This window comes from Salmo salar, chromosome ssa12, assembly GCF_905237065.1.
Source record: "Salmo salar chromosome ssa12, Ssal_v3.1, whole genome shotgun sequence".
In the NCBI taxonomy this organism is placed as follows: Eukaryota; Metazoa; Chordata; class Actinopteri; order Salmoniformes; family Salmonidae; genus Salmo; species Salmo salar.
Window position 1 is genome coordinate 79,216,445 of NC_059453.1, and position 72,089 is coordinate 79,288,533.

Genomic DNA, 72,089 nt, shown 5'->3' on the forward strand with positions numbered 1-72,089 from the left:
AGTGCAAACTACAATCCTACTGTACACTTTGTAATGCTCATCCTCCTCGAGTCAAATAACGTATACAAAGCAGATTATTATTAAAATGTTGTAATCCTACATTTAAATGTACACGTCCATTTCATATTGCCTATGCAATATGATTATTAGGCAGTAGCAGTGGGTTTTGGGCAAGTCTGACAAAAGAAATAGCTCCATATTAAATTCATAATCTTAACTTTCAAACTGTTGGCATCCCTTTTCAACACAATAGATGTATATCTACATTTCCAAAGGGGGTGGAGTCATGTGAGATTCGAACCCTTGTCACAATCTGCGACAATTACACGGTCTAGGCACATTACACAGAAAACCTGCCTAAATGACTACCGCTCCGTAGCACTCACGTCGTTATCCATTAAGTGCTTGAAAGGCTGGTCATGGCTCACATCAACACCATCATCCCAGAAACCCTAGACTCATTCCAATTTGCATACCGCCCCATGCTGCCCTTTCCCAACTGGTAGAATGCTGTTCATTGACTACAGCTCAGCGTTCAACACCATAGTGCCCACAAAGCTCATCTGTAAGCTAAGAACCCTGGGACTAAACACCACCCTCTGCAACTGGATCCTGGACTTCCTGACATCCCACCCCCAGGTGGTAAGGGTAGGCAACAACACATCTGCCACGCTGATCCCCAACACGGGGCCCCCTCAGGGGTGCATGCTTAGTCCCCTCCTGTACTCCCTGTTTACCCATGACTTGTGTGGCCAAGCAAGACTCCAACACCGTCATTAAGTTTGTTGACGACACAACAGTACTCCTGATCAATGACAACGATGAGACAGCATATAGGGTCACGTGGTCACGTGTACTACTTATATCAGTACACTCGTAACTTAAGCATTGTGAAACTTCTATTCAATCAAATAAACCTCACGTAGCAAATAAGCCACTAATGTTTTTTATTGCTAAAATTCGACTCATTGACCTCCATACAATTTAGCGTTCTGTCACGTTCAAGTAAATCGTCGATTTGAATTGGCTGATACACATTTTGTGCCGGATAACCTGTATAAATTGAAATAGTTGCTTAGGTTCACAAGTATGGATGGACCCATTGATACTGGGCGCGTTTGACTTTGCTGCCACTTTAAAGGCGAGGCAGACTAATCTACAAATCACCTTGCATCATAAATCAATATCATTGTAGAACAATTTACCCGTGATACATCACAGTTTCTCAAACAGGGCCATTGACTTTATAACTTAAACCTAACCTAGCATATGACCTGACCCATCACCTTATAATGGCCCACCTGTAGTGACATCCCCCCAAAACAATACAGCCTCCCATACATGTTCTGTCCCTAAAACTAAATAAAAACTAAACTGAAATATTTGTATACAACTCAAACTAAATAAAACTAGCAAATCAAGTCAGAAAAATGACTGAAACTAAACTGAATTTCAAATTAAATTCAGGGAAAAAATGTAGAAATAAAAACTAATATTAAAACGCAAAACTATAATAACCTTGGTATCAAGGTATCCCACAATGACTGGAATGTTTAACAAGTTTATTTTGATAAAAGATACATTACTCCCTTCAGTACAAAAAACACACATTGGAAAATACAGGACAATTCCAGATAACCTGCAAACACCCGGAAGAACCTCTCAACGTCAAGCGTCAGTGCTAAGACCAGCACCTGCCCCAGTGTGGGAGGAAAAGTCCAGAGAACTCAGCCCTGTTGATGACCGACCTAACAAGGGTGCAAAATTAGTGACTCTGTAAATGTACTGTGGAAGAAAAGGACACATTTGTATCCCACATAGAAAGGAACAAACACATTTCTTTAAATCTTTGGTTGCATGCATGTCTAGTTTTGCTCAAAATCATGGATGTATATGAAATAGGGTTTTCATTATAGAAGTAAATCTGGAGACTTGAAACCAAGGTGCAAGTACTACAATCCTAAGAGAGGTAGCAAGTTCACCCTTGGCTTCATTACCCAATCTGGCTATCTTTATTTTACAAACTAATGAATAGTCATTACCACTCCAAGACTTCCCTCTCTATAAAAAAACTCCATGGGTTGATTGATCCTGAATACAAATATTTTGGTACTGGTAATGCACCTTGATGTGATTTTGAGCAAATCTGTTTAACAAAGCAAGTCATAGCAATTGATCAGGGAGACAGTATATATATATATATATATATATATATATACACACACACACACACACACACATATACACACACACACGTTTTTTATATAAATCATGACACAAAAGGCAAACGAAAGATGACCAACATGTAAAAACTTTTTGGTACAGGTAATTGTATAAAAGGCCAATATATTTTATTCTTGCTATGGAATAATTAATTTACAAGTGAGTCCAAACTCTGGCTATTCATCTTCCTTCCCACCAAGACATCCCAATTAAAGACATACAGGTAAACTTCTCAGAAATAACTTTCACATGTCACTTCTGTAATTGGTAAAACACAGAACCTAAAAAAATGTAATACATGTTTTATTTGGTGGTTTCACATATACATCTTCCTCAACAGTATAAGGAACAAAAGTCTCCAAATATATTCTTTCTTGGTCTAAAATAAAATTAGGGTACTCAAATTAATGACCGCAAAAGCAAAGCATATACAGATTACTGATTGGAAATGTGGTGTATTGGGGTGGGAAGGAAGAAATGTGGGACTGAAAAGATTTTTCTTCATTCAATTGTCCATGTTCGGCATACACACAGCGACACAAACATTGGAAGATGTAGTAAACAAAATGTACTCCTCTCCACGGGTCTGTTTCAAATTCCCTTCAGTCCTATTACATTTGCGGTCCTAGTCAGCACAAATACAAAAGCCTTTATTTTTTCCATACACTCCGATAGATCAAGAACATACAACTGATCAAAACCAATATTTAAATATAGTGCCTACCTCAGCACTGCCACCCCTCTTCCCACAAACACTTAAACTATGGGGATGAACAATAATAAACAAAAAAGAAAAGTAGGTGACGTTTTAAAAATGCATGGTGATAGACAGGGAAAAGCTTAAAAAATAGAAAAATAAACTACGCAAAGATCTGCATCATTGCTTGCAAATTTTTTGGGAAGATTTTGCAATATTTGTTGTGTGTATGCTGCAAGTCTCAGTCGTAGCAAAGTCTCTGTTCCTCTACAATTTTCTTCCTTTGTCATCAAATCCTTTCTCCACTTCAGAGCCATCAGTCCTCATCTCGGGGCAAAAGGACAGTGATAAGATTACCAGGAGACTGGAGTCCAGTATGATGTTTGTATATATTGGTTTCTTAATTGAAGAACATTTCTGCTTGAGGGAAAACATTTCCCCTTTTGAGGACAAGTGCTTTGTTTTTCCGTTTTGATTGTTCCTCCCATCTAAACCAACACTGCCTCCTGTTCAGCACATGCTCAAACTGTACATCATCTCATGTAGTCTCTCTCTCTACGTCCCCCAAATATTCAAAAACAAAAGTAACATTAAGCTCAGGGCAGCTCACAGCTTGTGATGCTGTAAATGTTTCTCTACAACTACAGAAACTAGCCAAAAATATGTATAATAAAAGTAGCTAGGGGGAAAGCAAAGAAAATAAACAAAAGACTAATGAAGTAAAAGCTATAATGTGCTTTTTTAATTTGTGTTGCTCTAGAAAAACAAATAAGTCTTGCCTACAGAACTCTCTTGTTGATTTTCATCTAGGGTTTCTGCTGCCATTTTGCTTATGTTGCTGGCTGGTTGTGGGTCAACTCGCAGATGGGGTGAAGCCAGGATGAGGATGAAGTCTTCCTGGTCAAAAAGGACAGCGAGTAGGGGGGGGGGTCATCTGGGCCATCTCACTGGTCCGTTCTTGCTTTCTTTTGACCAGCAGCCTTACTGCAGGGCAGACAAAGCAAAACATTTATTTTTAAGATAATTTGCCATTGTCGAGTGACCAGTGAGTGATGTAATGTAGCCTAGATGGAACCAGGTACTTACACATCAGGTGAGGACACTGCTGGTCTTTTTGGGGCAGGTTTTGCGGAGGCGCCATCTTTGCTGGACTCTGAAAAGGGGGGAGAAATCCATTCAAGAGAAACCGTACTTAAAAACACAACCCAATCAAGTACAACCATAATTATGATTGACAAGACGCTGCTCCATTTTGTTGAACAGCAGAATAAAAAAATAAGCCTGCCCACCTTGCAGCCATCGGACTTGTGTGGCAGGGCCATAGCCCTTCTCGTTGCGCGCGGCAATGCGGAAGATGATGGCGGGCTTGGTGGTGTAGTCTATGTGGGCGTTCGAGAGGCTGGTGGACTGCACCAGGCAGGAGGGGTTGGGCCCACAGTACACCCGCATGAAGGCCAGCTGGGCTGGGGTGGAGGTCTTGCGCTCGGCTGTCTGAGTGCTTTGGATGGCCAGGTACACAGAATACTCAATGATCTTCCCTGATGTCACCGAAGGAGGCTCCCAGGTGAGGTGGGCACCATCCGGGCTCTGAGGGGGAAAAAGATGGAACTCTTGTTTTAATGCAAAACCAGCAAAAATACCATCAGCATTCCATCAAAACTAGAAAAACTTGAGATTTGTCAAGGGTGTTCTAATACAGTAATTGTTTTATGACTAGTTTGCATAGTTTTACCTTGCTGATTTTGATGGCACAAGGTGCTCCGGGGAAGCCTGGTAGACAGGTCTTGAAAGCAGAGATCTCTGAGAAGGAACCACGACCACAAGCATTGATGCCAGCGACACGGAACTTGTAAGCTGTGCCAGGCTGCAGCTCCATTTTCTTCATCTGGTTATAGTCTGGAATGGCGCCCGAGTCATCCTACAACACACACATCGTTGGTGCTGCACCAAACTCACTGATCTCTAAGCCATAAAGGCATGAATCCATCTATAAAAAAAAATGTTGTGCCCCCTTTCTCATGATATGCAATCGCGATCTTGTCTCATCGCTGCAATTCCCCAACAGGCTAGGGAGAAGCGACGGTTGAGTCATGCTTCCTCCGAAACATGACCCGCCTAACCTGGCTTCTTAAAAACCACCCATTTAACCCGGAAGCCAGCTGCACCAATGTGTCAGAGGAAACAATGTTCAACTGACGACCGGAGTCAGCCTGCAGGCGCCCAGCCCACCACAAGGAGTCACAAGAGCGCGATGAACCAAGTAAAGCCCCCCTGGTCAAACCCTTCCCTAACCTGGACGACGCTGGGCCAATTGTACATCGTCCTATGGGACTCCCGGTCACGGCCGGTTGTTACACAGCCTGGGATCGAACCAGTGTCTGTAGTGATGCCTCAGGTACTGAGATGCAGTGCCTTAGACCGCTGTGACACTCGGGAGATGAATCCATCTTTGAGGCTTACCTCTACTTGAGAATCGTCCCCTGGGATGAAGAAGTGTGTGACCACCATGTTTGTCACCTTAACGATTCCAACATCGAACCACTGGTTCTCTTTTTTTACAAGTGTCTTGATAGGGGCTGGTTGAGGGTTTAGCTTCTGTATGACAGAGACAAAAAGGGAGTTAGAATATGCCATGCCATTCAACGTTCCTCTCAAATTCTGATTATCAAACTGGCAGGATAAAAACAGGTCCAATATTGGTACTCACCCCGCCCTCGATGCCATTGGTCACCTCTGCTAGAGAAGCTGCAGGTTGCAGGTTGGCTGGACTGGAAACAGCAAATGTGCTTGAGGGGGCCAGGGCTGCAGAGTCAATAGGACACAAGAGAGGTCAAGTTAAGACCTGGAAAAACACTAGAAGAAAGAAAGAAAGAAAGATATATATATAGAGAAAGACTTACTCTCCGTGGAGGTGCGCGGCAGCAGTGATGCCACAGCGCTGGAAACGGCTGCAGCCATCTCGTTGTGTCCGTTGCTCTCAGACGTGGGGTCATTCAGGCTGTCTGCAGGGGCCAGGCCCTCAGTGGGCAGGGCTTGGGCGTTTCCTTGCTGCTGGGCCTGAGCCAGGGCCTGAGCCAGGGCCTGAGCCTCCTGGAGCTGCTGCTGCTGCTGGACCAGGGCCGCCAGCTCTTGCTGGGTCAGAACAATGGGGATTGTGGTGGTCTGCTGTCCGTCCGAGCCAGAATCACCCTCGTCTATGCATGCAGAGAATGTACATTTTGATTGTGAGACTATGGCAGTTGGGGCGACAGGTAGCCCAGCGGTTTAAGGCCATTGGGCCAGTAACCGAAAGGTTGCTGGTTTGAATCCCCGAGCTGACAAGGTGGAAAATCTGTCGATGTGCCGTTGAGCAAGGCACTAAACCCTAATTGCTTTGGTAAGTCGCTCTGGATAAGAGCGTCTGCTAAATTACCAAAATGTAAATGAGTAGCGGTTGTCTTCACACACGTAAAGTCTTGAAATTCATCTCTATAATTTACCAACAATCTGAGGGCCATACTTACTCATGGCGGCCTGCTGTGCTGCCTGGAGAACTGCCTGGATGGCCCGGGCCTGGGCCTCCTCAGTGGCTGCTGCCTGTGCTGCAGCCTGTGCTGCTGCCTCTGCTGCTGCAGTCACAGCCAGCTCCTCTGCAGACAGACCAGTTCCTATCTGTCCCTCTGACATCAGCTCTGGGGGCAGCCCAGTCTCCATAGCGGTGTCTCCCCCTTCTGTGGCCGCATCAATCTGCATGGGCTCTTCTGTGGAAACTGCTGCACCCTCAGTGATCGATGAAATGGACTGGAGATACAAGGGTAGAAATTAGCAAGAGTGCAAATTCTTAAAATGGCCAAGATGACTGAATTGTCCATATAATGCATTTATTTTTGGCATTAATTACTGATAATTTGCCTAACCATGCCAGTGTGTGATTTAGAACTAAACCCTTAGCATGACAATTCTGAAATTGCTAGTGCATCAGTAGTCTAGACTGGCAAAGTATTGTTAGTGGTTATTTTACAGGTACTGAGGGCCCTGGGGCTGGTGTGGACTGGGTCACAGTAGTGATAGCTCTGCTCTGGATGGTGGCTGGGGTTGTTCCTGATGCAGTAGTGGAGGGAGTCTCTGTACTGCTGGTGCCACCGTCTGCTCCATCTGCTGTAGGACACGCATTAACACAGTCCATGAAATAACCCTAAAACATGATCCTGTTTTTTAAAATAAAAACACTGAAAACAACAAGTATGTATTCTAGCGTTATACCTGTGGCAGTAGTTGCCGTGTTGGTGGTGCCAGTCTCGTGGGTTTCACAGGGGGGGTCTGAACACACCCCCTGCACCGTCACTGTTCCTGTCTGGTTCCCAGCCATGTTGGAACTGGCCTGGGATGGGGTGTTGGTGGTCCCCGTTTCGTGGGTCTCGCAGGGTGGGTTTGAGCACACTTTCTGCACAGTGCTAGTCTGCCCGTTACCCATGCCGGACGAGGACTGAGTGGCAGTGTTGGTTGTGCCCGTTTCATGTGTCTCGCAGGGTGGGTTAGAGCAAACTATAAGGCCCACGGCTGGTGCTGGCTGCTTGGGACTCTGCACAGTGCCGGTCTGGGCTGAGCCCATGTCAGAGCGTGCTGTGGTGGGGGTGAAGGTGGTGCCGGTGCGCAGGTTCTCTGGTTCCTGGTTGCCTGTGGCGGTTCCGGGGTAAGCAGAGGTGATTGTCTGAGGGGTAGAGGAGTACAGAGATGGGGGGTGAGATGATGAGCTACTCTTGACAGTATCCATTTTGTTAGTTCCCATGATGGAGTGGGCGGTGGTCGAGGTGTTAGTGGTGCCCGTCTCATGGGTCTCTGACGGAGGGCTTGTACACACCCTCATTGCCCCTCCCATGTTGGTGGAAGAGGTCGTTGCGGTGTTGGTGGTTCCAGTCTCGTGGGTCTCACAGGGAGGGTTGGAGCACACTGACATGTTAGCAGACGCAGTGGTGGCCGTGTTGGTGGTTCCTGTCTCGTGGGTCTCACAGGGTGGGTTGGAGCAGACCATGGTGACAGTACCAGGGGCATCCCCGGCCTCAGTGGAGGGCTGCTCAGAAGTGGGGGAGGCCAGGAAGGACACGGGCAGGTCCTGCACTGGCTGGGCTTCAACACCGCTGGGGGTGGTGATGAGAGTCACCTGGGTTGGCTGGTTCACCGACTGCAATGAGAGAATATCAGGTATTGACTGAGAAAACCCATTAAAAACGTGCTCCACATTGGGCAGCATGACATTTCATGTTCCAATTCTCAAAAACATAAATTGGAGCTACATCTACATTTCTGTATAAAGAATAGCCCCTAGCTGTCTTACCATAGTGGAGGTGGACAGGGTAGTGACTGTGGTCAGACTGGCCTGGGCCACTGACACAGTGATGGCAGTGGGGTTGATGACTTGGCTGGGCAGGGTGGCGATGGTGCCCAGGGTGGTGATGGGAGGTGCCAGAGAGGCATTGGCACTGGCTACACTGCCCCCTGCCAGGCTGGAGGAGACTGTGCCTGTGACTGTCCCCAGGGTGGCGACACCTTGGGGAACAAATAAATCACAAACTCAAAAGGGCAGACAGCTGGAACTTGGCCTGAATTTATTTTACTGCATACTTATTAATTGAACAGACCACTTGCCATCTTCAATCAAGGAGTAATTATGAAATGTCATCCATACCAGTTGTTCCCTTGACGACCAGTGTAGTTACACTGGGCTTGACAGAAGTCATCGTAACCGGGGTGACGAGTCGGACTCCACCCATGGGTACAGTGCGCAGAATGGTGCCAGGTTGGCCTGGAGCACCCTTCAAAACCACCTTAAAACCACCAAGGGGGAGGTATAATTGAGACACTAGGGGGCACTATAAAACTCCTCTACTGGGGCAAGACATTTGATAGAGCCAAATGTGTTAGTAGCACCAATCAGAGCAGATCCTAATATAGTCCCCAGAACTACTGAAGCATTTCAACTGCTTCAAAGGCCTTGCTGTACGAGATGTATCGTATGCGACTAAATATAAATGCCATGTGATATTTAAAATGGAAAGTGCACCAATGCAAAAACTGTCAAAGATCAGCTATGAAAGAGCCAACTGACACTTACTCTTGTGTTACTGACTTGTTGCACCCTCGACAACTAGTATGATTATTATTATTTGACCATGCTGGTCATTTATGAACATTTGAACATCTAGGCCATGTGCTGTTATAATCTCCACCCGGCACAGCCAGAAGAGGACTGGCCACCCCTCATAGCCTGGTTCCTCTCTAGGTTTTGGCCTTTCTAGGGAGTTTTTCCTAGCCACCGTGCTTCTACACCTGCATTGCTTGCTGTTTGGGGTTTTAGGCTGGGTTTCTGTACAGCACAGATATCAGCTGATGTAAGAAGGGCAATATAAATACATTTGATTTGAAACATCTTCAACACCTAGAAATATTGTACAATTCATATAAATAATATGTATCTGCTACAAGAGGTTGTAAGGGTAATTTCTGTGAGGCACCTGTGTCAGCTCCTGCTGGCCAGTTGCAGTGCCAAGCTTAGGCATGGTAGTGATGATTTTTCCTGGAGTGCCAGTGGTCATCATCTTGGTGGTGAGAATGGTATAGGGCATCTTCCCTGTGCTGCTGGTCACTGTTATCAAAACAAAAAAGAATAATACCTGTCAGCATATGCTCCCGTTGTATTGTCCCTGAAACATGAAGCCATTGGGTTCTGACCTGTGGCTCCAGACTGGTTCATAATAGCAGACATAGGGATGGTCTTGATGATGGTGGTGCCCTGTTTGGTTGTGGTGGGCGACATGCCGCTGATGTTCAGGATGGTGGGTTTGTTCCCTGTGCCCCCTGCCTGGGACGTGGTGATGATGGTGGTGGGCTTGCCGTCCGCTGAGGTCACCAGCTTCAGTATGGTGCCGGCAGGGAGAGAACCCTTAGTCTACAGGAGACACAGTGGATTATGAACATGATCAACAGAAAGCCGGCTGAGCCTGTCCATGGAGTTTTAGTTAGCTCCTTTTCCTGCACTCATGAAGATAGCTGACCTGTATGAGCTGTGATAGAGGGTTAGTGGAAGCCTGGCCTGTAACAGCTGATGTCTGCACTGGCTTGGTTTGTACCACAGATATCATCTTGCCAAGGCTGGAGATCTGCTGACATAGGAGAGAGACTCAAGTTTATGAGTCACCAGAAAACATCACAGTATTTGGCGTCAGGAGATCAGTGTCTCATGTGAACAACAACTGTGAGTGTGGATAGCTACATTATTCCATGCCAACTGACCCTGACAGTTATGCAGATCTATGAACTCAAGTTGTTCCTTCTCTGAGTTTTCCACAGCCACATCTTCTATAATGGGTTCATGCCTAGGCCATATAAGAGTCATATGAATACAGGTGGGGGACCAAAAAAATATATCAAAGTGTGGCAAACTATTTCTCAGTTCATGGCATGCATATAAAATCCTTTATGTGGGATTGTGTATAAGGACGATACATTTCTCACACAGCCTTCTCCCTGTACTCCCTTCCTGTTCCTGTCAAGTTCTCTCACCAGAGTGCCGCTGCCTCCCATAGTAAGGGGGCTCTTGACCAGGGTGATTGTCTTGGTGACTCCTCCCACCATGGTGGTAACCACCTGGTGTTGCTGGGCTACGGTGACCGTGCCTGACTTGTGCACAGTGATGATGGGTCGGTTGGGCGAGTTGGGTGATGATACAGTCGCTGTGCCCACCTGAGCTGCAGCAGTCTTCAGCATGCGAGTGGCTGGGTTACTGACCTGGAAGCAGAAAATACAAAATGTTAAGTTGTCAATTCTAAATTGGGTCTTGAAAGAGACTGCCTGACAAACTCATACATTCTACCAGCGAGTTTCATTTTCACAGACCAATATTTTATGAGTCTTACCATGAGAGGAGATGACATTTTGACTGCGGTGGAGCCAGCCATGGTTTTGACAAGGGTGGCACCTGCTGGAATGTTGAGCACAGTGCCTGAAGAGGGCGGGATCTTTTGTGTGGCTGCTGCAGCTGCAGCCAAAGCTGCCATGCCACTCATCTGAGGGCTATTGCCGATTGGCTTAAAGGAAAACAAATAGTCTTGAGTGAGACAATACTCTCTTGGCATTACTCTTGACAACATTTTATCCTTGAATAACCAAACCAATTCACAACTGTAAATACCGTTCCTTGGGCAGTCTGGGCAGGAACCATCATCCGAACCCCTGGAGGAAGTGATGTCACAGTGACAGGGGATTTCACAGCCTGGTTGGCTCGCACAGTGACAAGGGAGGTACCCGTGCCAGACTGAGGGGCTGCAACCTTCAAGATGGCTGTCAAATCAACAGAATAAATGTTCAGTATAGAGCCCTCGAGGCCTTCTTTTTACATACCATTTTGGGCTACGATTACTGAAATACAATGGGCTGTAGAGGAGAACAATGCAAATGATTTGTGACAATACTCCACAAATTGGTATGAACAACCTCCATAGAACAAGTAGGACATGCATGGTTTTAACTGGCCCACGAGCTGTGAAGGCAGTCTGCGGGCTTCTGGGGATGTTGGGAAGGAAGCTTGGGGCACCATAGTGATACCTGTGTGTGGTAGGTTCTGAGCAGAGGGAGCAGCTGGGCTTTTGGGCAAGTTCCCTGGTAGAGAAGAGGTGGCAGTAAGGGCCGGGGAGGTGGCAGCAGCGGCAGCTGGGATGTCGTACTTCTGCAGCTGCAGCAGGTAGGTGTCTGCGGTGGACACAGCGCCCCAGCTCACCTCCAGGGAGTTGGTGTTAGCACGGACAAGCTGCACTCTCGAGGGAGCGTGTGGCCTCTCTGTAACCAAATGACAAAATGGTCCCATTTCTTATAAGCAATCAACAGCACAGTTGAGCAAATAATGGGGTTTGCTTTATCAGAGTAAATTAGCAAAATAAAGGTGACTCGCCTGTCTCAAGGTACCAGAGGTCTTTACAGCAGACTTGGTTGTTCCATGCTTTACGGTAACCATCACGGCCACTCCAGACATACAACCTAGAGTTGATGGACACAGAACAATGTCCTGCCCGGGCCCTTGGGATATTGTCCTCCAAGGTGTCCATCAACACTGATTCCCAGGCCATGGAGTCTGGGGTAAAAAGAATCATGAGGGTTCAATCTTATTTTCTGACAGTAATATAATTTGCCCGTGACACTGCCATTTATCAATGGAAAGGGGGATACCTAGAAATGTCACAGTGAATGGTTTCACTCAGAATGAGGTCAGTTCATAATGCACAAATCTAGATAAACATTACTCAACAGTATGTAAGGTTAAATGCAAGTACTAGCACCAATAACTGAAAATGGGGAAGACAAACCGAGATTTAGGCAGGCCAGAGTGTTTGTGCACTTCCATTCCTTCTCATGTGTTGCCACCTTCACGTCATCCATAACCAGGGGAACCCATCCCCCAAAAACAAACATCCTACAATGAGAGGCAGACAAAGAAATCAGAAGCAAGCAGTCACAAAATAGGTTAACTGCTGAGAGATTTAACCGATTGTTATCCCAGACACTGAATTGATCATTTCAACAGGTATTCAGGGAGATCTCACTTGTTTGTGATGGTGATGGCAGAGTGGAGACTCCTGGGCAGAGGTGCTGTGCCATTCACCGATGGCTTAGTCCAGGTCAGGGTGTCTGCAGACAGAGCAAAATCATTTAGAAAATACATCGTCTCTTACTCTAATGAATCAGTCAAGTCAAAGGGTTCACTGTTAATAATTTGGTAATACTGTTAACTCAGGAGCCTACCAATGTCAAGAGTCCATAGATCTCCCAGACGACAGCCACTCATCCCTCCATAGATGATCAGGTGAGATTTCTTGCTCTCCTTTTCTGTGTACACTACAGCAGTGTGGCTCTCGCGAGGAGGTGGCAAAACGCCATAAGTAATTGGTATATCCCAGCCTACAACGCTGGAGCCAGCACGAAGCTCCAGGGTGTACAGATCATTCAGGTATCTAGTGATGAAAGATTTCAGTCAGAATGTCTTTCCAACTGCTAACTACCAGTGCTTGACTTGGACTGAAATACACTACAGGTCAAAAGTAATAGAACACCTACTCATTCAAGGGTTATTCTTTATTTTTACTATTTTCTACATTGTACACATTAAAACTATGAAATAACACATGGAATCATGTAATAACCAAAAAGGGTTAAACAAATCAAAATATATTTTATATTTGAGATTCTTCAAATAGCCACCCTTTGCCTTGACAGCTTTGCACAAGCTTGGCATTCTCTCAACCAGCTTCATGAGCTAGTCACCTGGAATGCATTACAATTAACAGGTGTGCCTTGTTAAAAGTGAATTTGTGGAATGTCTTTCCTCCTTAATGCGTTTGAGCCAGTTGTGTTGTGACAAGGTAGGGGTGGTATACAGAAGAAAGCCCTATTTGGTAAAAGACCAAGTCCATTTTATGGCAAGAACTGCTCAAATAAGTAAAGAGAAACGATAGTTCATCATTACTTAAAGACATGAAGGTCAGTCAATCAGGAAAATTTCAAGAACTTTTAAAGTTTCTTCAAGTGCAGTCGCAAAAACCATCAAATGCTATGATGAAACTGGCTCTCATGAGGACCGCCACAGGAATAGAAGACCCAGAGTTACCTCTGCTGCAGAGGATAAGTTCATTAGAGTTACCAGCCTCAGAAATTGCAGCCCAAATAAATGCTTCAGAGTTCAAGTCACAGACACATCTCAACATCAACTGTTCAGAGGAGACTGTGTGAGTCAGGCCTTCATGGTCAAATTGCTGCAAAGAAACCACTACTAATGGACACCAACAAGAAGATACTTGCTTGGGCCAAGAAACACAAGCAATGGACATAAGACCGGTGGAAATTTGTCCTTTGGCCTGGGTCCAAATTTGAGATTGTTGGTTCCAAGTGCCATGTCTTTGTTAGATGTGGTGTGGGTGAATGGATGATCTCCGCATGTGTAATTCCCACCGTAAAGCATGGAGGTGGTGGTGTTATGGTGTAGGAGTGCTTGCTGGTGACACTGTGATTTATTTAGAATTCAAGGTACACTTAACCAGCATGTCTACCACAGCATTCTGCAGCGATACGTCATCCCATCTGATGGCTATTTGAAGAAACTCAAATATATTTTGATTTGTTGAACACTTTTTTGGTTACTACATGATTCCATACGTGTAATTTCATAGTTTTGATATCTTCACTATTATTCTACAATGTAGAAAAGTAAAATTAAAGAAAAACCCTTGAATGAGTAGGCTTTCTAAAACATTTGACTGGTAGTGTAGGTGCCGGTGCTCATTTTGGGTGCTGGTAATGTTTATATTTAGGTGCGGCAGCTCCACAATACTTTAGAGATAATATTCTATAAGACGAACAGGCGCTCAAACAGTATAATATTTGAGGAGCCGGTACTCAGCTCCAGTGAGCTCCTGCCCAAGTCAAGCAGTGCTTACTACAAACCATTCCACAGCATTTACATTTTAGTAATTTAGCAGTCTCTCTAATCATGTGTGGCTTACAGGAGCAATTGGGGTTAAGTGCCTTGCTCAAGTGCACAGCGGCAAATATTTAGCCTAGTCGGTTCAGGGATTCAAACCTTTTAACCGCTAGGCTACCTGCCACCCCATCAGTTTTTCCTGTTACTCCACTGGTCACATTTCACATCTCCTTCTTACGGCAACGGTACCTAGGGATGTTGTTTTTGGGGTCCTCGCTGTCATTAGCCAACCCTCCAAACAGGAAGCACTTGTTGCCCACCAGAGAGAAACTGTGGCCAAGTCGAGCACAGGGAGGTGGGCCATTTTTGGGAGACTTAGCTTTTAACTTTTTCCATTCCCATCTGCTGGCCTGAACAAGACAAAATGCAAAAGACGATAGCATGCTGTAATCCAGTAAACATAATAATCTATTCATAAGTACTTAAAGACAGCCATTTTAGCTCTGGTTTTATTGCTACCAATGTTTAGAGCGAGAGTGTGCTGTAAGCATTCTATTACCTGTAGCTCATAGAGATCGTTGCTGTATTTTCCATATTCCACCATTCCACCAAACACCAGAAGCCGGGTGCCATCACAAACAAAACCGTATGCAGCACATCCAGGGGGAATATCACCACGAACCGCAGGGATAAACCATTGGTTTGTTGCTAGATTAAATAAGTAGAGGTTAGTCTGTGTGTGACAGTGCTGGGTGGTCAAGTGCTAGGTTGGCCTATGATGTAAGGTGTGAAGCGAACGCTCTTTGAGTAAATATTTACTTGAGCATGATCCAAGCATCTCTGACAAATGCAGCCTGCATCTTCAGGCCAGGTCTGTCACCTGAGAAGTGCATGTTGTATATTCTATACATTGTACTTATATCTGAAATAACCCAAAGATGAAAAACAACAACTGAAATGTCAATTGTAATATAATTTCTCTCATAAAAACTAAACATAGACAATAAGAATGTATAGCTGTCCATGTTGACTACATGAGTCACACTATCATAAAACATTGGAATTGCTGCAATCCATGTCTTTCTTGTGAACAAAATGTTCAAATAGTCCTAACCAACTTTCCTACTCAGGAAAATATCAGTAGTCATGTGAACAGAAATTGCGTGCATCCATTACAACATGCACATGTGATACAGCATAATTTAGTGTTCAAAACAGTACTCCGGTCGTCCATTTTATTTTAGCGCGCCATTTTTTATTTGTGCGCTTTCAGTTCTGTACCACAAGACGGCGACAGTTTCTCAGGTAATATGTCAGGCTACATTTCCCGCGAAATGATCTTACCTGTGTTGTAGACATGCAATTCATCCACAATTCCTTCATTTCCTCCTCCAAAAACCACCATCAATTCCTTTATAGCAACGGCTCTGTGACCATGTCTTGGTCGAGGCACAGGCCCAGACCATCCTAGAACCCGCTTCCATCGTGGCTGCAGAGTTGAGCCAGTGGTCCCAGACACCATTGAACCAGGAAATGTCATGTCCTCTTCAGATGAAAAAAAATAATACAGCTAAAAGAGCATTCCAGAACAATATTGACAAGTTCTGATCAGGTCTATTGTTGATACTTGCGAAGTGAAGCCAAAATACAAGACACATTTTGCAAAGTGAAGACTTCACGTGCAATCGATTGCTGGGACCAAAACCGATGCATGTGAAAAATAATATTGTAATTGTAAACTCCAGGGAAGCAGCCATTTTACTCACGCTTCACAAAATGGGAAAAGCCGGCTATTATTACCACAATACACCTAATACTAACTAAAGATAATTATAATATGTATTCGACACCACAACTCAACGTATAACAAAGGTGTATTGTACTACCTTCTAAATGTCATGTTTTTTTGCCGTAACATTTTGCAGTTAAAACTGAAGTAATCAGAGTGCCACTCCATGGGAGCCGCCATCTTGTAACAACCAAACAAATCTCCGCCAGTCTGAAAAATGGCGGAAGAGAATACAAACGAAAAAGACAAATAATACCGGTGTTAGATTACACCTTAATTTAGCTACTGCTTCATCAAGAACGTACACCAGCCATGTCCCACTACAGTCATATTGGTAAATATGTGGATGAAGTGTACCACAATTAAATACTCGTAAAGCATTTGTAATTAGACCCCTGTTTACTGTGGATTGCTATTTTCATGCTTCTCTGGGAGTAGCCATATTGTCACACATTCATTCAATCTGTCGCCGCTTCTGCTTCACATTAACATTATATACACATTTAAATTGGAATCGAATACAAGTCAGATGCACACCATCACTTGAAATGTGGAATTTTCGCAACACATCAATTACAAAACCGCGCGTCCCCTATAGAGTAATGGCTAACTAGCTAGGTTAACGTAGCCAGCTGGCTAACAATGTTAGCTTGCGAGGAAACGGTACTAGTACAGCGTCATGCACCGATTACATGCAATTCAGTTAGATAAATATACATGTATTATATAGCCAGCGTAATGCAATTCAACATATCTTATTCAAATAAGCCGAATTGTATTCAATATCATAGTGTTATTGATCATGCCGTGTCTGAAATCGGCCTATATTTAAGCTCCCTCAAGAAAAATGGCCGAGCAGTCTGCCACAACAAAACCCCTATAGTCACAAAACCTGACGTCCATAATACGAATTACTTACTTCGTTCGATGCACTATTTCCAATGAGATGATTTGAGGGTCTACTCTTGAATCACTAGTCCAAGTTCATTCGATTTGTGATTAAGTATTCCCTCTCATGCCTGCCTGGAAGCTGCCATCTTCTTGACAACCAAAAGGGGAGGAAAATACAGCAATTTGGCGTCACCCAAAACAAACATGGCGACTGGTATAGAACCAGTACCAATTAATGCATATTAGAGTAAACTAACCGTGCATTTTCAATTCAAAACAACCTACACCATTTCGTTTGAGATATTTGAAATGGGCATTTGCATTTAGACATTTTCTTTAGCTCGTTGGAAGTTATCATGCTTGCAGACTACATTGTCCCTTACTAAAGATGGCGACCTACACAACAAACTCATTGCAGATTTCTATCAGTTTAGTACACGATTAAAGAAATATAAGATATGTGCTATTGGTGTTCCCTAAATTACGTATAACAAAACACAAAATCAACTGTGCATTATGCAATTTTCATTTTTGGGGACTATACAGTCCTATTCAACAACCCAGTGGATGCTAATTGCCACGTACCCCCACCCCTTTCAATAAGTGACAAAGCCATGGCGCATTTCCAGGCAGGTTTTACCCAAAGCAGACCACTGGCACTTTTCAGCGTTCATATACATAGGCTAAAACAGTGGCTAACTAATACCCGCCTCACAATGCAACTTCTTTGATTATGCAGAGGTTGTTGATTCTGCTCTTCACAAGTCCTCACTGTCTCACTAAGGAAGGCTCCAAAACGGCAGCTTGAGCACACACTTCCTACCGAGCTCTGCATACCAACTTTTGAAAGATAGTGAAAAGTGTATTATTTTGAACTACCAAATTAATACTTCGCTTTCTAAAAACACCAGGTTATTGATGATTTAATATTATATTTTCCCAAATGTAACAGAGTGCTGACAGAGAGATCTTTTGGCTTCCTCCTCAGCTAGCAATGCTCAGGCATCATCCAATGTTGTTACACAGGAGGCAAATGCTTTGATTGACAACTGCCACAACTATACTGGCCTGACTGACTCTATGACACTTACCGTGTCAGACGAGGATTTTCCTTCTTTGTCTATAATCCCAAGCAAACCTCCAGTTTCCAAGAAAGGCATGTTTGAACTGGGCCCAAATGCCGCTGCCAATAATGATGTTATTGCTACTCTTTCCAGGCTCATCACTGCAAGGTCCGATGCCATAGAGAAAATGCTCGGCGACAACGTAACGAAAATCGAAAACTTAACAAAAACTGTTGACTTTGCATGCATGTAAATCAAGGATGTTAAGAAGAAGGTCGCCCACATTGAAAAGCGTGTTGAAAAGGAGGAGGGAAAGATGGTCTTGTGTCAAAGAAGAATCACGGAACTCGAAAGCTACTCCAGACGGTGGAATCTGAGACTGTATGGAGATCCCAAGGCAGATGGGGAGAACGTGCGGCAAGAGACCATCAAATTATGGAGAGGAGAAGGCTAAGCTAACAGATGTTGTCGACACTGTACATCGCCTCGACACGAGAAGGCAGGGTGACTCCAAACCCAGAAGTTTCATTCTCCAGTTCACATCGCGGTTCTACAGGGATGCCACTTGGAAAGCAGCCAAGAAATCTACCTTCCTACGCGACAACAACCTGCGGTTTGCTGAAGACCTCTCGAAAGCAGACGGAGAAAGGAGAGAGAAACTGTGGCCAGCTGTGAGAAAATAGGGGAAAACGGCTTACTTAATCGGAGGGCGCGCTTTCATCAACGGATCTGAAATCAACCTTCCTCCTTGAGGACAGTCATAGACTGTGCCTGGTGGTCAACATAGGCTACCTAGATAGCTACCTCTGATGTGAGCAGATCCCACTCCCGGCCTTAAGGTGATTTAACTTTCGTTCTAATTGCACAGGACTACTGGAGTAATGGATATTTACTATTTTATTTGTTCTCTCACTTCTGATATTTTTACCTGCAGTATAGGCAGTGAGCAAGCTCTTTGTTTCTTGTTCTGGGAGTTATCTTTGTTATGCTAAATTATTTTCTCTCAATAATTTATATCTATCTATATGGTGTGCAACACTGGTTTATTTTCATTCTTACTCGATTTGCGATTGTTGTTTAGCTCGTAATACTTTCTGTTCTATATTCCACTTTGTCTTTGTATATAGTTTCACTCAATGCTTTTTTCAAGAGTCTCATTCAGTTTCTACCGACGTCAACTTCTGGAGATCTGGGGAAATGATGTATGGCTCTCTCATGGTTCTGAACACTCTGCTGCAGTTATCACTCTAAAGAATAATTTCAATGGAAGTATTTTGCACTCCGACATACTTTTTCTTGTTATCAACTGTAACAACATCGTTATTATTATTATTACTAACATTTATGGGTACAATTCCAAACTTGAAAATGATCAGTTACTTGAATCTCTGGAAAAGCGTATTCTCCATTGGCTAACCAAGTTCCCTAATGCTTTACTTATAGTTGGTGGGGGATTTTGATATTTCTCAGAATAATTTAATTGATAGATGGCCTGCGGGACAGTCCACTTCTATGCATACAAGTTTGAGGCAGTTTATGGAAAGGTTTGGTATTATAGATATTTGGAGAGTAAAGTTTCCTAATGACAAGTCTTTCACTTGGAGTAATAAGGCACGCTCCAGACAATCACGCATAGATTTTTGGCTGGTGTCTAAATGTTTTTATAAACAGGGTATTTCTGTTAACATCCTGGCCACTCCCCTTACTGATCATAGAGCTATTTATATTGACATTAAACTTTTTATCTCTGATAATGGCCTTGGCAGAGCATCCTACTGGAAGCTTAATAGCTCAATATTAAAAGATGAGCTGGTCAAGATGGAGATAAACAATTTAATTACACACTGGAACAAAGCTATAAATGACAAATCATACAGTAATAACTGGGAGCTTTTTAAATATGAGGTTGGAAAATATTTAACAAAATATGGGAGTATTCTTGCCAAGACGAGGAGAGCTGATAAGAAAGTGTAATTACAAAGATCACCTCTCTTGTTCAAAAGCCTGTTGAAAGTCTCTCAGAGGAGGACAAATCTGTTCTGTTTGAGCTACAACTTGAATGATATCTATAAACTGAAAGCAGAGGGAGCCTTTGTCAGATCTAGGAAGAAGTGGCTAGAGGAGGGTGAACAAAATTCATCTTATTTTTTCAGGTTAGAAAAATACAACTCCAAAAATAATACAATTCAACAATGAAATACTAGTGGTCTCATCACAGATGATCCCAACTTAATCTCTAACTTTAGTTGCAACTTCTACAGGAATTTATGTAGTTCTAAGTATTGTGAAGTTTCCTCAACTCTTTTCTTTGACTCTCTGGGGGATGTGAAAACAATTGGGGAGGCTGAGAGGGAACAGTGCGATGACCCTATTATAGTTGAAGAGAGAATTTATTATATTGAACACCTGAAAAATAATACGTCTCCCAGGACTGATGGTGTATCTACTGAGTTTTACAAAACTTTTTGTCAACAGTTAGCCCCATTTCTGTTGGTGGTCTTTTCTGAAAGCATTGAAAATAATGCTCTCCCTCCCAGTTTGACTCAAGGTCTGATTACATTAATACCTAAGCCCAAGAAAGACTTGCTTCTCCTCGATAATTGGCATCCAAATCTCTCTGCTCAATAACGACTTTAAAATATTAGCCTCTATATTTGCAAAAAGAATAAAGGCAGTATTGGACTCAATTATAGAAGAAACCCAATCTGGCTTCTTGAGGAATAGACATATAATCTAATAATATCCGACTAGTGTTATCGACTATTCTGATCTAATCTTCGAAGATAGTTTTATTGTCTTTTTAGATTTTTATAAAGCCTTCGATACAGTGGAACATGAGAAATTTGTTTTTGGGGAATTATTTTGTAGTACTATTAAAACTCTTTATATGAATGGGATCAGTTCCATTAAATTAAAGCATGGCACTTCTCCTAGATCTGATTTGAAAAGAGGAATTAGGCAAGGTTGCCCAATTTTGCCTTACCTCTTTCTGCTTGCAACCCAGCTTCTTACAAGTTCTGTTAAATCCAGCGATATAAATGGATCTCTATTGCTGACAGAGAGATTCTCATAAATCAGCTTGCAGATAACACCACTCTCTTTTTGAAAGATGCTGACCAAATTCCTAGAGCAGTCGATGTGATACATATTTTTTCCAAAACATCTGGTCTTTGCCTAAACCTTAATAAGTGTGAATTGTTTGCTGTTAAAGACTGTGTGATACCCTCTATATGCAATATTCCAGTCAAGGAAAAAGTAACATACCTTGGGATTACCGCATCGAAGGATCTACAGGAAAGATGCTCATAAAATGTCATACTTATTATTGAAAAAAAACAAAAAGAAGTTGAACCATTGGTTGCAGAGGGATTTATCCTTGAAAGGTTGAGTATTTCTTTCTAAAGCAGAAGGTATCTCCAGACTTACTTAAGCAGCCCAGTCCCTATCTTGACAACAAAATAGGTAAAGCGGTTGACCAGATGCTTTTCAACTTCATCTGGAAAAATCGTACACATTATATTAGGAAATCTGTTGTTATGAACACATGAATATGGTGGTCTCAAATGTTTAGATTTTCCTACTTTGAATAATACTTTTAAGATAAATTGGGTTAAACATTTCTGAAAGAATCCAACTTCAATTTGGAATTTCATCCCTCATTAAATCTTCTCCCGTTTTGGTGCCTTCAATTTTATGTTACTTTGTAACTATAATGTTGAAAGGATTCCTACAAAATTATCTGCTTTTCATAGACAAGTATTCATAGCGTGGTTGTTAATATATAAACAGAATTTTTCCCCGCATAAGTATTTCATTTGGAACAATAAAGATATTTTGTATAGAAACAAGTCTATATTTTTTAAGAACTGGTTCAATAATCATACCCTGTTGATTAGTCAACTTTTTAATGCAGAAGGATTGTTACTCAATTATGGGGAATTTTTATCCCGTTACAATATTCCTGTTCCACCTAGAGAGTTCGCCATAGTCTTTGATGCTATTCCATCTGGAACTCTCATGTTGTTTGGAGGTAAACTCAGCAAAAAAAGAAATGTCCTCTCACTGTCAACTGCGTTTATTTTCAGCAAACTTAACATGTGTAAATATTTGTATGAACAGGTTCCACAGACATGTGACTAACAGAAGTGGAATAATGTGTCCCTGAACAAAGGGGGGGTCAAAATCAAAAGTAGCAGTCAGTATCTGGTGTGGCCACCAGCTGCATTAAGTACTGCAGTGCATCTCCTCCTCATGGGCTGTGCCAGATTTGCCAGTTCTTGCTGTGAGATGTTACCCCACTCTTCCACCAAGGCACCTGCAAGTGGCCGGACATTTCTGGGCCTAGCCCCCCCGATCCAACAGGTCCCAGACGTGCTCAATGAGATTGAGATCCGGGTTCTTCGCTGGCCATGGCAGAACACTGACATTCCTATCTTGCAGGAAATCACGCACAGAACGAGCAGTATGGCTGATGGCACTGTCATGCTGCAGGGTCATGTCAGGATGAGCCTGCAGGAAGGGTACCACATGAGGGAGGAGGATGTCTTCCCTGTAACGCACAGCGTTGAGATTGCCTGCAATGACGACAAGCTCAGTCCGATGATGCTGTGACACACCGCCCCAGACCATGACAGACCCTCCACCTCCAAATCGATCCCGCTCCAGAGTACAGGCATCGATGTAACGCTCATTCCTTCGACGATAAACGCAAATCCGACCATCACCCCTGGTGAGACAAAACCACGACTCGTCAGTGAAGAGCACTTTTTGCCAGTCCTGTCTGGTCCAGCGACGGTGGGTTTGTGCCAATAGGCGGCATTGTTTCCGGTGATGTCTGGTGAGAACCTACCTTACAACAGGCCTACAAGCCCTCAGTCCAGCCTCTCGCAGCCCATTGCGGACAGTCTGAGCACTGATGGAGGGATTGTGCATTCCTGGTGTAACTCGGGCAGTTGTTTTTGCCATCCTATACCTGTCCCGCAGGTGTGATGTTCTGATGTACCGATTCTGTGCAGGTATTGCCACTGCGAGGACGATCAGCTGTCCGTCCTGTCTCCCTGTTGCGCTGTCCCAGCTGTCTCACAGTACGGACATTGCAATTTATTGCCCTGGCCACATCTGCAGTCCTCCTGCCTCCTTGCAGCATGCCTAAGGCACATTCACGCAGATGAGCAGGGACCCTGGGCATCTTTCCTTTTGTATCTTTAAATCAAATCAAAATGTATTTGTCACGTGCGCCGAATACAACAGGTGTAGACTTTACAGTGAAATGCTTACTTACAGGCTCTAACCAATAGTGCAAAAAAGGTGTTAAGGTGAACAATAGGTAAGTAAAGAAATAAAACAACAGTAAAAAGACAGGCTATATACAGTAGCGAGGCTATAAAAGTAGCGAAGCTACATACAGACACTGGTTAGTCAGGCTGATTGAGGTAGTATGTACATGTAGATATGGTTACGGTTAGTGTTCTAAGTTTTCATAACTGTGACCTTAATTGCCTACCGTCTGTTTTTAATTATTATTTTTATTTATTTCACCTTTATTTAACCAGGTAGGCCATTTGAGAACAAGTTCTCATTTTCAACTGCGACCTGGCCAAGATAAAGCAAAGCAGTGCAACATGGGATAAACAAAAGTACAATAGAAAAATCTATATACAGTGTGTGCAAATGGAGTAAGGAGGTAAGGAAATAAATAGGCCATAGTAGTGAAGTAATTACAATTTAGCAAATGAACACTTTACTGATAGATGTGCAGCTGATGATGTGCAAGTAGAAATACTGGTGTGCAAAAGAGCAAAAAAAGTAAATAAAAACAATATGGGGATGAGGTAGGTTGTTGGATGGGCTATTTACAGATGGGCTGCAGCGATCGGTAAACTGCTCAGATAGCTGATGATTAAAGTAAGTGAGAAAGATATATAAGTCTCCAACTTCAACGATTTTTGCAATTCGTTCCAGTCATTGCCAGCAGAGAACTGGAAGGAAAGGCGGCCAAAGAGGTGTTGGCTTTGGGGATGACCAGTGAGATATACCTGCTGGAGAGCGTGCTACGGGACGGTGTTACTATGGTGACCAGTGACCTGAGATAAGGCGGAGCTATACCTAGAAAATACTTATAGATGACCTGGAGCCAGTGGGTTTGGCAAAGAATATGAAGTGAGGGCCAGCCGGCAAGAGCATACAGGTCGCAGTGGTGGGTGGTATATGGGGCTTTGGTGACAAAACGGATGGCACTGTGATAGACTGCATCCAGTTTACTGAGTAGAGTGTTGGAGGCTATTTTGTAAATGACATTGCCAAAGTCGAGGATCGGTTGGATAGCCAGTTTTACGAGGGTATGTTTGGCAGCGTGAGTGAAGGAGGCTTTGTTGCGATATAGGAAGCCGATTCTAGATTACATTTTGGATTGGAGATGTTTAATGTGAGTCTGGAAGGAGAGTTTACAGTCTTGCCAGACACCTAGGTATTTGTAGTTGTCCACATATTCTAAGTCAGAACCGTCCTGAGTAGTGATGCTAGTCGGGCAGGCGGGTGCGGGCAGCGATCGGTTGAAGAGCATGCATTTAGTTTTACTAGCATTTAAGAGCAGTTGGAGGCCACAGTAGGAGTGTTGTATGGCATTGAAGCTCGTTTGGAGGTTTGTTAACACAGTGTCCAAAGAAGGGCCAGATGTATACAGAATGGGGTCATCTGCGTAGAGGTGGATCAAGGAATCACCCGCAGCAAGAGCGACATCGTTGATATATACAGAGAAATGAGTCGGCCCGAGAATTGAACCCTGTGGTACCCCGATAGAGACTGCCAGAGGTCCGGACAACAGGCCCTCCGATTTGACAGACTGAACTCTATCAGAGAATTAGTTGGTAAACCAGACGAGGCAGTCATTTGAGAAACCAAGGCTGTTGAGTCTGTCGATAAGAATACAGTAATTGACAGAGTTGAAAGCCTTGGCCAGGTCGATGAAGACAGCTGCACAGTACTGTCTTTTATCGATGGCGGTTATGATATCGTTTAGTACCTTGAGTGTGGTGCACCCATGACCAGTTCGGAAACCGGATTGCACAGCGGAGAAGGTACGGTGGGATTCGAAATGGTCAGTGATCTGTTTGTTAACTTGGCTTTTGAAGACTTTAGAAAGGCAGGGCAGGATGGATATAGGTCTGTAACAGTTTGGGTCTAGAGTGTCACCCCATTTGAAGAGGGGGATGACCGCGGCAGCTTTCCAATATTTAGGAATCTCGGACGATACGAAAGAGAAGTTGAACATACTGGTAATAGGAGTTGCAACAATGCCGGCAGATCATTTTAGAAGGAGAGGGTCCAGATTGTCTAGGCCAGCTTATTTGTACGGGTCCAGGTTTTGCAGCTCTTTCAGAACATCAGCTATCTAGATTTGGGTGAAGGAGAAGCTGGGGAGGCTTGGGCAAGTCGCTGCTGGGGGTGCGAAGCTGTTGGCCGGGGTTGGGGTAGCCAGGAGGAAAGCATGGCCAGCCATAGAGTAATGCTTGTTGAAATTCTCAATTATTGTGGATTTATCGGTGGTGACAGTGTTTCCTAGCCTCAGTGCAGTGGGCAGCTAGCAGGAGGTGCTCTCATTCTCCATCCCAAAGCTTTTTGGAGTTAGAGCTACAGGATGCAAATTTCTGTATGACAAAGCTAGCCTTTGCTTTCCTAACTGACTGTGTATTGGTTCCTGACTTCACTGAAAAGTTGCATATCGCGGGGACTATTCGGTGCTAGTACAGTTCTCCACAGGATGTTTTTGTGCTGGTCGAGGGCAGTCAGGTCTGGAGTGAACCAAGGGCTATATCTGTTCTTAGTTCTACATTTTTTGAAAGGGGCATGCCTATTTTAGATGGTGAGGAAAGCACTTTTAAAGAACCACCAGGCATCCTCTACTGACGGGATGAGGTCAATATCCTTCTAGGATACCAGGGCCAGGTCAATTAGAAAGGCCTGCTCGCAGAAGTGTTTTAGTGAGCGTTTGACAGTGATGAGGGGTGGTCGTTTGACCGCGGACCCATAACGGATGCAGGCAATGATGCAGTGATCACTGAGATCCTGAAAGATCCTGAAAACAGCAGAGGTGTATTTTGGAAGGAAAGTTGGTCAGGATAATATCTATGAGGGTGCCCGTGTTTACGGATTTAGGGTTGTACCTGGTGGGTTCCTTGATAATTTGTGTGAGATTGAGGGCATCTAGTTTAGATTGTAGGATGGCCGGGGTTTTAAGCATATCTCAGTTTAGGTCACCTAACAGAACGAACTCTGAAGATAGATGGGGGACAATCAATTTTCATATGGTGTCCAGGGCACGACTGGGAGCTGAGGGGGGTCTATAACAGGAGGCAACCATGAGAGACTTATTTCTGGAATGATTCGTTTTTAAAATTAGAAGCTTGAACTGTTTGGGCATAGACCTGGAAAGTATGACAGAACTTTGCAGGCTATCTCTGCAGTAGATTGCAACTCCTCCCCCTTTGGCAGTTCTATCTTGACGGTAAGCTGTTAGTGTCTTAACGACCGTTCCACAGGTGCATGTTCATTAATTGTTTATGGTTCATTGAACAAGCATGGGAAACAGTGTTTAAACCCTTTACAATGAAGATCTGTGCAGTTATTTGGATTTTTACGAATTATCTTTGAAAGACAGGGTCCTGAAAAAGAGACGTTTCTTTTTTTGCTGAGTTTATAACCAGACCTTACCTTCTTGACCTACCCTCGCTTAATCCATAGGAAAAATGTGTTGCTCCTTGCTCCCTAAGAACAACAGATCTATACGTGCTTTATTTCAAAGGGATATTGTATCCATTCCTTATGTCACAACTTACTGGAACACATTTGTCAATAACATCTGTTGGAAAAAATTCTGGTTATTGCAACACATACCTGCTTGTGAACAAGGTCAAAGAGGTCTCTTTCAGAATGATCCATAAGTGTTACCCTGTGAATAATTACCTGAAGAAACTCAAAAAGACATTAACTGTACTTTTTGTGTTGAGCATCCAGAAACAGCTTTGCATTTATTTTGGCATTATCTACATGTAAACAAATGATGGAAAAATATTCAGAGTTTTATAATTGTTAATATTCTTGATGACTTTTGTTTTTTATGGGAGAATGTGATGCTTGGTTTCCTTAACCATAATAAGGATGAAGAAAAACAATTTTACCTCAAATCTAATTGTGCTAATGGCAAAATTTCATATTCATAAATGTAAATTCACTAATAAAAAAAACACTCTTCCATGTTTTCTATAAGGAATTTGAGCAGTACATTAAGATCATTCTACATTCTTCTAATAAGAAAGCAGTTTAAACCATCAATATGTGTGTTTCTTTTAAGGTCTTTGTATACTGGTTTTTCTGCAATATATATATTTTTAAATAAAACTTGTTTAGCTAAAAATATATAGATTTATTGAGCCTGTTTTGCATGTTATTTTGGCATTAATATGTGTCACCTATCAGTTTGCAAACAATGTAAAAAATAAAGAAAAATAATTGAGTTCATAAAGCTGCATACAAACATGGTCTCTTTTTTGCTTTCTTAAGGCAGCTCCAAAATGCAGGTGTTTCAGCCTAGCTCAGGGCTTTCTATGGTGGTTGGGCAGCCAGCGGAAAATACAGAGCGTAGGGGTTGGTAATGTTCTCTAGTTACGCCGTGATTGGCTCAGTGTTCTGTCACTCATGGGGACACTACGTTACATCAAAATCTACAGGGAGAGCTTGAAAATTCATGCCCCTCGGGTTCTTAAGTGCCCATCCATTAAGGCTCAAGGTCATTGGCCACAGATAAAAGGATGTCAAATCACGTTATATCTACCGTAGCTTTGATTGGACTGATCATGTCAACATCAAACTTTCTAAATCTTAACAAGCAAGCTGGACAAGCAGTTATCATCATGAATCAAGTCAACAATCTACTGGCAAATCCTTTTCGATCCTTCTCATATGTAGAGAAATTATAGATAAAACGTATCGGTGCTAATCGGCCATTGGACATAAACATTACACAGCAAGTTGGAAATCGCAATTTCAACAATGAGTGGTTTGGAAGGAATCAGTGGCTTACTGCAAGAGTTGCAAAGCAATCACTAGCCTGCTATTCAGTGGAGAGGGTGTGCGGTCAGACTTCAGTGAGTTTAAGACAACTGGGAATGAGCTCCGACTGGGAAAACACATTTTGAATGGTCATCCAACTCGGAATTCCAAGTCGGGAACTTGGCCTCTTTCTAGAGCTCTGACCTGAAGATCACTGACATCATGATTTGACCTTGTTTTTTCCAGAGTTCCCAGTTGTCTTGAAAGCACCATCAATCCAGAGAATGCCACACTTTGATGTCAAAGTTTGATGAGTCCAATAATGTCTTGTATGCTGCTGCATAAATTATGTAATATGCTTGGGAGATATGTATACTGTAGCTAAGAAAGTAATACTAAGTGTATGTTGTGTAGTAAGCTGTTAGTAGCCCATGTTCCACCCTAATCATTTGGTCCCTTTCCCCCTCATAACTTAGCCTACTGTTCTGACTTGGTGGTGCACATGTAGCCTATACCCTGTTATAGAGAAATGTCATCATTGTCTGCTTATATGCCCTCTTTATTTATCCTACGGTTCTGACTTGGTGTATAGGGAGACGCACTGGAGGCCGGGTGCGTGGAGCAGGCGCAGGGCGTACCAGGCTGGAGAGACGCAATGGAGACCGGGTGCACGGAGCTGGCACAGGATATACTGGGCTGTGGAGGCGCACTGGAGGTCTGGAGCGTAGGGCTGGCACAACCCGTCCTGGCTGGATGCTCACTTTAGCCCGGCAAATGCGGGGAGCCGGCAACGAGCGCACCGGGCTATGAATGCGCACTGGAGATACGGTGCGCATCACCGCATAACACGATGCCTGACTGGTCACACGCTCCCCACGGTAAGCGCGGCGAGTTGGCTCAGGTCTAAACCCTGACTCCGCCAATCTCCCCGTGTGCCCCCCCCCCCCCAATTTTTGGGGGGAGCTGCCTCTCGGGCTTCCGTCGTTGCCGTGCTAATTCCTCGTATCGTCGCCGTTCCTCTCTTGCTGCCTCTAATTCCTCCCTTGGACGGCGATACTCCCCAATCTGCGTCCAGGACCATTTGCCGTCCAGGATCTCCTCCCATGTCCAACTCTCCTGGCCACGCTGCTTGGTCCGTTTTTGGTGGGAGGTTCTGTAACGCTCGTCGCAAGAAGGAGAAGTGGACCAAGGCGCAGCGTGGTAAGTGTTCATGATACTTTATTTCAAGAAGCACTCCAAACAAGAATAACCAAAAGCAACAAATCAAAAGCGAACAGTTCCATCAGACACTAAACAGAAAATAACCTCCCACAAACACAGGTTGAAAACAGGCTGCCTAAGTATGATTCCCAATCAGAGACAACGATAGACAGCTGACTCTGATTGGGAACCACACTCAGCCCACAAACAAAGAAACAGAAAACATAGACTTTCCCACCAGAGTCACACCCTGACCTAACCAAACATAGAAAATACTAAGGATCTCTAGGGTCAGGGTGTGACATACATGGTAAAGTCACCACTGGTACAGTATAAGATAAGGGTGTATACTCCAGCGCAGGTATTCCCAAACTGGGGTATGGATGTGCAATGCTGTCGGGGGTACTCCAAATAAAATAAATATATATATATATATATATATATATTTTTTTTTAAATCACATTTTCAAACAGTCCATTTATATTTTCCAGCGGTGAGTTTTTTTTTCCTCGCCTGAGTAGCCTCGTTTCACTGCCAAAAATAAAATTATACCATCTAGTGTTCAGCGAAATTATCAACGCACAAGGTGAGACTCAGATGCAGACACAGGAGGCAGATGGTAGGAGTCTTACAATGTTTATTAATCCAAAGGGGTAGACAAGAGAATGGTTGTGGACAGGCAAAAGGTCAAAACCAGATCAGAGTCCAGGAGGTACAGAGAGGCAGACAGGCTCGTGGTCAAGGCAGGCAGAATGGTCAGGCAGGCGGGTACAGATTCCAGAAACAGGCAAGGGTCAAAACTGAGAGGACTAGAAAAAAGAGAATAGCAAAAATCAGGAGAACGGGAAAAATGCTGGTTGACTTGGAACATACAAGACGAACTGGCACAGAGAGACAGGAAACACAGGGATAAATACACTGGTGAAAACAAGCGACACCTGGAGGGAGTGGAGATAATAACAAGGACAGGTGAAACTGATCAGGGTGTGACAGAAATAACAACACAATGTCAAATACAGGTAGCCTAGTCAAATAATTAACATCCAATCACATTAACTGTTACTCTCTCGCCGGAATTCCACTAACGGTCAGTATGTAGCCAAATGTAGCTGCTGCTCATGTTGGTATCTGTACTGATGGTGCAAAAGCCATAACAGGGAGACATGGTGGAGTGGTAACGTGCGTGCAAGCAGTTGCTCCCGACACCACTTGGGGACACTGCAGCATCCACCAAGAGGCTCTTGCTGCCAATGGAATGCTTGACAGCTTGAAATACGTTTTGGCCACTACAGTGAAAATGGTTAACTTTGTTAAAGCAAGGCCCCTGAACTCGCGTGTATTTTCTGCACTATGCAATGACATGGGCAGCGACCATGTAACACTTTTACAACATACAGAAGTGCGCTGGTTATCAAGGGGCAAAGTATTGACACGTTTTTTTAAATTGAGAGACTAGTTTAAATTTTTCTTTACTGACCATAATTTTCACTTGTCTGACCGCTTGCATGATGATGAGTTTCTCACACGACTGGCCTATCTGGGTGATGTTTTTTCTTGCCTGAATGATCTGAATCTAGGATTACAGGGACTCTCCGCAACTATATTCAGTGCGGGACATAATTGAGGCTATGATTAAGAAGTTGGAGCTCTTCTCTGTCTGCATTAACGGACGACACACAGGTCTTTTCCAAGCTTTCGGACAATGTCAAATGTGATATAGCGAAGCGCCTGAGTGAGTTGGGTGCGCAATTACGCATTTACTTTCCCGAAACGGATGACACAAACAACTGGATTCGTTATCCCTTTCATGCCCTGCCTCCAGTCTACTCACCGGAATCAGAACAAGAGAGCCTCATCGAAATTGCAACAAGTGGTTCTGTGAAAATGGAATTTAATCAGAAGCCACTGCCAAATCTCTGGATTGGGCTGCGCTCAGAGTATCCTGCCTTGGCAAATCACGCTGTTAAGATACTGATGCCCTTTGCAACCACGTACCTATGTGAGAGTGGATTCTCTGCCCTCACTAACATGAAAACTAAATGCAGACACAGACTGAGTGTGGAAAATAATTTAAGACTGAGACTGTCACGCCTGCTCCCTCTCTCCCTCCCTGGTGTGCAAAGGCGCCAGGCTCCCGAGCATTACGCACTCCTGCCACCATGATTACGCACACCTGCCTTCCCTCGTCACACGCATCAGCGAATTATTGGACTCACCTGGACTCAATCACCTGTTTATTACCTCCTATATTTGTCAGTTCCCCAGCTCTGTTCCCCGCTGTTGCATTGATTGTCGTTTGTCATTGTGTACCCGTGTGCTGACGCTGTTCCTGGCTTGTTCTTTGTCTGTCCCTCATTAAATGTTCTACTCCCCGTACCTGCTTCTCGACTCTAGCGTCGGTCCTTGCAGAGACTCTCTCCAATACAACCCAACATTGCAGAGTTATGTGCATCCTTTCAATCACACCCTTCTCATTAACCTGTAGTGAGTTATTCACAATTTTCGATGAACAAATAAGGTTTTATGTGTAAGATTGTTAAATAAAGAGCAAAATTATTGATTATTATTATTTGTGCCCTGGTCCTATAAGAGCTCTTTGTCACTTTCCACGAGCCGGGTTGTGACTAAAACTCACCTTCATTCTTATGTTTAATAAATGTATTGTATAATGTGTGTGTGTGGCAGGCTTACAATGATGGAAAAAACAACATTTGAGAGTACGCTGACCCTGGTGCTAGAGGGGGTACGCAGCAGGAGGTTGAACGTTTGAAGGGGTACGGGACTTTAAAAAGTTTGTGAAACACTGCTCTAGCGTAACACTGGTGTTACAGTCGCTCACCCGACCTACACATGTGTTTTGGCGCATTTTTCAATGCATTGCACACTAAAAAAGGTAAATAGCCTACCAGTACACAGTATGCCATACGGAGACTGTCACTTTATTCAAGTAACACAAGGGGAAAAACAGGGATAGGCTGTGTAGGCTATGCATGCACTACCTCTCGTAAACCCTATGCAGCATTCTGCCTTCTCCCCAGTGGTTAGTTTTGTCCTAATTTCATTAATCAGGCTGTAATACACAATACTTGGTATATAGGGTGAATTCAGAAAAAGTGCGATATCATATAAACTAGGACAGCTTAGTCCTGATGTATTTACTTCTTGGTCAGACAAGTGAAAATCAAAACCATTGTTACTAAGCCCTTGCAGAGAAACCACATGATAAAAATCACATCACTTCTTTGGTGTGAAATCAAACAGGAAGCTCACCCCGCGAAGAACACTGTAAAGCAGTGACATACGCGTGTGTGTTTTCGGTTGCTCATTAGAAAAAGGGGATTTCAGTGTTTCGATTCCGCATTTTTTTATGAAGTTTGTCCCCCATGAGACACTATACACAGGGGAAGCCTATTTCACTTCCTCAAAATCCCCAGAATGAATCTAAGATAACTCAAGAAATCTAATTAATTTAGACGTTTTTGCGGAAGATGTTTTAGTTGCACAATTTGACATCTAACTAAGGTGTTTGGTGCAGTATTTCTCATGTAAAAGAATGTGCATAAACAAAGTTGGGCTGCTGGGCAGGTGTGTCTCACCATCTATCAATGCTGTTGGATAGAGAGCAATCACCCCAGCTGTTCACCGCATGTTAGTGGGTAAATGTACATCATCAAATCAAACACAGTTTATCCTATTTACACTTTATAGTCAATTTTGACACTAGAATAACTGTTTCTGACTCATATTGATGCCACATAGGCAATTTTCAAAGGGATTTGTTGCTTTTTAAAGGCGGTCATGCTTTAATTATGAAACTGTCACAAATAATGCACTGTGCCAAATTGTGATAGAAATGTGCATATTATATACTGGTCAAAAAAACAAGTTGGCAATATTATGTTAACATTTTGTAATTCTGTCATTTTGACAGAAAAAGTGGGACACTTTTTGCATTTCAATCTTCTGTAACCTCGATATCTATCCAACATATTTCCCAACACATGATGCATTTCTGAAATCCTCAATATGATAATATAACAACAACGTGTTATATAGAGGAAGGCCCAAAAATTGTCAATGACTCCAGTCACCCAAGTCATAGTCTGTTCTTTCTGCTACCGCACGGCAAGCGGTACCGGACCGCCAAGTCTAGGTCCAAAAAGGCTCCTTAACAGCTTCTAACCCCAAGCTATAAGACTGCTGAACAATTGATCAAATGGCCACCCGGAATATTTACATTGAACTTGGTAATTATTTACAATGACCATAATCCATTGCACCTGTTAGTTTTTTCAGGCTCAGACACAGATCTCAGCACAGGAATGACTGCCGTTGTGGCCATAAGGTGGGGGTAAGATAGCCAACTGAAATGGAAGATTCCCGGTGTCTGTGACATCCACCGTTTGGTGCAACGCAGACCCGGTAGAGAACGTGGTGAAACAGAGAAGATAGTGTCTATACTACTGAGTTTTGATGCAGAGTCTTTATCAGATAAAGTCAAGTTAGGATGTGTCAGTTATCCCGTGAGAGCTTTTGTCCCAAACCCATTACGGTGTTTTAGGTGTCAAGCTTATGGTCATGTGGCAACAGTGTGTAGGAGAAAGATTTCTAGATGTGAGAAGTGTGCAGGAGGACATGAGACAAAGGAATGTGTAGTATCGGTGGAAAAAGTTGTGTATGTAAACTGTAAGGGTACCCATGGTGCTAGAAATCAGACGTGTCCGGTGAGAGCGAGGCAGGGTGAGGTTGCCAAGATCAGAGTAAGGTGTAATATTCTGAGGCAGTAAAGAGAGTAGTAGTGGAAGATGGGTCCAGGGTGAGGGATCTTAAGAGGATCCCTGTGAGTAGGCCGAGGCCAATAGAGAGTGATAGAAATAGCTTGTGTTTTTTTGGCATTCATGGCCTTGAATGTCAATTGTACCACAGGAATTGAAGTAAATCACACAGGATAGATGTTGTGGTGGCAACTGCAGAGACTTTGTTTATTTAACTAGGCAAGTCAGTTAACAAATTCTTATTTACAATAACAGCCTACCAGGGAACATTTTTTACATTTTTACATTTTAGTCATTTAGCAGACGCTCTTATCCAGAGCGACTTACAGTAGTGAATCATTTCATACTTTTATTTTTTTTAATTTTTTTTTCTCCGGAAAAAGTTATCCGGAACAGTGGGTTAACTGCCTTGTTCAGGGGAAGAATGACAGATTTTTACCTTGTCTGCTCAGGGATTCAACCAGCATCTTTTTGGTTACTGGCCCAATGCTCTAACCACTAGGCAACCTGCCACCCTGAAAGTACTTGGGTGTATGAGATTTTACTTCAGAAGTTCCCGTCCTCCCAGTGTCCCATCCTCCCAAGCTGCTGGCCTGGAGTAGAATCAGACAGGGCCAAAGTAGTGGAATAATGGTGAGGTTTTAACAGGTGCATTGTTATTTGGTAGGGAAGTTTTTCTGATACACAGCCAATACAGTAGGAGGCGGCATGCACCTATTACATTTGTTTGCGGACCGCCATAATATCAAAGAAGAAGAAGATCTCTGGATGGATACACTTTTACTCCTGCTATGCTTAGACTGCTACTGACTGCTACTGCCTGAGCAGAGATGAGATGATGACTTTAAGCAATGAAAAATGATCAAATAAAACTAAGTAATATACACAACTGAAATATTTTATTATTTCATTGTAATTTCACATTTTTCTATTAATGTCTACCCAATGTGGACCTGACAGAGACAGTAAAATATTTTTAAGATTTTGGAAATTGAATGTTCATTATTTTGGGCTTTGGAATTTCCATTAAACAGTTCTAAAATCATTGTAATGTCATTATTTCATAATTCATTAACAATTATCAAACCGAAATCCAAAACCGTGATTGTTTTTTCATAATTGAACTGAAACAGAACCGACCTCAAAAAGCACTAATCGCTCAGCACTAGCCGCCATACAATTAGGACTGTCATAATGGTGTCCCAGTTTAAATAACCATGCTGTCCCAAAATATGGTTTGGGCTCAGTGTACACAAATGGGTGTCCTGGGAATATGATATCCACGTGTCCTTTTTGTGTGATTAGGAAACATCAAGATTTCAGAAATGTATCATGTGTTGGGCTAATATGTTGGATATATGTCATGTGTTGGGTTAATCTGTTGGATATATGTCATGTGTTGGGTTAATATGATGGATATATGTCATGTGTTGGGTTAATATGTTGGATATATGTCATGTGTTGGGTTAATATGTTGGATATATGTCATGTGTTGGGTTAATATGTTGGATATATGTCATGTGTTGGGTTAATATGTTGGATATATGTCATGTGTTGGGTTAATATGTTGGATATAGGTCATGTGTTGGGCTAATATGTTGGATATATGTCATGTGTTGGGTTAATATGTTGGATATATGTCATGTGTTGGGTTAATATGTTGGATATATGTCATGTGTTGGGTTAATATGTTGGATATATGTCATGTGTTGGGCTAATATGTTGGATATATGTCATGTGTTGGGTTAATATGTTGGATATATGTCATGTGTTGGGTTAATATGTTGAATAGATGTCGAAAGAGGCTACAGCAGACGGAAATTCAAAAAGGGTCCCACCTTTTTCTGAATTCACCCTACAGCCTGAGACTAATGCCTGCACAAATGTGTAAATGTTCCTTACAAGCCAGAATGTTTAATAAAATTACATTATTCTACCAGTTAGACAAAATAACCAGAGGAAAGGATTGTTTACCTAACTTTTTAGAGAGCCGGTAGGTATATGGTTTGGTGGTAAAATGTGTTTTATATTTGATATTCAGTTTTGTCTTGTCAATAGCTATTGAACCAAGCATGCAATGACAATGAAAATTGTATATTCTGAATCAGGTATGATGGAGAACAATCAACACCTTTTTTTGTGTGAATTTGTTTATTTTGTTTATTTTTTTGTTCAGATTTTAATCTGCAAAAAAAAAGTAAAATATTAAAAGTGTGGATTGTTCACCCCTGCCTACCTCTTGCTCTTGGTCTTTAGTGGGCCATAGGCTTACATTCTAACCATCTGCCTAATGGGGGCGCTTTCCTCCGTGGAACAGAACTGCATTTTCTGTTGTGCTTGCAAAAGGTTGGCAGGGGGCAGTGTAATCAAAATGTCTCTGGTAAGAAAGCCTACTGAGAGTGCTTTCTTTCCTCGTCTCTGTTCCTTCATCCACATTTATGAAATGTGAAATCAAATCCCTGTTAGGCATCCAGCATGATTTACATAAATCATGTTTGCTTTCCACTCAATTGCAATTTGAGGCCAGTGCAAATGAGCCTACCTTTTCACATTGCCTGTACAGTCCTTTATGGGAAATGTATAGAACAGGGATTTGTTTTCTCCTGTTAAGTTCATTCACATAATGTAGATGAAGGAACGGAGAGCATTATGGAGCAACATTTCTGCCAGCTAACCCACTTGCACTCTTCCTTTTTATAGTAAGCAGATGCTCCTCCTCTCTCTACGGCTAGCTTCAATTCCTCTGTTTTCACCTCAGTGTTTAAAATCCTTCCCTGACCTGGTCCTCTTTGTCTCAGGATTTCTGGTTACACTGTTTTCTTATTTGACTTATCTGACTGTTTTACCATTAGCCTTCCTCTGTCATGTAATCTAAGATGTGAAACAAAATACATTTGCATTATACACTGAGTGTACAAAACATGAAGAACAACTTCCTAATATTGAGTTGCATAATTGATCATAGCTTTCACCTGGATTCACCTGATCAGTCACACATGCTCATGGAAACTCAATGTATATTTGCACTTACTTATATATATTTTGTACATTGCTCATAGTATACGCAGACATTGACATGTGCATATCAATTTTTAAGAATGCATATTATGGTATGAGTAATGGAAAAGGTAGCAGGGCAATTCCACAATAACATAATTATGCTGAGACTGATTTTTCACTTTAAAATGTCAAAGTTTAACAAAACATACAACTCTACGCACAAGGACTACTTTGAAAAATCTATACAGAAATGACTACAAAAACACATTTACTTGAAGAACTGTGGAGATGCAAAGTTTGGTGATAAAATGATGGTAAAATCTCCCTCAGTTATTTATGCAACCACATTTTTCAGAAACTGTTAAATAACTGCTCCGAATTAAAATTCAAAGAGGTCTGCAGAAAGAATGGGTGTCATCTATGACATGATACCTTGAGTTTGAAAAATCTATTTTGGTTACTGAACTACAGTAAGTGAAGTGGATTTACACCCTGTAACAGAATTACGGTAATGTAATTACATCAATGGTCCCTGTACTACAAAGAAATGCATGATTATGGATATGAATGTCATTCTCTTCACAGTGATGTATCCTGAATAGGTACACAAAGGTAGAAATATGCAACATCATCCTTTGTATAAAGTGCATTTGGAATGTATTCAGACCCCTTGACTTTTTCCACATTTTGTTATGTTACAGCCTTATTCTAAAATTGATTAAAATCCTTTTTCCCTCATCAATCTACACACAATACCCCATAATGACAAAGTGAAAACAGGTTTTTAGAAATGTTTGCAAATATATTACAAATTAAAATCAAAAATACCTTATTTACATAAGTATTCAGACCCTTTGCTATGAGCCTCGAAATTGAGCTCAGGTGCATCCTGTTTCTATTGATCATCCTTGAAATGTTTCTACAACTTGATTGGAGTCCACCTGCTGTAAATTCAATTGATTGGACATGATTTGGAAAGGCACACACCTGTCTATATAAGGTCCCACAATTGACAGTGCATGTCAGAGCAAAAACCAAGCTATGAGGTCGAAGGAATTGTCCGTAGAGCTCTGAGACAGGATTGTGTCGAGGCATAGATCTGGGGAAGGGTGCCAAAAAAAGTCTGCGGCATTGAAGGTCCACAAGAACACAGTGACCTCCATCATTCTTAAATGGAAAAAGTTTGGAATCACCAAGACTCTTCCTAGAGCTGGCCGCCCGGCCAAACTGAGCAATCGGGGGAGAAGGGCCTTGGTCAGGGAGGTGACCAAGAACCCAATGGTCACTCTGACAGAACCCCAGAGTTCCTCTGTGGAGATGGGAGAACCTTCCAGAAGGACAACCCTCTCTGCAGCACTCCACCAATCAGGCCTTTATGGTAGAGTGGCCAGACAGAAGCCACTCCTCAGTAAAAAGCACATGGCAGCCCGCTTCGAGTTTGCCAAAAACACCTAAAGGACTCTCAGACCATGAGAAATAACATTCTCTGGTCTGATGAAACCAAGATCAAACTCTTTGGCCTGAATGCCAAGCGTGAAGGAAACCTGGAACCATCCCTACGGTGAAACGTGGTGGTGGCAGCATCATGCTGTGGGATGTTTTCAGCGGCAGAGACTAGAAGACTAGTCAGGATCGAAGGAAAGATGAACAGAGCACAGAGAGATCCTTGATGAAAACCTGCTCCAGAGCGCTCAGGACCTCAAATTGGGGCAAGGTTCACCTTCTAACAGGACAACGCAGGAGTGGCTTCAAGACAAGTCTCTGAATGTCCTTGAGTGGCCAAGCCAGAGCCTGGACTTAAACCCGATCTAACATCTCTGGAGAGACCTGAAAAGAGCTGTGCAGCGATGCTCCCCATCCAACCTGACAGAGCTTGAGAGAATTTGCAGAGAAGAATGGGAGAAACTCCCCAAATACAGGTGTGCCAAGCTTGTAGCATCAAACCCAAGAAGATTCGAGGCTGTGTTTGCTGCCAAAGTTGCTTCAACAAGTACTGAGTCAAGGGTCTGAATACTTATGTAAATGTGATATTTCAGTTTAAACATTTTATGTTTGTGCTTTGTCATTATGTGTTGTTGTGTAGATTGATGAAGGGGAAAAAACATAACAAAATGTAACATAACAAAATGTGGAAAAAGTGAAGGGGTCTGAATACTTTCCGAATGCACTGTATATGGGTATTCTACACACTGGCTATTATTCAAATGAGCTCTGCCCCCAAACAAGACCAAATTTGGTTAGTCCGGACCAAAACTGAACCAATCATAGATTGTTTCACAAGTTTTGACATCACAGTACAACACAGTCGAGCACAATAGAGTACAGTACATCACAGTAGAGTACAGTTCAGTACATTACCATACAGTAAAGTAGAGTAGAGTACAGTAAAATACAGTACATTATAATTATAAAAAATTAAAATAATAATATTTAACCTTTACTTAACTAGGCAAGTCAGTTAAGAACAAATTCTTATTCTACAATGACGGCCTTCCCCGGCCAAAACCACCCCTAACGACGCTGGGCCAATTATGCGCCGCCCTATGGGACTCGCGATCACTGCCGGTTGTGATACAGCCAGGGATCGCACTGTGGTCTGTAGTGACTCCTCTGGCACTGAGATGCAGTGCCTTAGACCGCTGCGCCACACGGGAGCCCTAATGTACTCTACTGCTTCATTGTATTGTACTGTGCTGTCCAAACTTGTGTAACATAGACGTCTATGATTGGTTCAGATTTGGTCCGGTTACCTATCATGGAAGTCTATATTAGTGCCAAATTAAGGCCGGTCTGGACTGACCCAAAAATCAACGTCTGTAGACGTTGAAATCAAGGACCGTCCAGACCGGCCTAAAAAACGAAGTCTGTGGATGTTGAAATCAAGGCCAGGGCAGACTGACCAAATTTGAACTACTTTTGAACGTCCATGGACATCTGGTGTCAGTCGGTGCTCAGTGGGTATGGATGCTGGTTACAGTAAATGGAAAGACAGGGAGCTCATGGGTAGGTGTCAGTAAGAGCAGGGAGAGGTAACATTAACTGGAAATACACAGAGGGAGGGATAGATTGTCCAGACTGTTTTCACACTCTCAATTTGACCACCAGACAACAGAAAGAGAAGGAAAACAGTTATGAACTGAACATAACAGTATGCAAGTGGAAGAGAGGACAGTAGCAGGTGACCCAACTGTGGTTTGTGACTACTATGATTTCCCATTGTTGCCATTTCAATTGCAGTAATTCCGATACTGATTTTTAGGTAATTCTGTAACTGATTTGCTAACAGAACTTTGTAATTCATAAACCAAAATTGATATCAGAAAAAAACTATAATTGGCAGGTCTACCTTTACTTGTTACTTCTGTGAACTTTCATTATCCTCCCTCATGGGGGAGAGAAATTCAAAAATATCTTTAAGATATGTGTTTTTGGTAACAGAATTACAAGGCACAAGGCAATGTTTCTTAAACTTATAGAAGTCAAATCATGTCTCCAAAACTAAGTGTTGATATTAGTTGGCAGGGGTCTTTACTTCAGTATTATTGTGTTTTGGTGTATTTCTAATACCTTTTAAGACTTTTTCTGTTAGGTTTTTCTAAGACCCGTTTTCCATCTGTTTGACCAGATGCTTAATTTTATACATGGAAAATTGTTGAATTTTTTCCCCAAAACATATCAACTCTTAGCTTTCATTTGACACCCAATTGGATATGCTCCTTTGAACATCACATGTTGGTGCTCATGAATCCTTTTACATGGAAATTACCAGCATTACTTTGCATTATAAAATTATTTGTAAAACATGACTTCCAATCTCAGTAAAAAGAGAAGTGAACCTGTCTGATACCAGTCATTTGATTTAGTTTTAATATGTCAAACATATCAGGATGACAGAACATTATGTGACATCCAGATGATCAGGCATCTGACTTGGAACATGCATCATGCATGTTTTACAGTAATGGAGGGTAGTCTTAGCTGGAGAATAGATGTTTTAATTGGATGACTTGTGTTATGCACAGACAGGTTGTGGATCGCAATGGATTTAGTGACGGAAGAAGATCAGTTGGACTGGATAAGCTTAGCAGTGATAGCTGATAGTTTGTCGGGAACAGCGAGTAAAGATTGTAGGTTTACTTCTCATCATATGTACATATTTTCTTCATAATATATTTGATAAGGTTTCCAACATTGTAGACCTACCTGAACCCTATAGCACACAGACAGCTCCTATGTGTGATGTATGAACCACCCAGCACTTTCACCTGTATTTTCGAATACGACATGCATGTAACCCTTCTAACCTTTACCATCTTCACATCATGTTGTTACTATTGATTATTTTAAGCTATTTGTCAAACAAATGAACATTAAAATATGTCTGTGTGCCTCCTTCCGAATGGGAATGCAGCAGAGACAGGACTGTTACACAAAGTGAGGCATCCTCACCCTAGGTATCCCACTTAGCAGCTTCCCACTATCCCTGTTAAGAGCCTTAGGCATGTTTCTGGAAAGAGCTGAGCAGCTAAAGCGATTACTACAGGTCACACAAGTCGAAAGCCCCAAGGATTAAGACAAAGAAGGCAGGAGAGGGAATGAGGTGAATGGGGTGGTAGGGAGGGAATGGCTAATTATATTGACCTACCAAAGAACTAAGCGGTTACACACAAATATTCAAGTACATTACTTCCACAATATGCCATTTGGAATTTATAATGCAGCAAACCTTTATTATTTAGGTCTATTAGATGTAGACACACAAGCAAAAACACAAGCAAAACCCCCAAAAAGTTAGGTGTTAAACAAAATTCCTCTGTCAGGCTACTCAATATTGGCCAAATAGATATGCACGTGCAACTAACATTTTTAAAAGACGTTAATAGGATATTTGCACAACAAATGTCAGTTATATGTGCAGATCTGATATTATAACATTTATGAGGTCATGGTTGTTCCAGAACTACAGGTAAAGAAAGCTAGTGTGTCTGAGCATGTGTAGGCTACGTGTGAGAGAGGGGCTGTGTGATGTGCTAGGGAGGAGAGTAATTAACCAATTAACTACTTAGCCAATTAACAAATTAAGATAACAGCACGATACGCTAATAGACTTCAAAAGGACACAGTCTTATTAATTGATTTATTTGCTCAAATAGAAAGACAGTTTGTCCACAATTAGAAAAAACAACAGTATGTGCAAGGGGGGGGGGGCAAAATGCTTGTTGAGTAGCCTCCCTTAGTGGTCATAAATCACACAGATTCAGCAGTGTGGACAATTTAAATTAGACGCAAAAGAGGTCAAAGAAAAGAACATCTAAGCAGAAAGTCAAGCTACTGGGGGTGTAGAGCCTGAATAAACATGTTAACCATATGACTTCCTGAGTTTCAGTGTACAAAACAGATATATTTAGTTATTATAATTAGAAAAGTGAAATGCATCTCATGTTAATTGTTAATATTTTCCACAGATGAAGCTTTTTTATCCAAACTTTGATAGGCTTTGGTTGCCTAAAATCAATACAATTTCATCATTCTTAATTTGACATGAGTTCACTACAAATACAATTGTAGCATTTTTCTGAGATTATATTTTTTCTGAGATGCAATTCATTTTTGGGATATGTTTTTTTAAGATTTCATATATATTCTGTAAAAAATTACTCAATGAAATTTTTATATCCTGTTATTCAGTTTTTGCCCTTGCTCTTTAAAGGATAAATGCACCTTCTCAAGAGGTCAGTAAACCTTCTCAAGGCAAGTGCTAAACAATCAAGCCTTGATACCTTAATCAAATCAATGTATCATGTAATTAGCACAAATTAAGCCTTTACAACGTAAGTTCCAAGAATTCTGGCATGCCAGAATTAGACCTTTAATTATGGTGACGCACCTGTTAATTAGCTAATGTGTTAATTAATGAGATTGTGGGAGTGCCTGTTGAAGCACCTTCAGTAAAAGGAGAAAATAAAGGCTAAAGGTTGAGTAAGCAACCTTGTTCTGAGTGAGAGGCAACACCTAGGTAGCAAGAAAGGAGGTGAGATGAACCCAACTCTCTCCTCCCTCCCTCTAAAGATTGCATTCAGCTGATGAAAAATGTTTTGAGAAAGTTTGCTGGCGGAGCGAAGCTACGAGGCGGGTTACGTTTTAATAAAGGATAAAGTATTGTCCTGTAGTTGTTTATGGGCGAGGGACCCTTCGGCGGAAATGGAGTCCCTAGAGAAAGCAAGAACAAGATGGTTGTCAGGAGTAGTGCAGTATTATCATAAGGAGATGTGTACTTGGAAAATGGAGAAGGAATGAAGGGAAAAAGAGAGGGAGAGGAGGTCTAAGAGAGAGAGGGAAGAAGAGGGTGAGCTTAAGTCAGATAAAAATGGTGGAAAAAGGGAGATGGTTTGTTAAAGAAAAATGGTAGAAAGTGTAAGCAGAGGGAGCTGAAGACAGGAGGAGAAATAGAAGTGAATGATGGTGAAGTATCGGAGGTGGTAGGTGTGGTGAAGTTATCAGAGACAGAGGTATGCACCGAGGATCAGGAAAAAGCTGAATCACAGAAGGAGTGAAGTTTATGGAAAAAGTGGACTCTTGACTTTTGGCTGATCCATTTGTGGTTTCACGGTGGGTGAAAAAAGAGTTGGGCAATGTGGAATCGGTGAGGGTAACCAGAAGTGGTCTAGTGATAATTGTTTGTGTTTCTGTTGGTCACAGGGAGAATACGCTCAGAGTAAAACGAATGGTGGCAAGAAAAGTCAATTGTTTCATTTTCAAGAAAAGGGCACCAATGAAAGGAGTAATAACTGGGGTAGCAGTAAATATAAAAGTTGACCAGCTGAGGGGAAAGATTCCCGGTGTTTGTGATGCTCTTCATTTGATGCGACGCAGACAGGGTGGCGAGAGTGAGGAAACAGAAGAGTCATTGCTCTTTTGAGTTTTGAAGTTGAGCCTTTGCCCGACAAAGTGAAGTTAGGATATACAGTTAAGGTCAGAGGTTTACATACACCATAGCCAAATACATTTAAACTCAGTTTTTCACAATTGGTGACATTTAATCCCAGTAAAAATTCCCTGTCTTAGGTCAGTTAGGATCACCAGTTTATTTTATGAATGTGAAATGTCAGAATAATAGTAGAGAGAATGATTTATTTCAGCTTTTATTTCTTTCATCACATTCCCAGTGGGTCAGAAGTTTACATATACTCAGTTAGTATTTAGTAGCATTTCCGTTAAATTGTTTAACTTGGGTCAAACGTTTCAGATAGCCTTCCACAAGCTTCCCACAATAAGTTGGGTGAATTTTGGCCCATTCCTCCTGACAGAGCTGGTGTAACTGAGTCAGGTGTGTAGGCCTCCTTGCTCGCACACGCATTTTCAGTTCTGCCCACAAATTGTCAATGGGATTGAGGTCAGGGCTTTGTGATGGCCATTCCAATACCTTGACTTTGTTGTGCTTAGGCCATTTTGACATAAATTTGGAAGTATGCTTGGGGTCATTGTCCATTTGGAAGACCCATTTGCGACCAAGCTTTAACTTCCTGACTGATGTCTTGAGATGTTTATTTATTTCACCTTTATTTAACCAGGTAGGCCAGTTGAGAACAAGTTCTCATTTACAACTGCGACCTGGCCAAGATAAAGCAAAGCAGTGCAACAAAAAACAACACAGAGTTACACATGGAATAAACAAACGTACAGTCAATAACACAATAGAAAAATCTATATACAGTGTGTGCAAATGGAGTAAGGAGGTAAGGCAATAAATAGGCCATAGTAGCAAAGTAATTACAATTTTGCAAATTAACACTGGAGTGATAGATGTGCAGATGATGATGTGCAAGTAGAAATACTGGTGTACAAAAGAGCAAAAAAAGTAAATAAAAACAATATGGGGATGAGGTAGGTAGTTCGATGGGCTATTTACAGATGGGCTGTGTACAGCTGCAGCGATCGGTAAGTTGTTCAGATAGCTGATGGTTAAAGTTGAGGGAGATATGTCTGCAATTCGTTCAGCGATTTTTGCAATTCGTTCCAGTCATTGGCAGCAGAGAACTGGAAGGAAAAGCGGCTACACAGGTGCTGGCTTTGGGGATGACGAGTGAGATATCCTTGCTGGAGAGCGTGCTACGCGTGGGTGTTGCTATGGTGACCAGTGAGCTGAGATAAGGTCAGAGCTTTACCTAGCAAAGACTTATAGATGACCTGGAGCCAGTGGGTCTGGCGACGAATATGTAGCGAGGGCCAGCCGACGAGAGCATACAGGTCGCAGTGGTGGGTGGTATATGGGGCTTTGGTGACAAAACAGATGGCACTGTGATAGACTGCATCCAGTTTGCTGAGTAGAGTGTTGGAGGCTATTTTGTAAATGACATCGCCGAAGTCGAGGATCGGTAGGATAGTCAGTTTTACGAGGGTATGTTTGGCAGCGTGAGTGAAGGAGGCTTTGTTGTGAAATATGAAGCCGATTCTAGATTTAATTTTGGATTGGAGATGCTTAATATGAGTCTGGAAGGAGAGTTTACAGTCTTGCCAGACACCTAGGTATTTGTAGTTGTGCACATATTCTAAGTCAGAACCGTCCAGAGTAGTGATGCTAGTTGGGCAGGCGGGTGCAGGCAGCAATCTGTTAAAGAGCATGCATTTCGTTTTACTAGCGTTTAAGAGCAGTTGGAGGCCATGGAAGGAGAGTTGTATGGCATTGAAGACCGTTTGGAGGTTTGTTAACACAGTGTCCAAAGAGGGGCCAGATGTATACAGAATAGTGTCATCTGCGTAGAGGTGGAACAAGGAATCACCAGCAGTGAGAGCGTCTTCATTGATATATTCAGAGAAATGAGTCGGCCCGAGAATTGAACCCTGTGGTACGCCCATAGAGACTGCCATAGGTCCGGACAACAGGCCCTCCGATTTGACACACTGAACTCTATCTGCGAAGTAGTTGGTGAACCAGGCGAGGCAGTCAATTGAGAAACCAAGGCTGTTGAGTCTGCCGATAAGAATACGGTGATTGACAGAGTCGAAAGCCTTGGCCAGGTCGATGAAGATGGCAGCACGGTACTGTCTTTTATCGATGGCGTTTATGATATTGTTTAGTACCTTGAGCGTGGCTGAGGTGCACCCGTAACCAGCTCGGAAACCGGATTGCACAGCGGAGAAGGTACGGTGGGATTCGAAATGGTCAGTGATCTGTTTGTTAACTTGGCTTTCGAAGACTTTAGAAAGGCAGGGCAGGATGGATATAGGTCTGTAACAGTTTGGGTCTAGAGTGTCACCCCATTTGAAGAGGGGGATGACCGCGGCAGCTTTCCAATCTTTAGGAATCTCAGATGATATGAAAGAGAGGTTGAACAGACTGGTAATAGGGGTTGCAACAATGGCAGTGGATAATTATAGAAAGAGAGGGTCCAGGTTGTCTAGTCCAGCTGATTTGTACGGGTCCAGATTTTGCAGCTCTTTCAGAACATCTGCTATCTGGATTTGGGTGAAGGAGAAGCTGGGGAGGCTTGGGCAAGTAGCTGCGGGGGGTTCAGAGCTGTTGGCCGGGTTGGGGTAGCAAGGAGGAAAGCATGGCCAGCCGTAGATAAATGCTTATTGAAATTCTCTATTATCGTGGATTTATCGGTGGTGACAGTGTTTCCTAGCCCCAGTGCAGAGGGCATCTGGAAGGGGTTGCTCTTATTCTCCATGGACTTTACAGTGTCCCAAAACATTTTAGAGTTAGTGCTACAGGATGCCAATTTCTGTTTGAAAAAGCTAGCCTTTGCTCTCCTAACTGACTGCGTGTATTGGTTCCTGACTTCACTGAAAAGTTGCATATCGCGGGGACTATTCGATGCAAGTGCAGTCTGCCACAGGATGTTTTTGTGCTGGTCGAGGGCAGTCAGGACTGGAGTGAACCAAGGGCTATATCTGTTGTTAGTTCTACATTTTTTGAAAGGGGCATGCTTATTTAAGATGTTGAAGAAATTACTTTTAAAGAACAACCAGGCATCCTCTACTGACGGGATGAGGTCAATATCCTTCCAGGATACCCGGGCCAGGTCGATTAGAAAGGCCTGTTCACTGAAGTGTTTTAGTGAGCGTTTGACAGGGATGAGGGGTGGTCATTTGACCGCGGACCCATAACGGATGCATGCAATGAGGTAGTGATCGCTGAGATCCTGGTTGAAGACAGCCAAGGTATATTTAGAGGATTTAGGGTTGTACCTGGTTAATTTGTTAATTTGTTAATTTGTTTGAGATTGAGGGCATCTAGCTTAGATAGTAGGACGGCCGGGGTGTTAAGCATATCCCAGTTTAGGTCACCTAGCAGTACAAACTCTGACGATAGATGGGGGGGCAATCAATTCACATATGGTGTCCAGGGCACAGCTGGGAGCTGAGGGGGGTCTATAACTGGCAGAAACCGCGAGAGACTTATTTTTGGAGAGATTCATTTTTTAAATTAGAAGCTTGAACTGTTTGGGCATAGACCTGGAAAGTATGACAGAACTTTGCAGGCTACCTTCTCCCCCTTTGGCAGTTCTATCTTGATGGAAAATGTTGTAGTTGGGGATGGAAATTTCAGGACTTTTGGTGGCCTTCCTAAGCCAGGATTCAGACACGGCAAGGACATCAGGGTTGGCGGAGTGTACTAAAGCAGTGAGTAAAACACATTTAGGGAGGAATCTTCTAATGTTAACATGCATGAAACCAAGGCTTTTACAGTTACAGAAGTCAACAAATTAGAGCGCCTGGGGACACACAGGGCCTGGTTTAACCTCTACATCACCCGAGGAACAGAGGAGGAGTAGGAGGAAGGGTACGGCTAAAGGCTAACAATACTGGTCGTCTAGTGCATTGTGGACAGAGAATAAAAGGAGCAGATTTCTGGGCGTGGTAGGATAGTTTCGTGGTATAACGTACAGACAGGGGGTATGGTAGGGTGCAGGTACAGTGGAGGTAAACCTAGGCATTGAATGACGATAAGAGATGTTGCATCTTTGGACGCACTAGTTATGCTGGGTGAGGTCACCGCATGAGTGGGAGGTGGGACAAAGGAGGTATCTGAGGCATGTAGAGTGGGACTAGGGGCTCCGCAGTAAAAAAACAATGATAACTACCCTAAACAACAGTATACAAGGCATATTGACATTAGAGAGAGACATAAAGTGAGACATAAAGCAATCACAGGTGTTGATTGGGAGAGCTAGCTAAGACAACAACGGGTAAGACAACAACAGCTAATCAGCTAAGTCAACAACAACAGGTAAAATGGCGATGAATGGGCAGAGAGGATCAGTTAACTACACACAGGGCCTGAGTTCGAGGCTGGGGCCAACAGATAAACAAAATAAACAAAATGGAGTACCGGGATTAATGAACAGTCCAGCAGGCATCAGCTATGTAGCAGAAGCGTCTTCACTGGCGTCCGGTAAAGGCCAATTGAGGGCACATTGGACAGAATTACGTCAGCAGACCAGTCGTGATGGATCGGCGGAGCTCCTTGTCAACAAAGGGTCCAGGCTAATTGTCAAAAGAGGTATTGTAGCTGCAGTAATTTTGTTTGCTAAACGGGAGATGCGCCTGGCTTGAGGCTAACTGGTGCTAGCTTCAGGACAAGGGCGTTAGCCACTATAACCACTCGGTAGCAACTAGCTAGCTGTGATGATCCGATGCAAAGGTCCAGAGCCTACAGCAGGAATCCGGTGATGTAGTGTATTCTAGTTGTGTTAGTGAAGAGTCCGGGAGGCATCAGCTGTGTAGCCGAGTGATCATGGGGTCCACTGAGCAGGCCGGGAGATGGGCCTGGCTCAAGGCTAGCTTTGGGGCTGTGCCACTTGGCACAGCCCAAAAGCTGCGACGTGCTGCGATGATCAGGAGTAATGGTCCAGGGCTTACGGCAGGAATCCGTTGTTGTAGTGGAGAAAAGCAGTCCGGTATGCTCAGGGGTGATATCGCGCTGTGCAGACTGGCAAGTATTATTCAGGCTAAAAGCGGCTGGTGTCTGAGCTAAAGGTAAAGGCCACTAGCAGTGGCTAACAATGACTAAATAGATAGTAGCTAATCAGCTGGTTAGCTGCTGATGGCTAGCCTCTGATGGAGGTTCTAGCTATAAGGTCTAAAAATAGGTAAGGTCTATAAGGTCTAAAAATGTTGTTGCTACAATATATCCACATAATTTTCCTTCCTCATGATGCCATCTATTTTGTGAAGTGCACCAGTCCATCCTGCAGGAAAGCACCCCCACAACATGATGCTGCCATCCCCATGCTTCACGGTTGGGATGGTGTTCTTCGGCTTGCAAGCCTCCCCCTTTTCCCTCCAAACATAACAATGGTCATTATGGCCAAACAGTTCTATTTTTGTTTCATCAGACCAGAGGACATTTCTCCAAAAAGTACGATCTTTGTCGCCATGTGCAGTTGCAAACCGTAGTTTGCAACTACGTAGCAAGCCTTCCCTGTGGCTCAGTTGGTAGAGCATGGTGTTTGCAATGCCAGCATGGTGTGTGCAACGCCAGGGTTGTGGGTTCGATTCCCACGGGGGGCCAGTACATTCACTACTGTAAGTTGCTCTGGATAAGAGTGTCTGCTAAGTGACTAAAATGTAAAAATCTAGTCTGGCTTTTTTATGGCGGTTTTTGGAGCAGTGGCTTCTTCCTTGCTGAGCGGCCTTTCAGGTTATGGCGATATAGGACTCGTTTTACTGTGTATATAGATACTTTTGTACCTGTTTCCTCCAGCATCTTCACAAGGTCCTTTGCTGTTGTTCTGGGATTGATTTGCACTTTTCGCACCAAAGTACGTTCATCTCTAGGAGACAGAATGCGTCTCCTTCCTGAGCGGTATGACGGCTCCGTGGTCCCATGGTGTTTATACTTGCGTACTGTTGTTTGGTAGGCCTTGAAATACATCCACAGGTACACCTCCAATTGACTGAAATTATGTCAATTAGCCTATCAGAAGCTTCTAAAGCCATTACATAATTTTCGGGAATTTTCCAAGCTGTTTAAAGGCACAGTCAACTTAGTGTATGTAAACTTCTGACCCACTGAAATTGTGATATTGTGAATTGTGATACAGTGAATAAGTGAAATAATCTGTCTGCAAACAATTGTTGGAAAAATGACTTGCGTCATGCACAAAGTAGATGCTCTAACTGACTTGCCAAAACTATAGTTTGTTAACCAGAAATTTGTGGAGTGGTTGAAAAACGAGTTTTAATGACTCCAATCTAAGTGTATGTAAACTTCGACTTCAACTGTATAAATTATCCTGTACGATCGATCGTATGTGCCGAATACATTACGATGTTACAGGTGTCAAGCTTATGGGCATGTGGCAGCAGTGTGTAGGATGTAGGGTCCAAGGTGTTATAAATGTGCAGAAGGGCATGAGATAAAGGAATGTGTAGTATTGGGGAAAGTAGTGGAATGTGTTAATTGTAGGGGTGCCCATGGAGCATGCAAGAGAGGCAGGTTGTGGTTTCCAGGGTTAGAGTAGTGCAGAAGTTGTCTTTTGCTGCGGCAGTGAAGAAAGTAGAGGAAGATGGGTTAAGGGGGAGGAGTGGTGAGAGTAGTTGAGATATACCAGTACGAGGAATAGGAAAAAATGTGATATAAATTTCAGTAAGATTGGATTTTTAGCATTTATAGCAATGGTTATCAACTGTACTGCAGGGATGGAATGGAAGTCACAGAAAATTGAGGTTGTGGTGGCAGCTGCAGAGAGGTATTTGGGTGTGCAAGACTTGACATCAGAAGAGTTACAGGGTGTGTTAAGTGGTGATGTCCCATCCTTTCAGGAGGATGGCATGAGGTAGCAATGAATAAATGTATTTAGTGGAGTAGGGTGGTGTTAATATAATTGTATATAATGTTGAAATTAGTGAGTGTTGTGTTAAATGGTAGGGTATTTATTTAGTGCATTTTTATTTTTCAAGCAAAGTACAAGGGAGTTGTACTCCAGTCTAGTAGGTGGTGGTAATGCATCAAATTGGATGCCAATCGCCGTTAAACCTCATAGAAGAAGTAAAGGTTGAGTAAGTTGTTTTTGAACATTGCAGGATGCATTATTTACCAACAACTGCTGTAAATCTACCAAAAACGACATCACATTTTGAAGTTTACTTTCCTTGCTTTGTCTATTTAAAGAATCTCGAATCTAGCAAATAGGTTTTCTGGTTTGGAGTAGTGATGTGCAGTTCATGAATGATTCTTTCTTTTTGAATGACTCTTTTTACAGACTTGATAGTCACAATGAGTTTTTCAGGGTGACTCATTGATTTTAGGGGTTCGATGTGCTGGCTGCAATGAATCCTACAGAAGGATTAACATGCGCTCCTCATGCTCATCGTCTCCGGAGACATGCTCTGACTACTGTCTATCATACACTACATGACCAAAGGTATGTGGACACCTGCTTAATATGGAGTTGGTCCCCCCTTTGCTGCTATAACAGCCTCCACTCTTCTGGGAAGTCTTTCCATTAGATATTGGAACATTGCTGCAGTGACTTGCTTCCATTCAGCCACAAGAGCATAAGTGAGGTCGGGCACTGCTGTTGGGCTATTAGGCTTGGCTCGCAGTCGGCGTTCCAATTCATCCCAAAGCGGTTCAATGTGGTTGAGGTCAGGACTCTGTGCAGGCCAGTCAATTTCTTCCACCTCGATCTCAACAAATAATTTCTGTATGGACCTCGCTTTGTGCATAGGGGCATTGTCATGCTGAAACAGGAAAGGGCCTTCCCCAAACTGTTGCCACAATGTTGGAAGCACAGAATCATCTAGAATGTCATTGTATGCTGCAGCGTTAAGAGTTCTCTTCACTGGAACTAAGGGGCCTAGCCCAAACCATGAAAAACAGCCCCAGACCATTAGTCCCGTGTGGCTCAGTTGGTAGAGCATGGTGTTTGCAACGCCAGGGTTGTGGGTTCGATTCCCACGGGGGCCTAGTACAGAGAAAATTGAATTTATGAAATGTATGCATTCACTACTGTAAGTCGCTCTGGATAAGAGCGTCTGCTAAATGACTAAAATGTAAATGTAAAAAATTCGACCTCCACCAAACTTTACAGTTGGCACTTAGCATTCGGGCAGGTACCATTGTCCTGGCATCCACCGAACCCAGATTTTTTAGTCGGACTGGTGAAGCGTGATCCATCTCCCTCACGGCAGTCAATTAATTGCATTCCGCCAAGAGTGTTCACAATCTAGTCCGGTTGCAGCCGTAGCTAGACCTCATTTCAAAGGTATCAATAAATGATGTTATTTGTATGCCTAGCAATCACAAATGTACATTGTTTGAAGCATACTTTTATAAGTCTCAGTCAAAAATGACAGCTCAATGGCGAACGAGAGGCTTGTAGAATCAAGATTCTTTTTTTTGTTTATCCTTCGCCAGTATGGGGTCCTGCATGCTCTGGGCATACTGAATCAAATGAACGAAATTAGTCGAAAGATTTGTTTTTTTGACTGAACGAATTGAAACGATCTGAGTCAGTAAAAATGGCCAAATTTCCCATCACTAGTTTAGAGTGCAGTATTTATTTAGCTTAGTTTGCTAGCAAGTTTCTCACACTGGCTTCAGCCACGGCCCAAGGGGGGAGCAGGCCTGCCAGGGCAAGTTCAGGGGGACTGCCTAGGAACACGTGCCTTGGCACGGAGGCAACTTCAGTATATAGTGCAACAAATTCCCATGATTCTACGCTAGATTCAGCTAAAATGGCTTTGAAAAAAATAAGATATCCGCTAACTGGGTGAAGTATCTAAAAACATAACTACATTATGGTATTCGCTTATAAACTATTTACATTTAATAAAAATGCAGGTTCATTTGTGGATGAAAGTCCTACTTCTCCTTTAAGGTCGGTTTTAAAACAGAATGCATTAAATGCAAAGTGCCATTATGAGTTGGTTTACAGATCTGCTGCTGTTTCAACGATTGAAACCTCCCTAAGTAGCAGCGCAGCATAACCATAGCTCCTCCCCCAATGCATTGCTCTCATTTAAAACAATTGATTTGGCTTCATAATTATATTGTTACAATTTAGATTTTTTTTTATGTATGTGGCTGGGTCATAGGTAAGGGCATGTATTTCTCAAACTTGTTATCGATGAGAATATTTGCCTCTTGAGCCAAAAAGATCCCCTAAATGGACAAAAACATTGTCAAATAATTACATAAGTACATAAGCAGAAGGTTATATTGCAAACGTTTTGTAGCATTAAACTAAGGATTAATCATGCAGTCAAGCCAACACTCAAGTCAACATTTGAGGTAAACAATAGCAACAAAACTTCCATTTGTAGGAATTTGTCAAAGTAATTCACAAATGTTTAAAGGTTACAAACAGTCAGGACAGCTGTTGTAAGCTTATTAGATAAACACCAAAGACCTCAGTGTGAACAATTTTTTTCATGTTACCCTATTTCAATTGTTTGTGCGATTCAGTCCTCTGTTTCTGAAGAAAGTGTTGATGGCACTGCAGGATAACTCCGTCAAAAGCATTTATGGATAAGTCCCTAAAGACCAAGACATCCAGCACAAAGCCAGAGTTTAACCAGCAGAGCCCAGATTACAAAAGGCTGAAATGCGTACCATTAGCCAGCTTAACAGCATTGGAAAGAAGATTAGCTGGCTGCAGTAACACTGAACTGCTATCTATGTAAATGGGATCATCCTTATCATCCAGGTTTTTCTGCACGGAAAGAAGATTACGTTCAGGGACTGTGTCTTATATACATGTGCAGGTGTGTGTGGTTGTATGAGAGGACTTGTGTGTTGAGGAAATTACTTGACATCTTTCATTTGAGGGTGGGGCACTGTGATATCACTCTTAAGGCCTTATAAAAGTCCACTTAGTTCCCCAACAGGACATGCGATCAACCTTCGAGCTCCTGAGGTAGACACCAGGCAATTAACGCATTTTGAATTACTTTTTCTCCTTTTAATGGAATAGATCTTTGTAGTTATAAGACATTGGTAGTGGGGAAACAAATTATACTAAAACAAATTGGTTATCAAATAAAATGAACACAATGAGGTCGAATGCTCGCCCCGTGGAGCTCCAGGAGGGATTCTACATCCCTATCGCGCTGGATACCAACAACATCACTTCACTCAGCCCCTTCCTGGTTCCTCAGGACCACCTGGCGGGCAGTGCTGTCTTCTATGGCATGTCATTTTTCATGTTCTTCCTATTTGTTGCCGGCACTGCTATCAACGTCCTTACCATCGTGTGTACTATCCAGTTCAAGAAGCTGCGATCCCATCTCAACTACATTCTGGTGAACTTGGCAATAGCTAACCTGCTGGTGTCCATGTTTGGATCCTCCACCGCCTGCTTGTCCTTTGGCAACAGATACTTTATCATGGGATCGGTTGCATGCCAGATTGAGGGATTTACAGCTACTCTTGGCGGTAAGGAAAATATATAGACTACAAATACTACAACTATGAGCACAATTGCATCTGAACATCTTTTTTATTGTCTATTAATAGACAAGCTTAAGATGTACAATTTGAAATTAATGTATTGATGTCACACATTTCTTTTAATTTAGTCATTTCACATCTATTGTGACAGTTTGTATGCTTCAATCCTTTGGTAAATTGATAATCTGTAGCAGTGCTTTAGCAATTCCTTAGAGTAAAAAGGATATTCACATCACCCTATAAACCATTCATGTATGTGCTTTTATTTTCTGTGTCATTGCAGGTATGGTGAGCTTATGGTCTCTCTCAGTAGTGGCGTTTGAAAGATGGTTGGTTATTTGTAAGCCAGTCGGTAACTTTCAATTCAAGAGCACACATGCAATACTTGGCTGTGCAATCACTTGGGTGTTTGGGTTGGCTGCCAGTCTTCCCCCTCTGTTTGGCTGGAGTAGGTCAGTGTCAATTTCACTCCTATCTCTCTGTCTCTTTCTCTCTCTGTGTGTACAAACACCTCACATACGCAAGTTCGCACACACACACACACACACACACACACACACACACACACAAATAATTTTTGTTTGTACATGTGATGCAACACTGTTCCTGAATTTGAAGGTGAGGACTGTGATCCGTTCTCTTCCCCAGATACATTCCAGAAGGTCTCCAGTGCTCCTGTGGACCAGACTGGTACACCACAAACAACAAATACAACAATGAGTCCTATGTCATGTTCCTCTTCTTCTTCTGCTTCGGCGTCCCATTCAGTGTCATTGTTTTCTGCTATGCCCAGCTGCTCTTCATGATGAAGGCGGTATGTGCAAGTTACACAGAGGAAGAGATCCTTTGAATTAGTTGCTACGTGATAATATGGGCATTGTTAATCAGTGGGAAACAATACATAGAAAACAATGTAGTCACAGAAGTTTTTTTTGGGCAAGTTTATTGTCATATAGCAGAACATATTTAGTTACAATACAAGGATTAACATAAAATATAATATGGTAATCTAAGTAATGACGAGTGGAATTAGCTAAATGTATATGAAAAAGCCTACATGAAAAAGGGTAAATGGTTCAAAGGAAAGGTAGGAAAAGAAACATTTCAAAAACTCTAACCACCATCTTAATGAATTACAATCAACCTAGCGACATTCTAGATTGAGAACATGCTTTCTTCTGCTTATTTTGGAATCTATCCATGTCATAGTGATTATTAGTGGAAGCCTTTGGGATGAGATACAGACATCAGTAGGCTGTTACAACAGCACTGGAATCATGCCCTCTTTATATCCCCGCACAGGCTGCCGCGGCACAGGCAGACTCTGCCTCCACCCAGAAGGCAGAGAAGGAGGTCACCAAGATGGTGGTGGTGATGGTGGTGGGCTTCCTAGTGTGCTGGATGCCCTACGCCTCCTTTGCTGTCTGGGTTGTACAAAACCGCGGTGCACCCTTTGATCTCCGATTGGCCTCCATACCTTCCTGCTTCTCCAAGGCCTCCACAGTCTACAACCCTCTCATCTATGTCTTCATGAATAAGCTGGTATGTTTATAGTTTTTAAGTGTCTTGTGGAAGAGTATTCGCTGGAACAATTAACAGGTTGACTGGTTACCTTAATACCATGAATCATTTTTCCTTATTTAGTCACATGATCGTTTTCATATGATAATTGTCTTCCTCCTCACTTTCAGTTCCGCTCATGCATGATGAATTTGCTGGGATTGAAGTCCGGAGATGATGAGGAAGCATCATCAACATCCTCAGTCACTCAAGTGTCTTCTGCTGGTTAAAGAGGGCATCTCTATTTTTATTTTACTTGCTAAACTGTTGCTACTGTATGATCATTTGTATATTGTAAATAATATTGAATGTGCACTAAACAGGACGTTTTGTCCTTGAAGGTGTTGTCAAAAATATGTGGTATGATAATCTTATAAGAGTAGCTATAACAATTTAAATGCATTAAAGAGAGATGAGAATAAATGCACACAAAAAAAACATTTTTTTAGCTCATTTATTGGTTTGGGTGTTTGTGTCGCTGTACTCACTTTACATAGAGTGCATTATGATGCATTGCTTCAACGTGGGACAAAACAAGACAATAAAACACAAAAGGTACATTTTCAATGTTTAAGTGGGCAAATACACTTTACATAGGTCTATAAGTTGGTAGCCAGAAAATTAGTATTACAATTTGGACTTCAGTAGCAGCACAGCAGTTCTAAATAGTTGCCAACAATCTTGAATTCATATATCATCATATACATCATATCATACAGTAAATAAAGCATATTTCACTCTTGAAAAAAAGGTGGTATCAAGAACCTTAAATGGATCTTCAGCTCTCCCCTAGGATAACCCTTTGAAGAACCCTTTTTGGTTCCAGGTTGAACCTTTTTGGGTTCCATGTAGAACCCTTTCGACAGAGGGCTCTACATGGAACCCTAAAGGTGGAACCAAAAAGTGTTTTCCTATAGGGATAGCCAAAGATACATTTTGGAACTGTTTTTTTTCTACGAATGTACTATATAATGCATAGTGTAATGTGACTATATTTATACACATTATATGTTCCACAATCCTACAATGTCACATTTTTTCAGGGAGCATGTTTTACAATACTGCACTAAGACTAAGACACAAGTGCTGAAAAAATAAAAGGGTATCGATAGCAATTGTAATTTCCTGAAGCCTATTATTTACAATCATATGGCTTAGACTAGTAAGGCTACTTCTGAGAAAGTGCTGAGAACTTAATGCTACATAGAACATGGAGATGAACAGGATTTATGGTGAGAAAACTGGGGAAGCCCATCGAACATATGTTGACATCTCAACATAAATTTATTGGATTCTAATTATCTGTTTCACCAAAGTCTACAATCTCATTGGATTACATAACGAGTCCATGTTTGTGAACATTAGAAAAAGTTTAAGTTTCAACTTTTTCTTCGTCTCAAAATGTGCATCAGCCAATTAAAATCGTTGACGTACTGTAGATGCACGTGATCAAACGTTACACGTTAGCTGTTCCCATTAGATAACCTGACACATTTAGACCTATGCTAACCTGCACACCTGGCCATGATTATATCCCCGTGACAAATTCCATATGAGAAAATTATATTTGTTGATGTAGTTGGACGTGATCAAAGAGATAGAGGACCCTAGTGCCCAAAAACCTGTTTTAGCATGGGCGGCGCCATTGAGGACTTTCACCATGTTTTAAGTTGCCAACTGGGTGGAACTTCCAATAGGTTAAGGAAGGATAACATAATTCCATCCAGGTCACAAGGAGGGATCAGCCAATTAATTATATTCGTGAGGAAACATTCCGTAATTGCAGGTGGCAGCAAATCGCCAACCTTGGCTTTATACCTATTCAAACAACACACTCTAGGTGGCAGTGTGAACCCTTTCAGTTTGTTTGCCAACTCATAGAAGAAGTAAAAGAAGAAAACAGACTACTTCAAAATGGGGATGCTTCAGTGGCGCTGCCCATGCTCTCACAGAAGCCATAATGGGACAGATACAAAGATGCAATGTCGATCTAAGTCTGTAGATGAAATCCAACACTTGTTCATGAAAGCATCCTTAACAGAAGTCCAATGGCACGTTCTGAAAATCAAAGCAACTAGATCACGTGTGTTTGACTGACTGTTCAAATTACAGGAGGCTGCTGAGGGGAGGAAGGCTCATAATAATATTTTGATACCATTCCACTGATTCCACTCCAGCCATTACCACTAGCCCGTCATCTCCAATTATAGTACCACCAACCTCATATGGTACCCCCTCGTTATTGCCACAGATTGTTCAAATCCCACCAAAATCTTGAAAATGTAGATTAAAAATACATTTAATAAGGAGCTGCATTTTGCATTATTTTCCATAGAACGCATAGACCCTCGTTGATTATTGCTTACATTTATTACGTAGACGTGTAGGCCGACACGTACATTTACAACATTTTGTATGCATTATTATAATCATTCACTTGGTCACAAATGCGTTATTTGAATCGAGCATCGAGGACCAGCAGTGAATAGTGTTTTCCTCAACAAAATACTTGGCGGGGTTAAAGTGCACTGTTGTTTTGGAGTCAACCGCTCTAGACCTCGTTAATCTCTTTTCCATAAAAGCACATGGATGTGTGTGTGAAATGGATGAGCAAAAACATGGGATTTTGTCAGATATGTGAAAACGTGCATTTTTTAAATGTTGTCTAACGTTAGTAGCTAGTAGCCTAGTCAAGGATGCATCATTCAATTATTTGCACTCTACACTTGAGACAGACCAAGTGGAACAAAAGTAAACGTTGAATTTGGAGGTTCAAAATATCTCTCTGATGGCCAAGTTGCCCTATTTCCAGAAATGCCATTGGTTGGTGGACATAAAGTCTAAGATCTTTCATAGGCTGATGCAGAATTTGTTACAGGAATTATTCACTGCCACCTACTCAGATTAGCATAGGGCTAAATGTGCCAGGTTATGTAATGGGAACAGCTAACATGTAGCGTTTTATCACATGCAACTACATCAACAATTTTAATTGGCTGATGAGCATTTTGAGATGGAGAAAAAGTTTTAATGTTCGCAAGTATGGACCCAACATGTTAAGGATTTAGTCTGTTGGTGAGATATAACTGACACTATCCATGGTAGAAACACACTGTTCACAAACTGGTTGAATCAACGTTGTTTTGTCAACGTATTGTGACGTGGAATCTACATGGCAAATACATTGGATTCGAAAAAGTAATCAACGTAAACTGTTGTTTTGAGGGTAAAATGTAAACCATAGGATTATGTCATCATGATAACCAAATTTAAATATAGACAAACCTTGTATTATGTTGAATTTGTTCCTTTTAAACAAAGTCACATCTTCAATGTTTAATCCACTATCAGAAAAAAACAAAAAAAAAAAACAATAAGCTGGGCACCACCTACTACTGGAGATGCTACAGCTATTACCAATGTGCTATTGTGAGAAGGATTTTTAAGCGACCTCCACTTAAAAACGAATTAGAATTACTGTTGCTATCGAAGTCATTCCAAAGGGTAGGTTTAGCAGAGCAAATGAAATGTGACCTTACTCTATCATTCATGTATTATCAATTATGATATTTAGGACTATATAGCATTTGCAAAGTCATCAACAGCTATTGTTTCAATTCAACCTCGGATTCAACTAAAATAGACAATACATAGGCCCAGGGTTTCAAGCACTGGTTGATTTCAAGTGTAATGATATTTAGAGATATTGAATTGTGTTTGGTTGTCGACACAACCAAATATTAACATTTGAAGCAGATGTATCTTCTGCTTGGATAGTTCCATCTGTGCCACTCACTTAGTCTGACTTTAATTCCAGTTTGATATGTTGGATTCACATGTCCATCTCAACCAAAAATCAAGGTTAAAGAATAGGACTAAATCAAATCAAACTTTATTTAAAGTGCATTTAAAGTTTGATTTAATTTGATTTAGTTGTTTTTTGGTTGAGATGGAGACGTGAAGCCAACATATCAATGATTAATTTGTGGACAAACTGGAATTAAAGCCACACGGTGACACAAATGGAACTATCCAAGCAGAAGAAAAATGTCCTTCAAGTGTTGATATTTGGATGTAATGACAACCAAACAAAATTCTGTATCACTTTTAAAATACAATAAAATGCCTATTAACTTGTCAACAAGTTAACAGGGGTATGCGCAATGCTGTCGGGGCTACGCCAAATATATATATATTTTTAAATAAATTACTAAACATAAAATAAAAATAAAAAAACATTTGTAAAAAAAAAAAATATACATTCCCATTTTCAAACAGTCCATTTATATTTTCCAACAGGGCTATACATTTGGGTGAGGTTTTTTTCTTGCCTGAGTAGCCTCGTTTCACAGCCCAAAAATAAAATTAAACCATCTGGTGTTCAGCGAAATAACAACACAATGTCAAATACAAGTAGCCTAGTCAAATAATTGATATCTAATCACATTATCCATTACTCTCTCGTGGGAATTCCACTAACGGTCCGTATGTAGCGAAACAAAGCTGCTGCTCATTCTGTTTGCCCGAAAATGGATAAATGGTTAAAAAAAGTAAGGGCTGCGTCCGTAGAGACACATACCAGCTCTACCAGCAGTACTACACTTGCACCTGTCAACAACACAAGTTGTTCTGCTTCCACGAGCACATCCAATGCTAGCATCAGTAATTCTACATTCGTTGTTAGCCCAGCTAGCATGGACACTGACAGTTGTGAATCTGATGCAGCCAAAGAGCTACTGCCCCCTTACCCGGGAAAGCACCAAACAACAGATAGGGACGTTGGACCATCGAAGAGCCGCAAATATGATGAGAACTACATTGATTTGGGATTCACTTATATTGGGAGTAGTGTCTTTCCTCAGCCACAGTGTGTTATATGTGCAAAAGTGCTATCTCACTCTTGTGCAGACATTTAGAAACAAAACACGGCAATTTGAAAAATAATCCACGGGAGTTTTTTGAGCGAGAATTAAGATGACTTTCGAGTAGTAAGACATGTATAAAAGCAACAGATACCATTAATTAATAAGTCGGGGTTAGAAGCGTCTTGTATGGTGATCTACCGAGGGGCTAGGACAGACAAGCCCCATACTATTGTGGAGGACTTAATTCTTCCTGCTGCCGCGGATATGGCTGGGACAATGCTGGGGGAAAAGGTCAAAGAAACTATACAGACAATGCCTTCATCAAACAATACTGTTTCACGACGCATCATTGATATGGCAGGAGATGTTTTGAAACAATTACTGCTTCACATACAAGCCAGTGAATTCTATGCGTTACAGCTGGATGAGTCAACAGACGTGGTGGGCCTGTCACAGCCCCTGGTATATGTCCGTTACGTTTATGGGGGGTCAATTAAGAAAGACATCCATTTCTGCAAACCACTGGAAACAAGGACAACAGGAGAGGATATTTTTAAAGTACTGGACAGCTTTGTGACATCAAATGGACGTTGGTGGTCAAGATGTGTTGGTATCTGTACTGATGGTGCAAAAGCCATGACAGGGAGACATGGTGGAGTGGTAACGAATGTGCAAGCAGTTGCTCTCAACGCCACTTGGGTACACTGCAGCATCCACGAGAGGCTCTTGCTGCCAATGGAATGCCTGACAGCTTGAAAGACATTTTGGACATTACAGAGAAAATGGTTAACTTTGTTAAAGCAAGGCCCCTGAACTCTTGTGTATTTTCTGCAATATGCAATGATATGGGCATTGGCCATGAAACGCTTTTACAACATACAGAAGTGCGCTGGTTATCAACCGTAAAAGTAAAAAGCCTTAGTTTCATGCATGTAACCGTAAAAGCCTTGGTTTCATGCATGTAAACATTAGAAGCCTCCTCCCTAAGTTTGTTTTATTCACTGCTTTAGCACACTGCCAACCCGGATGTCCTAGCCGTGTCTGAATCCTGGCTCAGGAAGGTCACCAAAAATCCTGAAATTTCCATCCCTAACTATAACATTTTCCGACAAGATAGAACTGCCAAAGGGGGCGGAGTTGCAATCTACTGCAGAGATAGCCTGCAGAGTTCTGTCATACTATCCAGGTCTGTGCCCAAAAAAATTGAGCTTCTACTTTTAAAAATCCACCTTTCCAGAAACAAGTCTCTCACCGTTGCCGCTTGCTATAGACCAACTTCTGCCCCCAGCTGTGCCCTGGACACCATATGTGAATTGATTGACCCCCATCTATCGTCAGAGCTCGTACTGTTAGGTGACCTATACTGGGACATGCTTAACACCCCGGCCGTCCTACAATCTAAGCTAGATGCCCTCATAGACATCATCCTAACCAACCTGCCCTCCAAATACACTTCTGCTGTCTTTAACCAGGAACTCTGTGATCACTGCCTCATTGCCTGCGTCCGTAATGGGTCTGTGGTCAAACGACCACCCCTCATCACTGTCAAACGCAACCTAAAACACTTCACCGAGCAGGCCTTTCTAACCGACCTGCCACGGGTATCCTGGAAGGATATTGACCTCATTCCGTCAGTAGAGGATGCCTGGTTATTCTTTAAAAGTGCTTTCCTCACCATCTTAAATAAGCATGCCCCATTCAAACAATGTAGAACCAGGAACAGATATAGCCCTTGGTTCACTCCAGACCTGACTGCCCTTGACCAGCATGAAAACATCCTGCGGCGTACTGCATTAGCATCGAATAGCCCCTGCATATGCAATTTTTCAGGGAAGTTAGGAACCAATATATACACAGTCAGTTAGGAAAGCAAAGGCTAGCTTTTTCAAGCAGAAATGTGCATCCTGTAGCACAAAGTCCAAAAAGTTCTGGGACACTGTAAAGTCCATGGAGAACAAGAGCACCCCCTCCCAGATGCCCACTGCACTGAGGTGAGGAAACACTGTCACCACCGATAAATCCACAATAATTGAGAATTTCAATAAGCATTTTTCTACGGCTGGCCATGCTTTCCTCTTGGCTACCCCTAAACCGGTCAACAGCCCTGAACCCCCCACAGCAACTTGCCAAAGCCTTCCCATTTCTCCTTCACCCAAATCCAGATAGCCGATGTTCTGAAGGAGCTGCAAAATCTGGGCCCCTACAAATCAGCCGGGATAGATAATCTGGACCCTCTCTTTCTAAAATTATCCGCTGCAATTGTTGCAACCCCTATTACTAGCCTGTTCAACCTCTTTCGTATTGTCTGAGATCCCCAAAGATTGGAAAGCTGCCGCGGTCATCCCCCTCTTCAAAGGGTGAGACACTCTAGGCCCAAACTGTTACAGACCTATATCTATCCTTCCCTTCCTTTCTAAGGTCTTCGAAAGCCAAGTTAACAAACAGATCACTGACCATTTCGAATCCCATCGTACCTTCTCTGCTATGCAATCTGGTTTCCGAGCTGGTCATGGGTGCACCTCAGCCACGCTCAAGGTCCTAAACGATATCATAACCGCCATCGATAAGAGACAATGCTGTGCAGCCGTATTCATCGACCTTGCCAAGGCTTTTGACTCTGACAATCACCACATTCTCATCGGCAGACTTAACAGCCTTGGTTTCTCAAATGACTGCCTCGCCTAGTTCACCAACTACTTCTCAGACAGAGTTCAGTGTATCAAATCGGAGGGCCTCATGTCCGGACCTCTGGCAGTCTCTATGGGGGTGCCACAGTGTTTAATTCTCAGGCCGACTCTTTTATCTGTATACATCAATAATTTCGCTCTTGCTGCTGGTGATTCTCTGATCCACCTCTACACCGACGACACCATTCTGTATACTTCTGGCCCTTCTTTGGACACTGTGTTAACTAACCTCCAGTCAAGCTTCAATGCCATACAACTCTCCTTCCATGGCCTCCAACTGCTCTTAAATGCAAGTAAAACTAAATGCATGCTTTTCAACCGATTGCTGCCCGCACCTGCCCACCCATCCAGCATCACTACTCTGGACGGTTCTGACTTAGAATATGTGGACAACTATAAATACCTAGGTGTCTGGTTAGATTGTAACCTCTCCTTCCAGACTCACATTAAGCATCTCCAATCCAAAATTAAATCTAGAATCGGCTTCCTATTTCGCAACAAAACATCCTTCACTCATGCTGCCAAACATACCCTCGTAAAACTGACTATCCTACCGATCCTCAACTTTGGCGATGTCATTTACAAAATAGCCTCCAACACTCTACTCAGCAAATTGGATGCAGTCTATCACAGTGCCATCCATTTTGTCACCAAAGCCCAACATACTACCCACCACTGCGACCTGTACGCTCTTGTTGGCTGGCCCTCGCTACATATTCGTTGCCAGACCCACTGGCTCCAGGTCATCTACAAGTCTTTGCTAGGTAAAGCCCCGCCTTATCTCAGCTCACTGGTCACCATAGCAGCACCCACCCGTAGCACACGCTCCAGCAGGTATATTTCACTGGTCACCCCCAAAGCCAATTCCTCCTTTGGCCACCTTTCCTTCCAGTTCTATGCTGCCAATGACTGGTACGAATTGCAAAAATCACTGAAGACTTGTATCTCCCTCTCTCACTTTAAGCACCAGCTTTCAGAGCATCTCACAGATAACTGCACCTGTACATAGCCCAGGACCTAAAGCAAGGATATGCATATTCTTGATACCGTTTGAAAGGAAACACTTTGCAGTTTGTGGAAATGTTAAATTAAGTAGGAGAATATAAGACATTAGATCTGGTAAAATATAATACAAAGAAAAAAAACATACTTTTTTTGTATTTTTTTGTACCATCATTTTTGAAATGCAAGAGAAAGGCCATAATGTAAACTCAGCAAAAAAAAGAAACGTCCTCTCACTGTCAACTGCGTTTATTTTCAGCAAACTTAACATGTGTAAATATTTGTATGAACATAACAAGTTTCAACAACTGAGACATAAACTGAACAAGTTCCACAGACATGTGACTAATAGAAATGGAATAATATGTCCCTGAACAAAGGGTAGGTCAAAATCAAAAAGTAACAGTCAGTATCTGGTGTGGCCACCAGCTGCATTAAGTACTGCAGTGCATCTCCTCCTCATGGACTACACCAGATTTGCCAGTTCTTGCTGTGAGATGTTACCTCACTCTTCCACCAAGGCACCTGCAAGACATTTCTGGGGGAATGGCCCTAGCCCTCACCCTCCGATCCAACAGGTCCCAGACGTGCTCAATGGGATTGAGATCCGGGCTCTTCACTGGCCATGGCAGAACACTGACATTCCTGTCTTGTAGGAAATCATGCACAGAACGAGCAGTATGGCTGGTGGAATTGTCATGCTGGAGGGTCAGGTCAGGGTGAGCCTGCAGGAAGGGTACCACATGAGGGAGGAGGATGTCTTCCCTGTAACGCACAGCATTGAGATTGCCTGCAATGACAACAAGCTCAGTCCGATGATGCCGTGACACACCGCCCCAAACCATGACGGACCCTCCACCTCCAAATCGTTCCCACTCTAGAGTACAGGCCTCGGTGTAACACTCATTCCTTCAACGATAAATGTGAATCCGACCATCACCCCTGGTGAGACAAAACCACAACTCGTCAGTGAAGAGCACTTTTTGCCAGTCCTGTCTGGTACAGCGACGGTGGATTTGTGCCCATAGGCGACGTTGTTGCCGGTGATGTCTGGTGAGGACCTCCTTTACAACAGGCCTACAAGCCCTCAGTCCAGCCTCTCTCAGCCTATTGCGGACAGTCTGAGCACTGATGGAGGGATTGTGCGTTCCTGGTGTAACTCGGGCAGTTGCTGTTGCCATTCTGTGCCTGTCCCGCTGGTGTGATATTTGGATGCACCGATCCTGTGCAGGTGTTGATACACGTGGTCTGCCACTGCGAGGACGATCAGCTGTCCGTCCTGTCTTCCTGTAGCGCTGTCTTATGCGTCTCACAGTACGGACATTGCAATTTATTGCCCTGGCTACATCTGCAGATCTCATGCCTCCTTGCAGCATGGCTAAGGCACGTTCAAAGTCCTCTTTAGTTTCCTAAGTTTTCATAACTGTGACCTTCATTTCCTACCGTCTGTAAGCTGTTAGTGTCCTAACAACCGTTCCACAGGTGCATATTCATTAATTGTTTATGGTTCATTGAACAAGCATGGGAAACAGTTTTTAAACCCTTTACAATGAAGATCTGTGAAGTTATTTTGATTTTTACAAATTATCTTTGAAAGACAGGGTCCTGAAAAAGGAACGTTTTTTTTTTGCTGAGTTTATTATTCCAGCTCAGGCACAATGTAGATTTTGGCCACTAGATGGCAGCAGTGTATGTGCAAAGTGTTAGACTGATCCAATGAACCATTGCATTTCTGTTCAACATTTTGTATAAAGATGTGCCTAAAATGTGCCTAATTGGTTTATTAATACATTTTCAAGTTCTTAACTGTGCACTCTCCTCAAACAACAGTATGGTATTATTTCACTGTAATAGCTACTGTAAATTGGACAGTGCGGTAAGAAACGTTCTTGTTACTTACAACCTCATGTTAATTACATTAGCCTACGTTAGGTCAACTGTCCCGTGGGGGACCCACCGATCCTGTAGAGCAGTGGTTTCCAAATGTTTTATAGTACTGTACCCCTTTCAAACATTTAACCTCCAGCTGCATACCTCCTCTAGCACCAGGGTCAGCGCACTCTCAAATGTTTTTTTTTGCCATCATTGTAAGCCTGCCACACACACACTATACGATACATTTATTAAACATAAGAATGAGTGTGAGTTTTTGTCACAACCTGGCTGGTGGGAAGTGACAAAGAGCTCTTATAGGACCAGGGCACAAATAATAATATAATAATAAACAATAATTTTGCTCTTCATTTAGTCATCTTACTTATAAAACTTTATTTCTACATCGAAAATTATGAATAACTCACCACAGGTTAATGAGAAGGGTGTGCTTGAAAGGATGCACATAATGCTGCAATGTTGTGTTGTGTTGGAGAGAGTCTCAGTCTTAAATAATTTTCCACACTCAGTCTGTGCCTGTATTTAGTTTTCATGCTAGTGAGTGCCGAGAATCAACTCTCAGATAGGTTCGTGGTTGCAAAGGGCATCAGTGTCTTAACAGAGCAATTTTCCAAGGCAGGATACTCCGAGCGCAGCCCAATCCAGAAATCTGTCAGTGGTTTCTGATTAAATTCAATTTTCACAGAACCGCTTGTTACAATTTTGATGAGGCTCTCTTGTTCAGATATCGGTAAGTGGACTGGAGGCAGGGCATGAAAGGGATAACGTATCCAGTTGTTTGTGTCATCCAACTCACTCAGGTGCTTCGCTATATACACAAAAAATCATACAATGATGGAAAGACCTGTGTGTTGCCCTTGTTAATGCAGACAGAGAAGAGAGCCAACTTCTTAATCATAGCCTCAATTTTGTCCCGCACATCGAATATAGTTGCGGAGAGTCCCTGAAATCCTAGATTTTAGATCATTCAGGTGAGAAAAAACATCACCCAGGTAGGCCAGTCATGTGAAAAACTCGTTATCATGCAAGCGGTCAGACAAGTGAAAATGATGGTCAGTAAAGAAAACTTTAAGCTCGTCTCTCAATTTAAAAAAACGTGTCAATTCTTTGCCCCTTGCACCCCCCCTCCCTCACGTTGCTACTACTCTCTGTTATTATCTATGCATAGCCACTTTAACAACCCTGCCTGCATGTACAAAATTATCTCAATTACCTCGACACCGGTGCCTCCGCATATTGACACATTGACTCTGTACCGGTACCCCCTGTATATTGCCCCGCTATTGTTATTCACTGCTGCTCTTAATTATTTGTTTTTCATATCTTACTTTTTCCTGAATAATTTTTTGGGGGGTATTTTCTTAAAACTGCATCGTTGGTTAAAGTCTTGTAAGTAAGTATTCACTGTAAGGTTGTATTCGGCGCATGTGACAAATACAATTTGATTTGATTTGTAAAAGCTTTACATGGTCGATGCCCATATCATTGCATATTGCAGAAAATACATGAGAGTTCAGGGGCCTTGCATACATGAAGGGCACTTTTCGGCATTTGCTGTATGATTGGTGAGAAACTCCCTATTGCAAATGTACGGTCCCTTACTAGACGTCCTCGAATGTTTAAAAAATTTGCCGACGGCGGCGGGCCATGCACCGGGGCCAGATCTTCCGGGAATTCATCAAACGAAGTCTCTCAGACATTATAAAATTTTAAAATTTTGGTTATTTTTCCGCTGTCCCGGTAAATTCCACCAGATGGTTAATGGAATCTTATTGCAAATGTACAAAACATTACCAATCACGACATGGCCATTTCTCCTAAACGGAAAAGACTTCGAAGACGAAACTTGGTGAGCATAGGTTTGGCATAATGGGCAGTTAGCCCAGAAACAAGATGGCATCGAGGCCTCAACGCTTTTTGAGTAAAGACCATTATTCTGGGATTAAAGGTCAAAAATGAAAATAGAGCGCTAATTTGACCGCTTCACGTCAAAGTACATGAACCTACGGTGTCAGGAAAAAAAGAACCAGCCATTTATCTATTGTAATTTAAGAGAAATCGTACAATGTACAATTGGTAATGCTCAAAGAAATGTTTATTTTTTTAAGTTACAGATCCAGTTGCGGCGTGTTCAGATGAATCCGTTAAGGTGGGTTTCGGAGCTCTGCGAGATTGTGATTTTCTGTGATTTTCTGAAATCACACACACTCATTCAACCCACTGTAAATCAGTCAGTTCTTAACGTAAAGACTTAAAACTCAATATTCTGTAAGAGCCTACCCCAAGGAGGATATGAATTCACTTTCAGCTTCCTGTGTCAACCGGAAGTGCCTTAAATGTGGGTCAAAGGGGCTGTTTCGAAGGGTTAAAAAGGTCAGATGTTTCCAAAACTTCATGTGTGTGATTAGGCAACCCTCATGAACTGTAAATCAGTCATTTCTCCCAACAGATGTCAAAGAAAAAACTCACACACTCACACACACACACACACAGCAAGGATGGAGTGACACGTTGCGGGGCTTAAAGACACACAGAGCCTGCAATGGCATTACCATAATCTCTAGGCTGTGCCGAGTTCAACGAGATGCCCTGCTTGACCGTAACTCGCTCGGACTGAGCGCAGCGACCGTGATAAAAAGTAGGCCCATAATGAAGCCTGGACCTAAATTTCAAGTGCTTTTGGGTGACAGCGAGAGACCCGTTAGGGTTAGAAGCACAATTCGACCTCAGGAACGTTCCTGAGGTCCTCCTGATCTGTGCAAGTCTAACCTTGACCGTGTGGCATTAACCCTTAACAGTGAAAAGAAGGTGTTTACATCAAACAGTTTGCAATGACTTCTCTCCCCATAGGCATACAATGCCTGCTCACATTAATTCAACCTGAAGCCTATGTGGGTTATGAATGCCTTATGAACCTGTGTTGATTCTAAGCTTCCTGGAGCAACCGGAAGTGATTAAATTCACCCTAAAAGTGTTTTGCCATACCCAACCTGCAGTTTGTATGAAATAGTGCATTCAACCCTGTGTAAATCAGTCAGTTCTTAACCTCTCTAGGCTAGGCGGGACGAATTCGTCCCACCTACGTAACAGCCACGGCTATCCTGTGGCGCGATTTTCAAAACCTTAAAAATCCTATTACTTCAATTTCTCAAACATATGACTATTTTACAGCCATTTAAAGATAAGACTCTCGTTAATCTAACCACACTGTCCGATTTCAAAAAGGCTTTACAACGAAAGCAAAACATTAGATTATGTCAGCAGAGTACCAAGCCAGAAATAATCAGACACCCATTTTTCAAGCCAGCATATAATGTCACCAAAACCCAGAAGACAGCTAAATGCAGCACTCACCTTTGATGATCTTCATCAGATGACAACCCTAGGACATTATGTTATACAATACATGCATGTTTTGTTCAATCAAGTTCATATTTATATCAAAAACCAGCTTTTTACATTAGCATGTGACGTTCAGAACTAGCAAACTTCCGGGGAATTCGCTAACATTTTACTAAATTACTCACGATAAACGTTCACAAAAAGCATAACAATTATTTTAAGAATTATAGATACAGACCTCCTCTATGCACTCGATATGTCCGATTTTAAAATAGCTTTTTGGTGAAAGCACATTTTGCAATATTCTAAGTACATAGCCCAGGCATCACGGGCTCGCTATTTAGACACCCGGCGAGTTTAGCACTCACCATAATCATATTTACTATTATAAAAATGTCATTACCTTTTGTTGTCTTCGTCAGAATACACACCCAGGACAGCTACTTCAATAACAAATGTTGGTTTGGTCCAAAATAATCCATCGTTATATCCGAATAGCGGCGTTTTGTTCGTGCGTTCCAGACACTATCCGAAATAGTAAAGAAGTGTCACGCGCTTGGCGCAATTCGTGACAATAAAATTCTAAGTATTCCATTACCGTACTTCGAAGCATGTCAATCGCTGTTTAAAATCAATTTTTACAAAATTTTTCTCGTAGAAAAGCGATAATATTCCGACAGGGAATCTCCTTTTCGGCAAACAGAGGAAAAAATCCCAAAGGCGGGGCGGTCGGGGTCACGCGCACAAGCTAGTGTCTCTTGATGGGCCACTTGAGAAAGGCGATAATGTGTTTCAGCCTGGGGCTGGAATGACGACATTCTGTTTTTTCCCGGGCTCTGAGCGCCTATGAACGACGTGGGAAGTGTCACGTTAGAGCAGAGATCCTTAGTAAATGATAGAGATGGAAAAGAAGTTCAACAAATGGTCAGACAGGCCACTTCCTGTAAAGGAATCTCTCAGGTTTTGACCTGCCATTTGAGTTCTGTTATACTCACAGACACCATTCAAACAGTTTTAGAAAATGTAGGGTGTTTTCTATCCATATGTAATAAGTATATGCATATTCTAGTTACTGAGTAGGAGTGGTAACCAGATTAAATCGGGTATGTTTTTTATCCAGCCGTGTCAATGCTGCCCCCTAGCCCTAACAGGTTAACATAAAGACTTAAAACTCAGGATTATGTAAATGCCTACCTCAATGAGGATATGTGTTTACTTTAAGCTTCCTGTGCCAACCGGAAGTGCCTTAAATTGGGGTCACAGTGGCAGTTTTGAAGGGTTAAAAAAGTTACATCTTTCCAAAACTTCATATGTGTGACTAGGTAACCCTCATGTACTGTAAATCAGTCATTTCTCCCATAAGATTTCCAAGAAAAGCTCACACACACACACACACACACAGCAAGGACGGAGTGACACAGTGTGGTGCTTACAGACACACACAGCCTGCAATAGTTACCTTTGTTTGAACTATCAAGGAACTGTCAGACCTAGAGATCTGAAACCTTAGAAACCTGTTCTAGAGCTCAAGTCGATAGTGCATGGTGAGTTATGTGGCTCTAGAAGGTTCTCAGACCGAGAAACAGCCTCGTACATTTGCAATAACGTCAATTCATTTTGACCATCATGAAAATGACGACATTTAGAAAAGTTCCAGAGTCGCAGGAATATAAGCATTGAAACTGCCTCGGCCCATAGAGACGGACCCCAAAGTTTCTGTCCGATAGCTCATTCAAGGACCCCATAGCAACGCCCGGAAAATGTGGATTTTCAGCACCAATTAAGGTCGCTGCTCGGGCACCGAATGACCTATCGAGCCAAAACTCGGGATTCGGGGTCGCCTCAGCTAGGCCTACACATAATGTCAGAACTGGAGCCGCAGCTAGAACCTAACTACATGTTTTATGTTTTTATTATGGTTTAACCTCTCTGGGCAAGCGTCCCACCCTAGTCAACAGCCAGTGGAATCGCGTCGCGCGAAATACAAAACCTCATAAATGCTATAACTTCAATTTCTCAAACATATGACTATTTTACACCGTTTTATAGATACACCTCTCCTAAATTGAACCACGTTGTCCGATTTCAAAAAGGCTTTACAGCAAAAGCAAAATATTAGATTATGTTAGGAGAGTACCCAGCCAGAAATAACCACACTGCCATTTTCAAAGCAACTAGCATGCATCACAAATACCCAAAACACAGCTAAA

General features: G+C 42.4%; 2 protein-coding genes across 12 annotated transcripts; one reads left to right on the top strand and one right to left on the bottom strand.

Annotated features, from left to right (window-relative positions):
• Positions 1–1,547: 1,547 nt before the first annotated feature.
• LOC106565771 (host cell factor 1) lies at positions 1,548–18,882 on the bottom strand. 11 transcript variants are annotated; one of them, XM_014133269.2, is made up of 28 exons: positions 17,072–18,069; positions 16,250–16,362; positions 15,708–15,908; positions 14,923–15,071; positions 14,613–14,773; positions 12,692–12,900; positions 12,493–12,577; positions 12,256–12,362; positions 11,844–12,023; positions 11,501–11,731; positions 11,088–11,236; positions 10,813–10,983; positions 10,460–10,684; positions 9,952–10,059; positions 9,629–9,845; positions 9,412–9,542; positions 8,586–8,724; positions 8,235–8,446; positions 7,163–8,081; positions 6,921–7,057; positions 6,424–6,700; positions 5,821–6,114; positions 5,628–5,722; positions 5,381–5,515; positions 4,653–4,838; positions 4,210–4,507; positions 4,007–4,073; positions 1,548–3,904 (listed from the first exon to the last, which is right to left on the bottom strand). In XM_014133269.2, exons 3-28 carry the CDS (start codon positions 15,901–15,903, stop codon positions 3,865–3,867), a joined length of 5,118 nt encoding a protein of 1,705 aa, XP_013988744.2. In that variant the 5' UTR covers positions 15,904–15,908; positions 16,250–16,362; positions 17,072–18,069; the 3' UTR covers positions 1,548–3,864. The 11 variants fall into 11 exon arrangements, with proteins under 11 accessions (XP_013988744.2, XP_045547779.1, XP_013988746.2 ...); XM_045691823.1 differs by lacking the exon at positions 16,250–16,362 and having other exon boundaries at positions 7,163–7,610; positions 7,761–8,081; positions 17,072–18,064; XM_014133271.2 differs by lacking the exon at positions 16,250–16,362 and having other exon boundaries at positions 6,921–7,054; positions 17,072–18,070.
• Positions 18,883–54,124: 35,242 nt separating this feature from the next.
• opn1sw2 (opsin 1 (cone pigments), short-wave-sensitive 2) lies at positions 54,125–56,320 on the top strand. Its single transcript, NM_001123706.1, is given in 5 exon segments — positions 54,125–54,515; positions 54,814–54,982; positions 55,179–55,344; positions 55,833–56,072; positions 56,222–56,320. Coding segments are annotated over 5 exon segments (1,065 nt in total).
• Positions 56,321–72,089: the final 15,769 nt, after the last annotated feature.

Excerpts from the sequence above, each read along its gene's own strand:
- LOC106565771 (XM_014133269.2), bottom strand. The coding sequence starts at position 15,903 with ATGACATTTCCTGGTTCAATGGTGTCTGGGACCACTGGCTCAACTCTG. Across the intron at positions 12,901-14,612 it reads CCCAAAAACAACATCCCTAG|ATACCTGAATGATCTGTACA; the intron begins GTACCGTTGCCG and ends TTTCATCACTAG. Across the intron at positions 4,074-4,209 it reads ACAAGTCCGATGGCTGCAAG|AGTCCAGCAAAGATGGCGCC; the intron begins GTGGGCAGGCTT and ends CCCCCTTTTCAG.